This window comes from Poromitra crassiceps (assembly GCF_964638095.1).
Source record: "Poromitra crassiceps genome assembly, chromosome: 11".
Taxonomy (NCBI): Eukaryota; Metazoa; Chordata; class Actinopteri; order Beryciformes; family Melamphaidae; genus Poromitra; species Poromitra crassiceps.
In genome coordinates, this window is record NC_139643.1 from 25,039,794 (window position 1) to 25,100,741 (window position 60,948).

Sequence of the window (60,948 nt, forward strand, 5' to 3'; positions counted from 1 at the left end):
TTCTTCCTTATCACCTTTAGCAAGCATCTGGGTTGAAGATAAATCCTGGCCCCTGAAGCACCGGAGGGGCTGTGTAGCCTGGTCTTGGGTCATATAAGGGGTTTGGCAGCTCACTGTTGAAGCATGTCCATCGCACCGCTCCCTTCTCTGCACAGCACTCGTACGCCACAGTCATGGTAGAATATTCCTCCACACAGAACTGGGAAAGGGCTTGTACCCACTGCAAGAGAAAGATGCAAAACACAAAGTCAGAGAGCTGGATTCTCTCTCTCTCTCCACCTCCCTCTCTCTCTCGCTCTCTCACACACACACTCACAGCTTGCTGGGTGCAGCAGAGGATGCTGTTGCTCTGTGCAGTTTGTCCAGCGCAGCACACACTGTACCACGACTCCATGCGGTTGATGGCGTCTCCGCGGCGTCTCCAGTGACTGACGCCCGAGGCGGGGAAGAAGCTGTCAGGGTATCTGGGACGAGCCAGGCCATGCTGGCAGAGGGCAGCGAGATTGTCCGGCGTGGGACAGGCAGGGGGGAACGGGACATCAGGCTCATTCAGAGAGTTCCTTTTGGTCTCTGAGAAAATAGAACGTCACAAAAAAGGGCAAGTGCATTAATATAAGAAGACCCTGTAGGAACACAACTGAATAGTGACAGTTTGAAGAAGAGTAGATATAATTGTTCAAAGAAGACATCAAAACATAGGACATAATACCTGCCAATTTGGCTCCATCAACAGTCAGCAGTGCAAGTATCCATAAGCCCGTGATGCCTCTGAGGAAAATCATAGCTGTGTTATGATGTGGTTTGAATTGGAATAAAAAAAAAGACAGGTTTCTCTCCAACCAGTTCATCACATTATACTTTGACTGAATCCTCACCCTGCTTATATTGAACGGGGCTAGGGGAGTGAGTCTGTGGGCGTGCAATGCTTGGAAGTGAGGGGGGGGGGGGGGTCCAGAGGTGGAAGGGGTGCATGTGTGTGTGTGTGTGTGTGTGTGTGTGTGTGTGTGGGGGGGGGGGGGGGGGGGGGGAGGGGGGGTGGGCATGATGTTAGGAACTGTCAAGATCAACAGAAAGTGGATCTGTCCTTTAGTGAAATCCACTTATGTATGTAGGCAAGTTGCTCCTGCCCCAAGGTCAGCCTGCCAGTCCTTTGGAATGTCCAATCTACACATACAAAACAAACACGAATAAGCTATATGACAAATGTACAATTTAATAGAAAATGCAATTAAAGGACATTTTGTAAAATAATAATAATAATCATCATCTTCAAGTGAGTCAGAAAAACTTTGCTGATTGGATAAAACGGAGAGAGAAACATGGCAAAGAATGTTGTGTTTAGCAAAGCACCCCGCTCTCCTTCCCGAAACTCACCACAGCTGATACTCCCTCCATCCTTGTTTCCAAAACCTTGTCTGAGTTGGCCTGTTGTTATCTAAGGATGGTTTGCACTCACCAGAAATACTCAACATCTCCTCTCACATATTTCTGGTGTTTTGACTTTGCCGCATGCACATGCAATGAAGGGATGCTCTCACTGAAACGCAGTCAAATCCTCTAATCAGTTTGAGTCCTTTTCCACCTCCTCAAATTCAAACAATTGTCTCACAATTATTTTTGCTGTCTGTATTGTACGGCCAGAGAGGTGCTGATTGATTGAGGAACATAGTCATCTGTGTTAACGATACAATATTCATTCATCTCAATAATAACAATAACTGTCCATCAGTCTTTGATTTGTGTTTTTGTGGTTCAGGTTGTTATTGGGGTGTGACTCGCGATAGGACTATTCACCACCCTTCAATTTAACAATGTTATCACCCATACGATCTGCAACCGCCAAACAATGACTCAAGCTGGATTTGTTCCCCTATCATAGGTAAGGTAAGGTAAAGTTTATTTCATATGGACAGATACACAGTGTTAAGTGTTTATAGCGGAACGCTAATTTTCAACAGCTGTCCATCATCTCGGAGACTTTCTGCTATAACCAAATTAAAACCTTAAACACCATAGAAAGCCTCCCCCCCCCTTTTTTTTCTTTTTTACTTATCTTGAAATAGCCATCAAGTCTGACCCCTACATGTAAATGTATTATATTTGGATGGGAATGCTGATTCCACAGCTATACTTAAGTAAAGTAAAAGAAATCACCAAAAATATGAATAAACCACATACCTAAGTCTATGACACTATATTAATGGCACTTCTTTTACATTTTGAACATAAACATCACATTTAAATGAAACTTTTTGAAAAGGTGTCACACTCCACATTGAGCTGAGCCTGGCATTATTACTCACTGCAAAGAAAATGGTAAAAAGTTTGCACACTGCAAAGGGGCTCCAGAAGGGCAGGGTGCTGCCCGAAACGACGTTACCACACGGTGTTGCAATAAAAAACCTAACTGGAGCCCTTTGCCGTGTGCAAACTTTTTACCATTTTCTTCTGCACCTGCCCTACTAGGCTGGGATGTGCGTGTCTCCCTTCTACCTTTGGATTATTACTCACTGACCTCGCCTTCCACCCGAGTGAGTTTTTTTTATCTTTTTTGACTGTGCTCGCTACCGGTGACTTTCAATTACACAACTCCCCCACATTTATCAAAGATTGCCAACATCCAAAGACACATGTGCCATGTGAATAGGTGGAACATGAGCTGGCATCCATCATGGCAGGCGTGACACCTGTTCCCTGATTGGCTTCTGCTTCATCACCAAAGCCAAATAAAAGGCCATCGATCTACAAGCCCTTGATCCAGATTCCTGGGTTTCTGGTTCAGGTAAGGCTCATTCGAATTCTACATCTTTCAGTCGTTTTGCTTTTGCTTGGAAGATTGATATCCCGAACAGATCTCCAAAAATGTCTTTGAATGGCAGATCGGACTGATATAGCTTGGGTGCATAACCTTTATTTCAATTAATTGCAGCTTTGGGGCCAGTTTGTACACATCATGTAACGCTAACTTAAAGATATCACCGCATTTCTTAGACTCACAGCACAGAACAGGTTCGGGTCCCTAGTTAGCTGACGTAGATATAGTAGGCTATACAGTAGGCTGTTTCCCAATATTTCAAGAACTCTAAGAGTTAGACAAAGAATACAAGCTGTTTATTGGTCTCCGAGACTAGTACGAAATATTCTTCTGTGTTTTCCAAATGACCAATGTGTGTGTGTGTGTGTGTGTGTGTGTGTGTGTGTGTGTGTGTGTGTGTGTGTGTGTGTGTGTGTGTGTGTGTGTGTGTGTGTGTGTGTGTGTGTGTGTGTGTGTGTGTGTGTGTGTGTGTGTGTGGTTGTTTTAATTAATATTGGCAATATGTTTTCATTGATTTTTAGGTGTAAAAATGAAAGGCCTAACGCACTGTTTTGCAGTGTTACTACTTGCCGGTAAGTCACAATAGGATTTGAAGCTTTTGTGTTTTGCTGACAAAGATATATAATTGCATAATAGACAAAGCAACTAATGATAATCAAGTCCTGAATAACAAGAGCCTTGCACTTCATCAATACTGCAAAAGTCAGAGCGGCCACTCCCTCCTCAGCATGTAAGGAGACAGTTTGGTGCTGTACTGCTCAATGCTTTGATTGGATGCTGACTGGGAGCCACCCATGCTAAAAATGAATGCACTCATGGTATAATAAGGCACTTTGCATAAAAGCATCCAAAGTTATATTACTATGTTACAATTTTCAAAAGGCTACACTTTCACGTTAAAGGAACAGCTCACCCTAAAATCCAAAATACATAATATTCCCTCTCACCTGTAGTCAGTGTAGGAATTTAGCCAGGGGCAAGGGCAAAAATGTCCCCAAGAAATCTCAGAATGCCCCTAAAAACCATGATCCAGAGGCAGAAATTGCCCCCAAGATTTTTTTTGACCCCAAGAAATGTTGCCCCTAAAATATTGTTTTAATTTCCTACACTGCCTGTAGTGCTATTTATCCATCTATATCGTTTTGTGTTAGTTGCCTGAGTTTTGGAGATATGGGCCGCAGAGTTTCTGCCTTCTCTTCAATACAATGGAACTGGATGGCACTCGGCTTGTGGTGCTCAAAGGGCCAAAGAAATACATTAGAAAAACTCAACAGCAACGTCTCTTTCCAGAAATCATGACCCCGTTACTCAAGATAATCCACAGACCTCGTTATGAGCAGTTTCATGGAGGAACTATTTTCTTTTGACCGAATGTTAGAGAATGAAATTCCACAGCCAAAAGGTAAACAGTGAACCACTTGAAGGAAACCAGTTGAATTTAAATGATGGAGCCAGGAGTCAGAAGAAGTCGTCTGATATTATGTATTTGACATAGATCTTGGCCAAGAGATGCACTCTTGTATATTCACGGATGGATACACAGGCTTACATACATTGAACAGAAAGTCAATGGGACACACATCAGATTACATCAGTCTTGACGCACACTTGAAGGCTACTCTGTAGACTCAACCTATCTGTTATTCTGGCCCTGTCGAGGGCACCGTGGCACGGTGACAGGGCACAGTGTGAGATAGAGAGGAGCTGCAAATGTAAGGTACAAGTTATCTAAATATGTCTGTCTGTGTATGTACACAGGTTATCCAAATGTGATGTCTATCTGTGTATGTACACAGGTCATCTAAATATGAAGTCTGTCTGTGTCATAACTATATGTAACTAAAATGGAAATGTATATGAATATATTAATAACTAGTGATTGTCCAAATAAAGGCTAATGTGATGTAAATTTTCTCTATCATCGAACTACAGCCGCTAGCTGCTAGCTAGTTCCTACATGAGACTGCAAAATAAAATAGTTCCTACATGAAACTGTTCACAACAAAAATCTGTGCATTATTTTGAGTAACCGGGTCATGATTTCTGGAAAGAGACAATCCTGTTGAGTTTTTCAAATATATATTTTTTGGTGCTTCGAACACTACGAGCCCCGAGTGCCATCCAGTTCCATTGTATTCAAGAGAACGCAGACATCTCTGTGGCAAATATCTCCAAAACTCAACCAACTAACACAAAACGATATAGATGGATAAATAACACTACAGGTAAGAGGAAAAATATGTATTTTGGATTTTAGGGTGAGCTGTCCCTTTAAATCTTTGGTCGCTATCATAAGCATATTCTATTTTGTTGCATCAAAAATGTCTTAACAGATGTTTGTTTTTACCTGCATCATAACCTTTTGGACGTTGAATGAAGTTTTCATATCTCATCCTTCTGCTGTTTGTAGGACTCTGCTCTGCTGTGCCAGCAGGGAGAGAGTTTGTCACATCTTTCATGCAAAACGACAGGGGGGGTGACAGTAAGAATACTCGTCTCAGGGTGGACGTCACGGCTCTGCCCACGTCACAAGGCAAAACCAAGGTGAAGGTGACTGCTGTGGGTCAGCTCCAAGTGAAGGAGGTTGACCCCGGGAACGGTGTCTCCTTCCTGCTGCCTGACAGCGTGGAGATGAAAGGCAGTAAAAAATTCCATCAGACGGTCCTGATTGAAGCTAGCCAAGACGTCACTGTGTTGTCCGTCAACTACAAGACGGACACGGCAGACACCTCTGTGGTCTACCCAGTGACGGACTGGGGCACCGAGTACTACATCTTCACCCCCCCCAGCTCTGGGCAAGGCACCTTTAAAGAATTCTCCATCACCAACCACAAGACTCGCAACACTGTCCAGGTTTTCCTGAGAGGTGCTGCCAAATTCCAGGGGAACTCCTACAAGGCAGGGAGCAAGCTGAGCATAAAGCTCGAGGCCTTCGAGAACGTTCAGTTTCAGAGTCAAGAGGTCCTGAGTGGCACCAAAGTCGTGTCGCAGCTTCCCGTCGCCGTCTCCTCGGGACACAGCTGTGCCGAGAAATACACGGCCTGCAACCACGTCTACGAGCAGCTTCTCCCCGTGGAAAGCTGGGGGAAGGAGTTCATCATCGCACCCATGCCTTACCATAACATGTTTACAGGAACACATGACAGTGTTTACATCCAAGCATCCCAGTCCACCACTGTCACCTGGCGTGTAAGTGGCCAGGTCTCTCGTGCTTACCATATGTTCGCCGGACAAACACTCGAGCTCAACTCTTATTGGCCAAACCCTATATATGTGACATCTGACAAGGGCATCCAGGTGCTGTTTCAGTTCAACGGGGGTCCCGAGACACCGTATTTACTGGGGCTAGAGTACTATGATCCCTTCCTGATGACCATCCTGCCCACCAGTCAGTTTGGCACCTCCTTCTCCCTGGAGGGGCAGAGGGACTTTAACAACGGCGTCACGCTCGTGGCTCGCACCAACGACCTGGGCGGTTTGAAACTCAACGCGAACACCCTCTCTGCTGACACCCAGTGGCAGAAAGTAGAAGGGACTGATTACTCCTGGGCTCAGTTCTATTATGGCCCTGGGGCTAGCTTCAATCAGTTATCTCACCCCAAGTCTCCATTTGGTGTCTACAGTTTTGGCGTTGCTGTTGCTAATGCCTATGGATCCCCTGCATCTAGTAATAAAGAAGGTGGGTGTAAAAGAAAGTAGATATTATTCACCTTATTCAGAAGAGACCATCTGGAATGAGAGACTAACAGGACGTGTAAATACAATCGGAAGTTCTGATTGTATTTAAACTTCCTGTGACTCATAAACCTAGTCTGACTCATAATGTGAGTCAAACTAGGTTTGACCAGGTGAGTCAGACTAGTTTGAGCAGGTAAAACAGACAGCATTTTGAACAGGAAGTCCTGATACAATGGGTCAAGTGGGCGGGGCTGCATAAGGTGAATAGTGAGAGAGAGAGAGAGAGAGAGAGAGAGAGAGAGAGAGAGAGAGATTTTGAGCATGCTAGTGTGTGCTTATCTGTATGTGGAGAAGGACAAGGAGGGAGAATTGTGTTGAATTTGTGTGTTGAGTTCTTTGGACCGTAAAGATATAAGTCCTGAGTGTTTGAAATTGTTTAGTTATGTAGAGCAGTGGTTCTCAGAGTGCGGTCCGGGGACCCCCAGGGGTCCTTGAGGGGGTTACAGGGGGTCCCCAGCAAAAAGGGGAATCATTTATTTTCACTATAATCCCATCCATAAGTAACCCAATGACAGAATGTATGACTATTTTGGTCATGCGTTTCAAACACTTTCCGCAATAAAACATCTAAAAGCTAAGATGGGGGACCCTGCGACAAAATCGTATCAAATGGGGGTCTGTGGTCTAATTTGTGTCATTTTAAGGGTCCTTGACGTGAGCAAGTTTGAGAACCACTGATGTAGAGTCATTGACAATGTGGATGGTACTATTGCAGAGTTCAGATGTTCAATATGTAATGTAAGACACTGTAATATAATTAACATAACATGGTATAGTATAGTATAGTCAAACCTACATTTTCTGTATGTAAAATGTTATTTTTCCCCCTCTCCTCTCCTCCCTCACTGTCGTACAGAGAAACATGACTGCAGCACCATGAAATGTCCAAAAGATGAAGAGTGCCAAATGAAAAGTGGCACCCCATCATGCGTCAAAAAGCCAGCAGTTGTCCCAGCGGGCACCTGCTGGGCCATGGGCGACCCTCACTACCGCACGTTTGACGGCCACAACTACAACTTCATGGGCAACTGCACCTACACCATGGCCAAGAACTGCCACGCCGACCAGAGCCGCCCAGCGTTTGAGGTGGAGGCTCAGAATGAAAACTGTGCCGGGTCAAAGGTCACCTTCGTTGGCAAGGTGATCATCAAGGTGTACGGACACACCATGAGCATTGTTCGGTCAGAGTTCGGCCTCGTCAGGGTAAGTCGAGTCTTCTCACAGCTTCAACAAGCATAGTTGAACTGGCTCGGGGACGGGCGATCGTGAATCTACATATTTTCATGACTTTTTTTTATGTTTATATCTCAACATCTTATTTTAGATGAACCACACATTGTGGAATCTCCCCATCGACCTGGACAACGGCAAGGTGAAGCTCTCCCAAAGTGGTCTGTCTGTCGTCATGGAGACGGACTTTGGCGTGACGGTGCAGTACGACTGGGAGCAGCATCTTGTCATCACTGTGCCGGGCAGCTTTGCCGGCAAGGTGTGCGGCCTGTGCGGCAACTTCAACGGCCAACGGGACGATGACCTCACGACTCCCTCTGGTTCACTGGCCAGCAGTGTGGCCGACCTGGGCAAGAGCTGGAGGGTCTCGGGCACGGCGGGCGACGCCTTTTGTCGAGACGAGTGCAGCGGCCAGTGTGACACCTGCGAGAGCAGCTGGATCGAGAGCTTGGCCGACAAGGCGTTCTGTGGTGGGCTCACGGTGGTCATGGACGGACCCTTGGGCGACTGCCACGCCGTCATCGAACCCAAGATCTTTTACGAGACCTGCATCTATGACGTGTGCATGCGAGGGGGATGGCACGGCATGAAGAACTTCCTGTGCAACACCCTGCAGGTGTACGCCGACGCCTGCCAGAGGGCGGGGGTCAAAGTTCACGACTGGAGGAAGATCGCCCATTGCGGTGGGTAACCCACTTGAGATGAGGAGGAGGAGGAGGAGGAGATATTTCTCTTTTTGGATTCATTTAAATCATGCGAAATAGCATTATGTCAACTCATAGTTGGATTTGTTGTTGTGAACATCGTATCACATCATTCTGCCCTTTTCTCTCTCTCTCTCTCAAATAGCTCCACCCACATGCACAGAGAACAGCCATTACGAGTTCTGCGGGGCTGCCTGTCCTGCCACATGTGAAAACCCAGACGCCGCCTCCAAATGCAAAGAGAGCTGTGTGGAGACGTGTGTCTGTGACCGAGGCTTCCTGCTCAGCGGCACCAAGTGTGTCCCCAAGGCCCAGTGTGGCTGCACGTACCACGGCCACTACGTGGAGGCCGGAGCCTCCTTCCTGTCCGACGACCGCTGTACTGAGACGTGCACATGCCACCCGGCTAACGGGAAAATAGAGTGCAAGAGTCCAGGCTGCGGGCCCGGGTACGAGTGCAAGGTGGTGGACGAGCTCACCGGGTGTCACCCCATAACCTATGCTCAGTGCACCGTGTCCGGTGACCCCCATTACAAGACCTTTGACGGATACCCCTACAACTTCCAGGGCAGCTGTGTGTATCAGATGGCCGGCGTCTGCTCCAAAGATCACAACCTAGAACATTTCGATATTCTTGTGCAAAACGATGCCCACGGCAAGCGAGCGGGTTCCAGCGCAAAGCTGGTCGAGGTCAAAGTGTATGGGTTTTCCATCGTTCTCACTAAAGACCATAAAGATGTAGTCCTGGTGAGCTAACATATCAGACTGATCATGGTTTGACATAAAAGTCAGTTGATCGTATGAATTAACCAATCTTTTGCTTTGCAGGTAAACGCGTCACGTGTCAACTTACCCGTCCACTTTGGCCAGCAGCTTACAATCCAGCAACGCGGTGAATTTGCCGAACTCAAGACCGACTTTGGGCTGCAAGTCTCCTACGATTGGCACTCTACAGTATCAGTCCAAGTCCCAAGTACATACACCGGTGCAATGTGTGGCCTGTGTGGCAATTACAATCACAACCCCAAAGACGACCTCCAGTTGAAGAACGGGTCGCAGGCAACCTCTGCAGAGCAACTGGGCCAAAGCTGGAGGGTGGCTGAGATCCCCGGCTGCGTTGACGGCTGCAAGGACAAGAACCACTGTCCGAGCTGTGATTTCACCCAGGTAGCCAAGTATGAGGGCAATCGCTACTGTGGTGAAATACGAAACCCCAACGGGCCCTTCCGCAAGTGCCACAAAGCCATAGACCCTCGCGACTACTTCGATAACTGTGTTTATGATGTGTGCCTGAACAACGCCCACATGGGCGCCTGGTGTCACAACCTCCACATGTACACTTTAGCATGCCAACAGGCGGGAATCGAAGTCTACCAGTGGAGGAAGAAAGACTTCTGTCCCACAAGTGAGATTTGGCACCCTAAAAACGCTCACTACACACATTGTGGCGATGTTTGCCACGCGTCCTGTGCCACCGGCTCGCCCCCTAGTGGCTGCAAGAATAAGCCCTGCCAGGAAGGATGGGTGTGCAACCCCGGCTTTCTACTCAGTGGACACAAGTGTGTGCCTGCGGAGCAGTGTGGCTGCACAGCCAACGGCAAATATTATAAGCACGGAGAGGTGTTCTACCCAGATGGACTCTGCAAGAAGGAGTGCGTTTGCAATGGCACAGTAGGTTTACATAGTATTTTGCTAAGCAGCATATTTCTCCACCATTTTCATTGAGTTCATTTTTAACATAATTTCTGATTGAATATATCACAGGGATTGTTCGACAATATATTAGAATCTGAAAAAAATGACGTGTGTTTACAGGTGCAAGTTGTCACGTCGAATAAAATAAAAATGTAAAATGTATAGACAACAAAAAGAAGTGAATCAAACACACATCTTTGTCTTTGTATTTTAGGTGCAGTGTAAGAACTTTACTTGCGGACCGAATGAGAAGTGTGAGGTGAAGAACGGTGTTCGAGCCTGTCAGCCCGACGGAAAAGGAGTCTGCAGCATCTCCGGTGACCCACATTACAACACCTTTGACAACAGCACCTATGACTTCCAAGGCACCTGCACCTATACTGCAGCCGAGGGCTGCCATCTGCAGGGCACCCAGCTCCAGCCCTTCTCTGTGGTGGTGGAGAACGTGAGGTGGCCCAACGTAGAAGGCCACCCAAATGTGTCTGTTGCTAAGCTTGTTGCCGTGGAAGCCTACGGTTATACTGTGATTCTCCAAAGGAACGAAATCGGAATCGTCAGGGTTAGTATGGAATAATATTGTTTTGAAAATGTGGATTCACTTGATATTTCCTTATTCATTCATTTCAGTCCTAATCTTTCTCAGTTCACACAAGAAAATAATGATTTCTGTGGGGAAATAATCCATCCGATTGATGCATATTCTGTTATAAATAAAGTTGAACACATTTGTTCCGTTTCTGGTTTTCCAGGTGAACGGCATCATTTCACTCATCCCATACAGCGACAATGATGGAAAGCTGCAGGTGTACCAGGAAGGCTTCCACTATGTCATCCTAACTGACTTTGGCCTGAGGGTGACCTATGACATGGTCTACCACGTCACCGTCACTGTCCCCGGAAACTACCGGGGCAAAACCTGCGGTCTGTGTGGCAACTTCAACGGCAACAAAGCAGATGACTTCCAGCTGCCTGATGGGAAAGTCACCAAGGACCTGGTGACCTTTGGGGCGGCGTGGAAAGTGGCCGTGGCCGGCGTGCTTTGTGAAGACGGCTGCATTGGCGACCGCTGCCCCAAGTGTGACAGCAGCTTAATGCAGACCCTCGAGAAAGACTGTGAAATAATCACAGACGCGTACGGTCCCTTTGCCGCCTGCCACGCTAGGATCAACGCGGTTTCTTACTACAACGATTGTCTTTATGACGTCTGCCTGGCGAAGGGAGAGCGTAAGGTCCTCTGTCAAAGCATCTCGGCGTACATGAGCGACTGTCAGACTGCTGGAGTGACGATCAAAGACTGGAGGACACCACACTTCTGTCGTAAGTGTCAAACGCGTTCAACAAGGGTCAAGTGTTAAAGGAACACTCCGCCCATTTTCAACCAGCATTGTATCATTAGAACATCAGTAGTATATCAGAAAACTGTAAACTGTTTTGAAGTCTGTCATTTAATTTGACAGTTATTGAGTGTTAAAGTGTGGACCAGTGACATCACTGGTCCACACTAACTGAAATTAATAACTCATTAACTCAAATCAACTCTCGATAACTGTCAAACTAACTTTGAAGTCATTCATCTAGTTTGACAGTTATTGAGAGTTGAATAGAGTTAATGCGTTATTAATTTGAGTTAGTGTGGACCAGTGATGTCACTGGTCCACACTTTAACACTCAATAACTGTCAAATTAATTGACAGACTGCAAAACAGTTTACAGTTTTCTGATATACTACTGATGTTCTAATGATACAAAGCTGGTTGAAAATGGGCGGAGTGTTCCTTTAACAACACCAAATGTTCTGATCTCTATTTCTTCATCTAGCATTTATATATCTCACGAGATCATTCTATGGACAACAACAATAATTGTTGCATCTAACATCTACCCATTTTAACCATGTCACGATCATGATTGACACATATTATTGTTTGCTTGTAACGTCTGCATTATACTCTCGTATTTGTACTGTAAGTGCATTGATTCATCTTGAAAATGCACTCTCTTTTGCCAGCTCATTCCTGTCCTGCACACAGCCACTACCAGGTCTGTGCTGAAATCTGTGCCTCACCGTGTCCCGGGCTCAGCGACACCATCACCTGCCCCGACAGCTGTGCTGAGGCCTGCGCCTGTGATGCTGGATACTTCTTCAACGGGACCGGCTGTGTTCTCTGGGACAACTGCAGCTGTTACCACGATGGACGCACCTATAAGGTGAGTTCATCAACATTCAATCAAAAGTAGCATCAGATTTATTTTATTTTAAGAAAGCTTGTATATACAAGGATATATATATATATATATATATATATATATATATATATATATATATATATATATATACATACAATATATATATATATATCATGGGTCATCACACTTTTACATGTTTCATTACAGAAAGCATATGAAACCCATGACCAAAATAGTCATACATTCTGTCATTCTGTTACTTATGGTTGGAATTCTAGTGAAAATAAATCAGTACCCTTTTTGCTGGGGACCTCCTGGAACCCCCTCAAGGACCACTGGGGGGTCCCCGGGCCCCATTTGAGAACCACTACGTCTCGCTTGTCTGATTAGGGTTAAATTGAGGTCAACATTGTATGAAATGTGGCTTTGTGACCCCACTATAATATCATTTTTCTACGTGTTTTCCTCTGCCTACAGATTGGTGAGTCTGTGTTATCGGACAACTGCGGGGAGCTCTGCACCTGCACTGCCTCTGGTTCTGTCCAGTGTGAGGACCATGCCTGCAAGGTGTCAGAGACCTGCCAGGTCAGACACGGTTCCCTCGGCTGCTTTCCCAAGCAGTGTGTGATGGAGGCGGGGGCCACCTTCCGCCTCTTCAGTGGGATCCACGGCATCGTCAGTGCCATGGGGGCCTATGAGATCATCGCACACTGCGACCAATCCGCAGCCGACTGGTTCAGGGTGGTGGCGAAGCTCGAGGAATGCAGTGTGACCGGTGTGAAGAGTGTCACCGCTGTTTACGTCTACTTCAGCGATGTGATTGTCACCGTCACTGACAAACAGGAGACCTGGGTGGGTATTTAGCACGCATACACACATTTCACAAATCACATCTCTTTAGTGTCTTGATTGAATAAAACCTCTAACATACCATAAGACCCATCTCCGATGCTGTTTTACAGTTCAACGGTAAAAAGGTGACCCTCCCCATCCTGCCCAAAACGGACGTCTCTGTGAGGATCATTGAGAAAACCATAGTTATTGAGAAGAACGCAGCCTTCCGGCTGTCATTCAGCCAGACTGAGGAGGTCACGGTAACAGTGAGCGACAGCATGGTGGACGTGCTATGTGGGGCGTGTGGGGGAATTGTCCCCTCCAGGTACACCGTGGCCCTCTCCGAGGACACCATGCAGGAGTACATGGCTGCATACGTCGCACAGGACTTCCCAACCTGGTGAGTAGGCTCTAGACCTGCTCCCATCGCGCCTCCTGAACATTAGTTGCTTTCACCGGCTTTGAGTGCCAGATGAGGCATTAGTATATGTTTCTGTGATTCTCAACATAATATAATTCATTATTACGATGGACTAAGAATTATTTGCAAATACCATTTGACTGAGGCCTGGTGGGACAATGTTTATGTGAAACAGAACTACAATACAGTATCGTATGCATCTCATTTCATTTCATTGTATCACATGGAAAAGATGTCGAGAGTAGATTTTTAAGCGACACACTGTAGTGTTCATTGTTTTTTTTTATGTCTCTTTCAGTGGCTTGTGAACCCGTCAGATCATCTTCTCCACACCCCCGAGATCAAAGCAACAACCGTGTCAACCATCAATCAATCCTAAATGCTTTCTTTGTAATATGTAATATGTAATATGTAATATATGAGTTTTGCCTCTTCATTGATATTAAAATTTACATGCAGATTGACACGCTAGTCGTGGATTTAATTATGTTTGTTTGTATAATATATGTTGTTTATTCCCACACAAAATCCCACACAAACACAATAAAGTTGAAAAGTGTATCTTGGTTCAAAAATGTTTACACTTAATATTGCACCTTTTTAGGAGGATTCTTAAAAAGTAAACTTGTGTGGCAAGAAACGGCCATGTTATGTAACTTGTTTTTACATAACAAGGCTTTTTTCAAATGAATGATGATGACATAAATCATGCTGGCTGGCAGTTTGGTGCTGGCAGTTTGGTGCCTGCACCATTTCTTACTTTTTTTTTTAACCTTTTATTTATACATGGGGAGTCTCACTGAGAGCAATGCTCTCTTTTTCAGGAGTGCACTGTTCAGAATGTGTTGTCATATCCTACTATAGCATTCAGTGTCTCCTATACAGTTATCTATTTGTGGAGGTACACCACAATAGATAGAAGTAGTTGACTGCAAACACCTGCTTTAGGAGCCCACTAGATGGTGCTCTGAGGCCCACCAGTGGGCCACGGTTCAGTGGTTGGGAAACACTATCATGCAGATAGAATAGGCTATATAAGGAGACAATTATTTTTTCATCACTGTAAAGCCACAGCATAGTGAAGAGGATATTAATGTGATGGGTGTAGTTCTTCATATCTACTAGCCTCTTCATTTTGCTCTCAGAGTGCCCCAGATTAATGCATTTTATTTTAAAATTTACCAAATTTCTTTTGTAAGAGACCCCCCTACCGGAGTAATATTGACTTCTGGGTGGTGCAACCCCTGTTTGGAAGGTCTAGAATCGCCTATGTCTGGATCAATGCAGTTGATAAAATGCCAGCAGCGTTGGAATTTACAAAACAGTGAAAAAAGAAACAGACATTATGTCAAGCTAAATTAAAGGCCTGTCTTTCTCTACATTTCTGTTGGTGTAAAATAGACTACTAATTTATATCCAGGAAATAGTCTCTATATACGTACTTGAGGCTGAACGTACATGATTCATCAAAGTTTGTATAAAAGCACCAAAATGTATATACATGTTACATGAACATTTCCATATTTAGAGCCATTGGGAGAAATGGCACTTATTGACTGAGGCAGCAAATTATAACTCAAGAATAACTCCTACAATACAACTTCATTGTATTCATTTGCATTTGCCATTACATCATGAGCTGATGACACTGACAGAAAGATAAATGACCAACACTGCTGAATGGTTTTATTTTTATGAAGGCTCCAAGTCTGAACACGTTCATGTTATCAAAACGTCATTTTTACACTGGACAAATAGAACCTTATTTGGAGATAAAGAGTTAGGTGACTCACCACTGAGGGAAATCAGGAGCCTCCCATTTCCCAATGGTCAGTGATGCTGAGGTCCCTCCAAGTGAGTTTCTCAGCCTCTTTCTCAGTGTGGCGCCCCCTGCAGGGCCGAGTCTCCCACACGCCCCACATACCAGCTCAGCTACGTCCTCGCTCACAGACAGGCTGAGTTCATGAGAAGAACTGAAGGATAACTGCAGGCTGCACATGCTAACTGTCACTGTGTTGTCAGAAACCTTTACTGTGACGCTGTTCTTTGAGAAAAGGGCCTTAGTCATCAGCCTTCCATTGACCTGTCAATCGAATGCTTCATTTAGAACAGAACAAATCAACTAGGATTCATTTTGGAACTGAAGGCAGCTGTTTCTTAACATGAGACTCACCCAAATGCCACGTTTGCTGTTAAGTGTGATTGTCAGCTCATTGAGGAACGCATGCACAGCCAGCACGTCTCCAGCCTCACCACCACCCTGAACCAGTGTGAGGTGACGGCCTGCTCACAGATCTGGATCATCTCGTAGGCCCCTGGGTGTGTGATGGTGCCAGCTTCACCGCTGAATGGACTGAGTGTGCCAGTAGCTCCCACACGGCACCGCTCCAGGTGGCAGCGCATGGTGCCGTCCTTCACCTGGCAGCTCTCATCACTTTTGCATGTCATGTTCTGGGACAGGACGACTCCAGAGGCCCGGCAGGTGTGGATCCTGTGACAGTCATCTGATATCATGGATTCTCCAATCTGCAAATGGCACAAAACACGTCCTTAAGTATATGCCTCATTACCAGTGGTGACAGCATGTGACTGGTATTCTTTTCACCTTGTGTGTGTGTGTGTGTGTGTGTGTGTGGTGTGTAGGTGTGTGTGTGTGTGTGTGTGTGTGTGTGTGTGTGTGTGTGTGTGTGTGTGTGTGTGTGTGTGTGTGTGTGTGTGTGCGTGTGTGCGCGTGCGTGTGTGTGTGGGATGGCAAAATGTGGTCCTGGAGACACATTAGTAGCGGTACCACAGAAGCCGTTTTGAGTACTTTGCCTGGTGTTGAGATGGCTGTCTGTGTGTGTGTGTGTGTGTGTTGGTGTGTGTGTGCGTGTGTGTGTGTGTGTACTTTGACGCACACACAAGCCGTTTTGAGTACTTTGCCTGGTGTTGAGATGGCTGTCTGTGTGTGTGTGTGTGTGTGTGTGTGTGTGTGTGTGTGTGTGTGTGTGTGTGTGTGTGTGTGTGTGTGTACGCGTGTGCGTGCGTGTTTAGCTGGTGTTGAGACGGCTGACTGTGGACAGATTTTCTTTTAGCTTGCTTACGACTTATAACTTATGATCCTACTTTTTAGCCACAACACTGGTCTAAGCACTTTATGGATGGACTGAAAGGATTCTGGGTAATGGATTCTTTTTCAGATCTACCTGCATTATCTGCTGTTGCCTTGTAAGTGTGTCCATCGTGATAACAGCCGCACTGCTCAGAGGCAACACAGCCAGTTCCATTGTAATGGTATCCCTCATTGCAGGCGCAGCCCTCAGTGCTGGTACTGGTGCTGCATGTCATGGTGTCAGAGAGACCAGGACATGGCCTGGATGTGCACGCCTGTACACAGGTGTCATAGTGGCTATTTGCAGGGCAGTTAAGAGCTGTGGACAGATAATAGGAGATGTGTGTGTAGTCATGTTTCTTATATAGTCTATTATGCAAACCCAATGAGTCCTCTATACGTTTTTAGCTCTTTTTGCAACTGCTGCGCCTGTTGCTTAATGCACTTTTTATACTCTTTTTTTTAAGTTTTGTTGTGATGCTTTTAAATGTCCATTTTATTCTCTTCTTTTCTTTTCTTTTCCTGTCAACCATTTTATGTGAAGCACTTTGAATTGCCTCTGTGTATGAAATGTGCTATACAAATAAACTTGACTTGATTTGACTTGAATTATATGTGTGTGTGTGTGTGTGTGTGTGTGTGTGGGGGGGGGGGGGGGGGGGGGGGTTTAATGTGTTTGAATGTGGAACAGATGTACACTGAGAGAGGGGTGTAGAAACCCACGGCAAGAAGAAGGACTTCTCCAGTCCTGGATCTTTGCACCAAAGTCTTGGCAGTCTGTCATGTATGCAGCAATACTGTGGCAGAGGATGTTGCGATCTCCCTTGGCCATGCAAGCATCATAGACACAATCTCTGTGGTAGGAGAAGGGGATCTATGACACGATGGCAGGGCGGTGAAGAGACCTGTGGGCTTGCTGATGATGGAGCAGTCTGCCTCCATCGTAGCTTTCTTGGAGTCGTCACACTTGGGACAGAGGTCTCCGCTGCAGCCGTCTTCACACACCGCTCCAGACACGGCCACTTTCCACGCCGCCCCAAAGGTCACCAGGTGCTTGGTTACTTTCCCATCAGGCAGCTGGAAGTCATCTGCTTTGTTGCCGTTGAAGTTGCCACACAGACCGCAGGTTTTGCCCCGGTAGTTTCCGGGGACAGTGACGGTGACGTGGTAGATCATGTCATAGGTCACCCTCAGGTCAAAGTCAGTTAGGATGACATAGTGGAAGCCTTCCTGGTCCACCTGCAGCTGTTCTTTATTGATGTTGAGTGGGATGGATAACATGGTGCCGTTCACCTGGAGAATCCTCAGTGGAAAGTGAGATAGGACCCATTCACCTGAATAGATGCTTCATTCGATTCTCTTTAAACATCTGAACCATCATCTCCTCTGATCTGACATCAGTGACATGTACACTTTCTTTCATTCCCTCGTTATTGTCATTATTGTTATGCATGCCCATGCCTATTTCGATTGCTTTGTGACATCTCACATTGCAATTATTTTCTTTTTAGAGATCATTTGTCATTTCTGCCTTTATTTGACAATTGACAAAATGAGAGACAGGAAAGATTGGGAGAGAGAGGGGTGCCATGCAACACTGCATTACATGACAAGCCTTTGCCCACTGAGCCACCAGGGCACCCCACATTCTGCACATCTTCTTAAAAGCATCTCAGCTCAGCTAAAATACAAATGACAGTAACATACCGTGACCATTCCCATTTGGTTTCTGCGCAGAATCAAGATGGTTCCATAAACCTCTACTGCCACAAGTTTGGCAACTGAGACCTTTGGATTTGCAGAGAAAGCATACCACTTCTCGTTCTCCACCACCACCGAGAAGGAGTTGAGCTGGGTGCCTTCCAGATGGCAGCCTTCAGCTGCAGTATAGGTGCCTTGGAAGTCATAGGTGCTGTTGTCAAAGGTGTTGTAATGTGGGTCACCGGAGAGGGAGCAGGTGGCACGTGTCATAGGATAGCAATCTCTGATACCCTTCACCACCTGGCACCGCTGCCCGAGGGGACAACTTGTCTCCTGAGATGACAAGCTTCCACCTGCAGAACATTTATAGCGTTTGGTGCAGCTCTCATCGCCCCAGAAGGAGGCTCCAGACTCCACGTAGTGGCCGTGGTACATGCAGCCACACTGTAGTCCATGGGCCAAACCCAAAAATGTCACATATGTGAGAAATGTCACATATTTCATGAAGTTAGCCAGGTGCTGATGCATATCCTATTCTAGGCTCATTTTCAGGACCTTTACTCATGTTCTGTGAGAACATGTTTGACAACATTTTAAAGGGTAGCTTCTTAGCTTTGATTTAAGCTCAGTTATGAGTCTGTCTGACAAATAAAGAGGTCACATGGGCTCTTCAAAGTGTCTTCATATAGGAACCCCACACCAAAACATGCAATATCCTGGTCGCTGAAGTGGTTCCTCCTCTGGTCGTTAGGGACGCCTGTTCGGAGGGAGGGGAACTCATTCGAATAGCGTGATCCTCCCACGACGTGCTATGTCCTACCGGTGAAGCTTCCCCTGTCAGGTGAAAAGAAGCGGCTGGCTACTGCCCATGTCTCGGAGGAAGCATGGAGGCAGTTTCGGCTCTCCCCAGATCGTCAGAGGGTGGAGCAGCAACCAGGATAAATACATTAAAATTAGCACTAATGGGGGATAAAACTGGGATAAAAAATCTCTGGGGTAGTATTAACAAAAGATAGGGTTAACAGAACTAATCTTATATTTTAAGATCATATGTAATAGTGGAGACTTAGTGTGACCTGTCACCTATATGACCACAACCATGATTTGAACCTTACATGTGACTAATTGGCTCTAATCTGTATGAGTTAATGTAAAACACTGTTGACATTTTGTTCATGTGGTGACCGCCCAGAAGAAAAACGAGCAGGTGTGGCTTCTTTCAATGTATAAAGAATGTAAAGAAAGATGAATGTAATGATTAATCTGTATACATCAATGATTAAAGATTAATTTAAATGCTATCTAAGTGGACTGCTTGTCTGCTTCCCTGAGGTTAGCGCAGATATTGTGATGTGGTGGACTGTGTGGTCAGACTGTGGTGTTGGTACCTGCCCTGTTCTGACATAAGAGAGAAAGATTTTATCTGATGATTTCATTTAATCTGCAGCCAGGCTCTCAAAAAATGCAATGAGCCAAAAATCTTTATGTTTGCACAGGTTGTATTATAATTAAATTAAAGCATTTAGGTCACTCTAGGTCATTTGCACACCTGTACCCAGTAGTCGATCCCCCTTGAAATAAAACTATCCCCTTTGTAAGACTGCCGTCCTTCATCAACCCATTCTCACTACCCACTCGTCAAGACACTGTTCGGTCAAGAGCCCTTGTCGTCACAACAGAAGAGAAGGGTATCCCCCTCTGGCACGATGCGGGCAGTGCAGGACTGCGTGTCTCGGGAGGAACAGGATTGCAAGAGGACCGGGAGGACCTGCTCCAGCAGAAGACTTGGGATGTGTCTAAACTGCAGGAAGTAACACAGGTGCAAGCAAAAGAGTGATGAGGGCCCCCGGCACTGGATCACCAAATGGGTTGTAAGTTGGAAAACCCTCATCAATGTTCTGGTTATATATACATATATATATATATATATATATATATATATATATATATATATATATATATATATATATATATATATATATATATATATATATATATATATATATATATATATATATATATATTTTAATAAACATAGGCGATAATACAATATTATTGGCTGTGTGTGCTGTGTGCCACCCAGTTTCACAAGGGTGGCATATTATATATTACCACCAGCCCAGTATAGGTGCTGCATTTTTGGCTTTAGTTTTTTTGTGAACTTCAGCATGCATGATGCATGAAATATGTAGTTGATGATGCATGTGAATTTATGTGATTTTGTATTTTCTTCCTGTATCCTATTTAGCTGAGCAGTGTTCTGGTTAATCTGACTGGGACCTGTGGTGCGCGGCCACTCCCTATTATGTAAAGGTCTCAAGAGTCAAAACCCAAACATAAAAAAGAACATAAAATGTTTTTATTGCAAGTGAGCTAGACCGTGTATAGTGTTTATTTATTTATTTATTCATTTATTTATTTATTTATTTATTTATTTATTCTTTGTAGAGTAATTTTACTTGTATTACTAATTTAGTTATTGGAAAGAGTTAATACATCTACAAGTTTATAAAAAAAAAAAAAAGAGGGCAGAAGTAATGTACTGTATATAGGCTACACCTAGTTACATTGAACATGCAGTAAAGTATAACAACAATCTTCTGAAATTATGTCAATCTTGGGTGATTTCTACTGTTGCAGCCTTGGTAAACCACTGGATAATAAAAGCCTTAAAAGCAAATGCAAATATACGTTATTCTAACATTATTAGATATTCCCTAGCTCATCTCTCTCATATGGTGGCTGACTGTTGATAAAACCATTGATGTAATTTACATAGATAGATACAACCTGTCATTGTTAGCAGTAGGATCCCCCTTCAGTACACACAGAGACTGGTAGACTGGTTCTGCAGGTGCTGATACTACATGAAGACTGCAGAGACTCAGAGACTGGCAGACTGGTTCTGCAGGTGCTAATACAGTAATTACATAAAGACTCCAGAGACTCAGCGACAAACAACGTCCCTGTCTTCCATGAGGAGAGAGCCTTGTAAAGCAGAGGTTGGTTCTTGGTTCTTTATAGTTTGTGTACTGGCAGAATGAAAATGCCCCTCAAATATAAAACACTCAGTTGAAATTGTTAAATTGTTTTAGGGAGAGACAAATTGTAGGTATTTGTGTATGTATACCTTGACATAGTGGTGCAACCTGCCTATAGGACGAATCAGCGTGACGTCACTGCCACCCAGAAATGAGTTGTGCCAAACAAACGTTAATATCTCAAAAACTATACATCACATCGCTTATATTTTGCCATTCTGAGTGAGAGCAGAATAAGCTCAAGAGTTTGATGTATAATATATGCATGTCGTGTTAAAGTTGTGTGAACTGTGGCAGTTTTTAAAATGTAAACAGGGTCAGCCGGCTAGAGTCAGACACTCAAGCCTCTCAAAGCTCAGGCTCCATAGGGTTCCATTGCCGTTGTCACCCAGTGACGCGGTTTGTTTACCAGAAATGCTGCTCGGCTGATCCCTCGTATTCAACAGCTGTGAAAACCTGTCTCTACAGTATTTAAAATATTCAACCCCACAATGAGAAGGCGGGGGGGTAGCCTGGGTAAACCCAGCCTCCACGTGACATCTATCTATGTGCTATCAGTCACTAGTGACTGATAGCACATAGATAGAGGTCACGTGGAGGCTGGGTTTACCCAGGCTAGGGGGGGGGGGGGGGGTTGTCAAATCACTTTATATTCAATTCAGTTTTTTATTTCAACGTATTTCAAGCTTTGTAGTGTGCTTCAAATGTATGGGTACTAGAGGAATATAATGTATAACAAAAACTATGATCGATAGTGTAGTGACAGATTAGCATAGGGCTGCAGCTGTCATTTAACCACCATGTTGTGTGATTTTCAGAATCAGAATCAGCTTTATTGCCCAGGTATGTACACTGTACACATACAAGGAAATTGGCTCTGGTTCACTTAACTCTCATTGTACTCTCACGCAAAAGAAAAGAAAAGAGAAAGTAGGCTCAGGCTAAAACAAACAAGAATCACAAAGGATAAGTAAACATTAGCATTAACTACTATATACAATCCACAGGTACTTTCTAGGTGATGCCGCGCTGCAGCCGAGCGGCCTTGAAATGTTATGGTTGTTTGTCTTTAAGTATGAATATAAAACTGAAAATAAAATATATAAAAAAAAACTACTATATACAATGCAATAATAATAATAATTGAGGGTTTAGCCTATTTAAAAATACATTCACATGATTTATATGGGTAAATTTGTGCTACTATTCTACTATTATTCTATCTTTTTTTACTGTATTTTATTGTATTTCTTGTGATGATGTTTTCCAAGGTGTGGTTTATACCTTGACTTGTGAATGATGTGTGGCATGGAATGATATTTTGAGTGCTTAGATGACCTGTGATTGGTCAGGTCACACTGATTAGGAGAAAGAGAGCCAGCACACAAAAATGTCCTTTCGTTGAGTTTATTCCAGCAACACCAGGTACAGCACACGGACGTTTCAGCCTAACGGCCTTCTTCAGCGTGTTGCTGTGTCAGGCGGAGATGACGTTTAAATACACTGAGAACGGAAGTACTTTCAATAAACGAAATGTCAAAATTCAGTTACAATATATAAAGAATTCAAGAACCAAGCAATACACAACAAAAAAGTTCCATTATCAAAGAAAATGTCTACATTGAACAATGTATGCATATAAATAAATAACTAACAATAGTCTGGTCAGTCCCACTGTGTGGGAGAGCAGAACCAGGCCTAGGTAAAGGCCCTGCTGTATTCAAAGTGACAGGTAGGCGGAGTAAGCCAGGTCTGGACTACAGATAAATACAAAACAAAATACAGAATACAATAGAAATGTTTTAAAACAAGAATTATGCTTAAATAATTGCACGTTTCCACTATAATGGCCTAGAAAGAGGTCCCGCTGTAGTGATAACAGACAGGAGAGATTAAGCTAGGGCTGGAATGCATATTACTAAGTACATAAAAATGGACAATACAAATAGGTTACAAAATTGCACATTCAAAGAAAGCAGCCCAATAACAGTTCCTCATTAAGTCCTTTCGGATGCTCTGTCTGAAGAGTGTGAATCCAAAAGGCCTCTCTCTGTAGCAAGGCCCTATCTCTATCAACACTGATTGCCTGCACCTGTGTGTACCAGTGCTTGTAACTCCAGTCAATACTGACGTCAAATGAGTGCATAAATCAAATCTTCTGACATGCAGCTTAGATCTTTATGGCGCATGGCATCTAGACGAAAACGCACCATACTGGATACGTTACAATCATTTCACTTCCGTAAGTATAACCACATTTTAACATTCGATCCACCAGGTAGAATGGTAGCTAGATTCCTTCTCAAACTTGTTCTACCTGTTTGCACTGTCCGACTGGTTCAGCAGGAGAGCGAAGTAGGGAGGAGGCAGAGCAGAGAGCAGGTGCTGCTGGTAAAGCTCTCCTTCTGGGCAGTTCTGACAGGCAGAGAGGAAATTCTGTTAGCATTTTCAGATTTGTAACCATTTTGGACACTCCTGGATTAATTTCACCATAAACCTGGAGGCAAACCAGTGGGAGGAGCACTACGTAGGCAAGGAGGAAGTTAGGTGGACAAAGTCCTACAGAGACGGGTAAGAGGAAATGAACAGAAGAGAGGGCGCAAGAAGCTGAAACTCATCGTGTTGCCTTGGACATAAAGCTGCTAAAGTACTAAAGTAATGCTACAGTATTAGATAAGTCAAAAGGGAGTTCAGGTATCCTTGTCGGTGGCCGAAGAGTGAAGGGGAAGGAAGGGCCATCTTCCAGCGCTACAGGCTGTCCTTCTCTCTCCGTCTTGTCTTCCTATCTCGTCCAAACAGCACCGATGAGGACTGACTGTGTGGTCACCATCCTGTCCTTCATCTTGTCCATGGCGACGGTTATAGTTGTCTTCGGGCAGCATCAACAGTGGCTCTATATGACCCAGCAGACCTTTGAGCAGGCCAGGCAGATGGAGAACATCGAAGCCGCGCTGGAGGACAGACGCTTCCTGAGGGACCTGGTGCAAAAGCAGCTGAACGAGCGCAGGAAGATGGTGACGGACCTGGTGACCGAGTTGGCCAGCCTGGCTCAAGATGAGCAGAAGAAGAACGCCGATAACGACGAATGCCAAGCAGGAAAGGTGACACGATGTTATGCTATCCTATCCATATTGGCCTTCTCTGCTCTACAGTAGCTACGGTATTGGCTGCTCAGAAAGTTGCCAGATGACGTCATACGCTAATTTGCATATCACTATCTAGGCTAAATATAGCGACCAAGTTGGTGGCAACACTGGCTGGGGGAGGGACGCGGTATAAAGTAAACGATGGCACTGAATGGCACCAGCACAATAAAATTCCCGAAGACGAGGCAGGAAAACGGATCTTCACCGATAAGTTTATTGATTTCAACCTGTAAATGTTTGATGGGATGGTGCATGTTTTATTACATCTACTGTGACAACGGAGAGTCACTGAACCATCTGGCAAGCTTGGCCTTTACTGCAGGAAGCACTTTAGAATATTGTGACCTTTGAACTGCTTCGTCAATGATCAGAAATAAGAAGCCCATCAAGATTTGGTCAGTGATAAATCAGCTTACCAGTCCTGCTATCTTGTCTTGACTGCATGAGGTGAAGTAGGCCTCTAGACCAACTCAATTATAGTAAGACTGACCATTTTGTACCTGAAACACACCACTAGTATGCAATACAACAACTAAATGCAGCTGTCGTAGGCTAGGCTATCAGGCTAGCTAGTCAGTGTATACAACCACAGGCCCTTAATGTATTTAATCAAACTAAATCGAGCTGTATTATCAGGCTAGCTAGTCAGTGTATACAACCACAGGCCCTTAACGTAATGTATAGTGTATACAACCACATACCTTAACACATTGACTGCCAGCCGTTTTTTTTTTGCTGTAGGTAGCTTTTGCCAAGCCGTTTTTTTGAGGATTCTGGCTCATTTTACAAGAGCCGAGGATTCTTTTCTGCTTGGAGTTTGTCAACACAAAGTTCACAAAAGTACTAATAGAATGTGTGCTTTCTCTGTCTAAAAGAGTTAGTTTGTAGAGTTAGTAGTTATGTAGATATTAGCCGTTGAGTACAGCATGGTTTTAGCGTCTGAGACAGGAAGCTGAGATAATCGCAGTTTTGTGAAATTCAATCAAACAGGCAGAACAGTCACTTTAACCATTTATTTTTGGCATCAGTGAGAGATCAGACATCCAAACAATATAGTTCCGAACGCCCTCTCCTTCAACTCCTCCCTCCGTGGGCGTGTCTAGTGGCTTTCAGCCTGCGTTTGTCACAAGTGAGTGCTCTGCTGCTGGGAGTTTGAGCAGCGTCCCTCCCTGGCAGCGAGTTTGAGCAGCCTCCCTCCCTGGCAGCGAGTGTGGATAGGTCTCACTCGTCTCTTGGGTTTGAGAGCCCCGATGAAGCCCCGTGCGACTCTAGGCTTTATGCTGCCCACACAGTCCATTTCTGGAACCCCCCACCGCAGCAGCGCGAAAGCGTCCCCGCCTACAGTATGAGAATGAGGCTCGTTCGTTTCTGACTGTAAAATCGCCAAGCCATTTCCGCGGGAGGCGGCTGCTTTTGGTTGACTTTATCTCTGTCGGGAGAGGACCGTCGCCACCTAGCTGGTCGGTAAAATAGATTATACACATTCAATACTTCCAATATCTCCATAGGAGACGCGGGGGGCATTGATCCACGTAGCACCGTATTAATACGTCAATGGCAGTGAACCGCTGGATTTTTTTTGACGTATATATACGTCAGTGGCAGTCAACGTGTTAACATAATGTATAGTGTATACAACCAAATGCCCTTAACGTAATGTATAGTGTATACAACCAAATGCCCTTAACAAAATGTATAGTGTATACAACCACATGCCCTTAACAAAATGTATAGTGTATACAACCACAGGCCCTTAACAAAATGTATAGTGTATATACAACCACAGGCCCTTAACATAATGTATAGTGTATACAACCACAGGCCCTTAACATAATGTATAGTGTATACAACCACAGGCCCTTAACATAATGTATAGTGTATACAACCACATGCCCTTAACATAATGTATAGTGTATACAACCACAGGCCCTTAACATAATGTATAGTGTATACAACCACAGGCCCTTAACATAATGTATAGTGTATACAACCACATGCCCTTAACATAATGTATAGTGTATACAACCACATGCCCTTAACGTAATGTATAGTGTATACAACCACATGCCCTTAACATAATGTATAGTGTATACAACCACAGGCCCTTAACAAAATGTATAGTGTATACAACCACATGCCCTTAACAAAATGTATAGTGTATACAACCACAGGCCCTTAACATAATGTATAGTGTATACAACCACATGCCCTTAACATAATGTATAGTGTATACAACCACAGGCCCTTAACATAATGTATAGTGTATACAACCACAGGCCCTTAACAAAATGTATAGTGTATACAACCACAGGCCCTTAACATAATGTATAGTGTATACAACCACATGCCCTTAACATAATGTATAGTGTATACAACCACAGGCCCTTAACATAATGTATAGTGTATACAACCACATGCCCTTAACATAATGTATAGTGTATACAACCACATTCCCTTAACATAATGTATAGTGTATACAACCACAGGCCCTTAACGTAATGTATAGTGTATACAACCACAGGCCCTTAACATAATGTATAGTGTATACAACCACAGGCCCTTAACATAATGTATAGTGTATACAACCACATGCCCTTAACATAATGTATAGTGTATACAACCACATGCCCTTAACAAAATGTATAGTGTATACAACCAAATGCCCTTAACGTAATGTATAGTGTATACAACCACATGCCCTTAACATAATGTATAGTGTATACAACCACATGCCCTTAACATAATGTATAGTGTATACAACCAAATGCCCTTAACGTAATGTATAGTGTATACAACCACAGGCCCTTAACAAAATGTATAGTGTATACAACCACAGGCCCTTAACATAATGTATAGTGTATACAACCACAGGCCCTTAACATAATGTATACTGTATACAACCACATGCCCTTAACGTAATGTATAGTGTATACAACCACATGCCCTTAACATAATGTATAGTGTATACAACCACATGCCCTTAACATAATGTATAGTGTATACAACCACAGGCCCTTAACATAATGTATAGTGTATACAACCACAGGCCCTTAACATAATGTATAGTGTATACAACCACATGCCCTTAACATAATGTATAGTGTATACAACCACAGGCCCTTAACATAATGTATAGTGTATACAACCACAGGCCCTTAACATAATGTATAGTGTATACAACCACATGCCCTTAACATAATGTATAGTGTATACAACCACAGGCCCTTAACATAATGTATAGTGTATACAACCACAGGCCCTTAACATAATGTATAGTGTATACAACCACATGCCCTTAACATAATGTATAGTGTATACAACCACAGGCCCTTAACATAATGTATTTATTTTTGTCTGATCTTCTCATTCACTTTGTCAGAAAACTAAGGATGGGGACCTGGCCCACAAGGAGAAGGAAAAGGCGGACACCGAAGGTATCACTTCATACATAAGTTATGCTCAGCTAACAGTGCCACCATGTGGTGAAAGGCAAGAATTCGTGAATTAGGTTTGAATCTCTCTCTCTCTCTCTCTCTGTCTGTCTGTCTGTCTGTCTGTCTGTCTGTCTCTCTCTCTCTCTCTCTCAGGTAAAATAAAGAAAGAGAGCGCCGCTTGGGCTTCGGAGATTGATAACCTGAAAAAGCAGATTGAGCAGAAAAGTAAAGTGTGTGCATTTGTGAGGGACGAGCCGATGGCACGGTGAGTGGTCAGAACACACAAAACATTTGACAAAAATTATACATTTGCAGAAATGCCCGATTAGATTAGTGGTTACATCATATAATGAAACATGAATGTGTCTTTTAGGAAAATGTGTGACAACGAAGCGCCAGCTGCTGCCAACGAAGCGCCAGCTGCTGCCAACGAAGCGCCAGCTGCTGCCAACGCAGCGCCAGCTGCTGCCAACGCAGCGCCAGCTGCTGACAAAGCAGCGCCAGCTGCTGCCAAAGCAGCACCAGCAAAAAAAGGCTGACTAAACGACACACTCTGCTGCTCCAAACCAACATAATGGTTAGATTATGTTTAAGTGCTACTTCAGTGGTTATTGTTCAGGATTGTAGATTTTTCATGTTCATATTGTTATTGTTGTTACTGTTATTGCAATATGAAGTGTTACTGATGTTAGTGTTGGTATTGTTACTTTGCTCTTTTATTATTATTATTATTATTATTATTATTTTGAATTGGGGGAGTTGTTATGCATTTTTACCTTCCTGTCCCTGTTCTCCGTTAAATATGAAAACGAATGAAAAGCATTTTGTTATTCGTCTTGGGTGTGTGGTGTCTGGTGAATCATTTCCTAATTGCTGCAAACCCTGATAAGACTCCGTTTCTCATCGTCACGTCACCAGATTGTTCCATCAACTTGGTTCATCATCCTTGGGCTGTTTTGTCATTCGTGATCGATTGAGATTGTATTAGGCTAAGATCAAACTTCAAAGTTTACTGTGGCGAAATTGGGCCATTGCAGCACCAAAGACAGAGCTATTCCATTGATTTTGGTCTCCCGTTTGGAGTTGAAACGTTGGCCGTCACCATCTTGATTTTTCGTCCGCAGAGTGGGAGGGAAATGGGTTGAGTCCTTCCGCACTTCACGTGAGATGGGAGTTTCCCAGAGCCGCAGCGCCGCCTCCTATTGGTCTGTGATCGGCAAGGTGCGCGATCACTGGACAGGCGATCTGTCAATCACCCCATTTTCTATCATCTATTTTACTCCAAACAGGCGAATTATATAAAAAATGAAAGGTGAAAAAAGCTACTGTATATAGACCATAACCGTGTTTTGCCCCTCACTGGAAGGATGTTTAATCCTGTTAGAAAGTCGGGCATTTTAACATGGGGGGGCCCCCGACGCCTAGTGGCCATTCGAGGAACTACAGCTTTTCAATTCACTTCCGCATCATCAGAGGGAAGGGGGTGGGCTTGCCCACTGAGTGCACTGTACGACTTCACAGTATGCTGTGTGTGCAGCATGTCAAACTAAATTATTTGTTATTATTTGTTAAATTATTTTACTTCTTTATCTTAATATTTTTACTATACATGTCACTGCTTGAAAAGAGGACTGTCAATAAAAGGCTAGCCTTGTCAGCTCAAAACAGTATTACAAAATCTTGCTTTATTTAGCTTGGAGTTATCACACTATAATTCTGTTTTGCATGCTATTTATTTTTATTTAAAAAAAAATGATAAAATTCCTATAATAATAATAATAATAATAATATATAATATTTTCATAGTCAATCAAACTCTTCAGTGTCACTTCTTCCCTGTCAGCAAGTACCCACGTTGTGTATTTCCCTGCAGCTGGGAATCGAACTCGGAACCTCCAGCGTGGGAGGCGGACGCTCTAGCGAGGAGGCGAAAACCGATGCGTTCTAGCATCTGCCTCTATAGCGTCTCTTGAAGTCTCTGTGAGTGAGGTTTACTCACTGCACAGCAGCACCACCTGCTGGCTACCGTTACACAAGGTCCCTGCTACAGAGCACTCATTAATCTGCATTAAAAACAACTAGATGGACAGCAATACCGTTGGTCATGGAAGATGCTGTTCTATACAGTATATGTTTACATGTTGGCATTGTTTACTTTGACATGTGACATTGAAACAGCCAGAACTGGACACCATGTCCAGTTCTGGCTGTTTCAATGTCTGTCTGATGACAGCTGAATTACTTGTCATTATACATGACACATCCAGGACATTAATTCAGCTGCAATCGGACAGACAGTGTAGATGGGCTATGGAAAGAAAGAGAACGGATACTGGGGGACACAGTTGACAGGAATCATATTTCCCTTTTTTTCAGGATTTCAGGTTTCTTTGGCGATCAACTCCAATTGATTCATAATTGAAGAACTGTTTTACTGATTAGTTCCTCACTTGTATGTGTTCCTATGATCCCCTGTGATTGCTGGGTCATGATGGTGGTGGGACTGTGGTTTGGTGGTTTGGTCTATGGCAGATCTTGGATCAGAAATAATCAATGGCAAAAACGGAAGGAAAATATCTCCAAGTAGAAGCAACTTGCTGGAAATGTTTTGCTATACACCAGTTGGCCCTGATCTGGTAGACCGCAGCAACAGGATGCAAGGCTTACCATGTGGAGGGTGACATCTCAGTCAGGAACAGGCTGCTGTCCAGAAGATCTCACCATCCAGCCTCTCCCTCTCAGTCCCTCCACAGCCTTGGAACCCCATCTCTGCAGCAATATGCATGATGCTCTTTACTTGTGGAAGTGAATGGTTTTATATTTCACATATACAGTACTGTACATACGGTATGCATGCAGGAGTAGAAATGAGCTCAAATTCTGGTAGCTTATACTGTATCTACCAAATATTCCTTTATCCTGAGTGTGTTCATGAATGATAAGAGTAGTTCTACAGTAGGTAGAGAAATAAAAGCCAGCCACTACCGTTTGAAGCCAGTTGTTATTCCTTGACCAAACTTGCCCTAGTAATCACATGTAACCCTATTCCACACGATGTGGAATAGGATAGGATAATAGTTGGCTTACGGCTGCTGTTACGTGAGCGTTAGACTCACAAGTCAGCCTCCAAACGATTCGGTCAACTAGATTGGTAGGCGGGGATCTACGTGTGCGTCACTTGTTTTTATTCTGAATGACTTCATTGAGGATTCACCCACACAAGTGATTGCATGGTGTGTGTGTTTATGTGCTCCAATGTGTATGCTAGGGGGTGGGTAACTCACCATACGATACTATCACGATACTTGGCCCTCGATAACGATGGTATCACGATACAGCGATTCTGCGATAAGCGATACATTGCAAGAAATGTAATCTACAATACATCATGATATCTGTGTAACTGAAGAGGGGAAAATTATCCCTAAAAAGGCATAAAGCAGGAATGATGTATTTATTCATAGAATTGACATGAAACAATGTACATGTACAACAAAGAAAATGAATGATTAAAAAAACACACCCAGGTGAGAAATAAGCGCTGTAGACATCATCAGCCTATCATTGTCTGTCATAAATCACTGATGACATCACAATTGCTGAAGTGACATCACTGATGACATAGTATATGGCATCGCTGATGATGTGACAATGTCTTATGACATCACTGACAATGTCACAATGTCTATGACATCATCAGTGGGACATCATCAGTCACCAATGGCCCACTCGATGATTGTGAGACATGACATCATCAGTCACATCACTCGATGGTTTGTGGGGCATGACATCTGCAGTGGGTATGACATCATCAGTCGGGGGCGTTTGCATGCTAATATGACATCACCAGTCACCCACCACTGGCCACCAAGAAAGGACGGACAGTGGACAGATAGCCTATAGAAGCGGCTGGATCGCTTAAAAAGTTTCCGAAAGGAACTCTAAACACTCAACTGCATTTCCCAGGGGAAGCACTAGGTGACCCAGTGAAACAAACAGTCTCATCCTCATTATCGTTGCAGCTTCTCAAGTGTGCCTGTTAGGGTGTCTGAGTCATGGGTGTAAATGGAACATGACACCTGCCACCACCACCTTGAGAGAATACGTGCCTGACAAAGCTGCAATGTGATCTATAAGAAGAGTGATTTGGAGGCTGACCCCCGGTCACTTACAGCAGGCCGGAGCACTGTTGGTCACCTCACAACAACTTTTTACAAGCTGACAGGATTAAATGACACGCACCTGCCTGGGCCTGTGTGAATGAATACACACGCACACACACACACACACACACACACACACACACACACACACACACACACACACACACACACACACACACAGAAATGTTACTTAGACCCACAACGCTCTGTGGTCTATATTTCTAATCATTATATTTCTTACAAATTGCAGTAGCCTAACAATTTTATAGTTGCCAATCATAAAAACAAGTTGCTATATACATTTGTTATAGCCTATACCTCTACATTTTCAATGTTATGTGAATTAGGTGATAATATTATGGGGTTGTGGTAACCTAGAAATAAAATAAAATAGGGGGTGGGGGTGGTTGTGGTCATTGCCAGTTCAATTATCTGTGTTGTGTTTTAATTTGAAACAGGAAATTGACCTTTTTCACAGCAGCCATTTTGTGTCTAGTCAGGAAGTAGGCTAACAAACAGGTGCACCAAAACATTAATTATGCTTTCCAACTTCCAGTCCATTTAGGTGTTCCAGTGCTGGGGCCCTAATTAATGAGTTGTTGCACCTGTGTCTACCCTGCCTTTTAGACACAAAATGGCGGCTGTGAAAAAGGGGGGTGGGTGGGTGTGGGGCAGTTGAGTTTTCACGGATTAAAAAACCCCACCCACCCCCATCCCCCATTTTTGACCTCCATAGTCTGCTCTGTGCTGTTAAAAGTGGCGGAAAAGTTAACTTTCTCTATGTGGATGTAACGTTAGCCTCTCTAGCTCTCTCACACTACTCTACTTGATTTTATCGAGCAAAAAGCTGACAAGAACAAAGTGCGTCAACGCTTTCCGCCGCCACTCAGGTGATTGTTTTCTTTCTTTTTTATCTCGTGAAGAGAGTGGACGCAATTAACCGTCTATATGGGTATCACTATCATGATGATGTCAGATGTGTGAAATCAACATCGACTCAATGTAACGAGTAAGCTACTGCATAAATGCCATGGCATTAGCTCTAAAACGAGTCCACCTACCGTGTAATTAGTAATTCATTGTTTTTTTCCCTGTGATCCCGGTCTTCTGCCAGGTGCGCAACTTGACCTGTTTGGCCGCATGACTTCATGGAGCAGAGGAGAGGAGGAGGAGTGGAGGAGAGGAGGAGAGGAGGTGAGTGGACGCAGTTATGCCAACAAGCCGATTATTATTATTACTACTACAGCCGGGCTACTGAGCCCTCTACGGCTATTTATTTCCGTCCCCTCGTGGCATGATCCAGGCGGATCACAGTTTTTCCCCGTTTTTCCCTGGGAATAAACCCATGGACTAGAGACTATGGTGTTCATCGCTGGAAGGGATATAATGTTGCTGTTTTTTTAATGGACGCTGGAACTTTTTTAAATGGATTTACTCCGTGCGAACTTTACAGGAATGGGGAGCCACTATAGTATAACATTGTTATAGGGGCTTATAATGTGTCTGAGGTACGCAGTAGTGCATTTATAGATTTCAATTTTCATTATTATTATTATTTTTTAGTTTGTATACTGTTATTGTCTATTGGACGCTGGAACTTTTTTCATGCATTCACTCTACAAACTTTACAGGAATGAAAGATCCACTGTAATATTTCCATTATATAACATTGTTATATGGATTTATAATGTGTCTCAGTAGTGAATTTATTTTTAGCTTGGTGTTAGTAGAGGATATTGTTGTATATTTCTAACCTATAGCAGCTGCATGATAGTTTAAAGTTCTGCTCTGCTTTTGTAAATTATCCTTCTAAAATCTGTCATCCCATAGCCCCCCCCCCCCCCCTCCCCACAAGGAAAGTTAAATATAGGCATCAAATGGAAGATGACGTGAAGTAAGATTTATGTTATTATTAGTAAGTAAACCTAGTAAGCAAGCCCAGTCAAGCCAAACCATAACAACGCTATAGCCGACCATCGCTCTGCTCCGTTTTAAAAGTGCAAGGTGTAAAGATGACCAGTCCCTCCAGGAGCATAACGTTAGACGAGCACAAAGTCACCAGGGAGAGTCCTGCTGCTCACAGACCGGACACGGCCAGATACCGCAGGTGGAGTGGCGTCCGCTTCGCAGCGTGGACAACCGGCTCCCCCAAGGCAGGTGCCCCTGCTGCTGCTTCGCACGCCTCCCACCAAAAGACAGAGCGAGAGCGAGGCTCTGACGTCAGCAACACGCTCTTCTCCCCGCTCCACACTCACGACGACGCCGACGCCGCCACCAACGACGACTACACAGCACACCCTGATGGCCTGGACTCGGACAGCATCACGGCGGATGAGGGCCCGCAAATGGACCGGTCCAATTACTTCCAGAGGCAGTTGGCCTCCTTCCTGCAGCCGGGGGTCAACAAGTTCTCCCTGCGCATCTTTGGCAGCATCAAGGGGGTCACCCTTGAGCAGGAGAGGGTTAAATCCTTCGGAGTGTGGATCATCCACCCCTACAGCGACTTCAGGTAATGTGAGGAGGAAGTACCTTCCTCATTCCCTATCCTCGCCTTTCCTGTTTGTTTCAGTGTTGAGTGCAGGAACTTTTGTTGGTAGTATTATTTTAACAGACGAGTGGCAGGTGGATAAGGATAGTCACACAAAAAAAAGCAGAGGGGATTAAAAAGACTAGTCAGTGCGCTGGTGCGCAGGCAGGGCCAAATCCAGATTCCCTATACTTCCAGGCTTTTCCAGGATGAACCTTCCTTGTAAAAAGCACACAGTTTCCAGCCCAGTAGACCAGCCGTGACCCCAGCCAGCTCCCACTTTTCCAAGGACAGACTGTAGTCCGGCAGCTGGTGCCATGGTGCCTCGCACATGATAAGGCGATGAAGGGATTTGATTAGTGATGATACAGTATATAGGAGCAGATCATCTGGATTACCAGTACCCTTGGGGGCTGTCTTTCACCCTGCTTGTAAGGAAGGAGGAATACTTTGATCCTGATCATTCGAGGGATCCATTGTTACATGTTATTACATTTTTAAAACGGCCGAATAATTTCTCGCTCTCGCTGCAGTTTGTTTCACTTTTTTTGAAGGACGTGTCAGCGACTTGTTATGGAAGATACTGTACATCGTGCACAGTAATGCGGAGCAATCTGTTGAGCCGGTCTATAATAATAGCTGACATCAAATATAAACGTTGTTTAAATGTCAGGCCCTATGCCAGAGGAGATAAATCCATGTAGAGGGATTATTGCCCATAAGAATCCCCATTTCCAATTCCAATCTTGCGCTATTATGCAATAATACAGAGACAGCTGAAGGCGGGATTATGAAGGCCTGCTTTCCTTTAAACCTTATGTTCAACTTCCCTTTAAAATGGATGAGAGGAAACAACACCGTTAAATAGGCTACTACAGTTTAACAACGGTCTTGCGTATGGAACACCCAAAACTGTTGTTGATGGTTTGCAACGGCTTTGAAAGAGCTCAACAATTTATCTCTCTCTCTCTCTCTCTCTCTCTCTCTCTCTCTCACACACACACACACACACACGCACGCATGCACACGCACGCGCACACACGCACGCGCACACACGCGCACACACACACACACACACACACACACACACACACACACACACACACACACACACACACACACACACACTTCATAGTAACAATGATAATGCGTTCCAGAGTCTAGAGTTATTTGCAGCAAGCCGCCGCTAATCTGCTGTGACAAGAGTAGCGATGATAAGTAGCCATGTAAAGCAGAGTGTGGGACACAGAGGACAGTAGTCATGTAAAGCAGAGTGTGGACACAGAGGACAGTAGCCATGTAAAGCAGAGTGTGGACACAGAGGACAGTAGTCATGTAAAGCAGAGTGTGGACACAGAGGACAGTAGTCATGTAAAGCAGAGTGTGGACACAGTGGACAGTAGTCATGTAAAGCAGAGTGTGGACACATAGGACAGTAGTCATGTAAAGCAGAGTGTGGACACAGAGGACAGTAGTCATGTAAAGCAGAGTGTGGACACAGAGGACAGTAGCCATGTAAAGCAGAGTGTGGACACAGAGGACAATAGTCATGTAAAGCAGAATGTGGACACAGAGGACAGTAGTCATGTAAAGCAGAGTGTGGACACAGAGGACAGTAGTCATGTAAAGCAGAGTGTGGACACAGAGGACAGTAGTCATGTAAAGCAGAGTGTGGACACAGAGGACAGTAGTCATGTAAAGCAGAGTGTGGGACACAGAGGACAGTAGCCATGTAAAGCAGAGTGTGGACACAGTGGACAGTAGTCATGTAAAGCAGAGTGTGGACACAGGACAATAGTCATGTAAAGCAGAGTGTGGACACAGAGGACAGTAGTCATGTAAAGCAGAGTGTGGACACAGAGGACAGTAGTCATGTAAAGCAGAGTGTGGACACAGAGGACAGTAGCCATGTAAAGCAGAGTGTGGACACAGAGGACAGTAGCCATGTAAAGCAGAGTGTGGACACAGAGGACAGTAGTCATGTAAAGCAGAGTGTAGACACAGAGGACAGTAGCCATGTAAAGCAGAGTGTGGACACAGAGGACAGTAGTCATGTAAAGCAGAGTGTGAACACAGAGGACAGTAGTCATGTAAAGCAGAATGTGGACACAGAGGACAGTAGTCATGTAAAGCAGAATGTGGACACAGAGGACAGTAGTCATGTAAAGCAGAGTGTGGACACAGAGGACAGTAGTCATGTAAAGCAGAATGTGGACACAGAGGACAGTAGCCATGTAAAGCAGAGTGTGAACACAGAGGACAGTAGTCATGTAAAGCAGAGTGTGGACACAGAGGACAGTAGTCATGTAAAGCAGAGTGTGAACACAGAGGACAGTAGTCATGTAAAGCAGAGTGTGGACACAGAGGACAGTAGCCATGTAAAGCAGAGTGTGGACACAGAGGACATGTAAAGCAGAGTGTGGACACAGAGGACAGTTAGCCATGTAAAGCAGAGTGTGGGACACAGAGGACAGTAGCCATGTAAAGCAGACTGTGGACACAGAGGACAGTAGCCATGTAAAGCAGAGTGTGGACACAGAGGACAGTAGCCATGTAAAGCAGAGTGTGGACACAGAGGACAGTAGCCATGTAAAGCAGAGTGTGGACACAGAGGACAGTAGTCATGTAAAGCAGAGTGTGGGACACAGAGGACAGTAGTCATGTAAAGCAGAGTGTGGACACAGAGGACAGTAGCCATGTAAAGCAGACTGTGGACACAGAGGACAGTAGCCATGTAAAGCAGAGTGTGGACACAGAGGACAGTAGCCATGTAAAGCAGAATGTGGACACAGAGGACAGTAGTCATGTAAAGCAGAGTGTGGACACAGAGGACAGTAGTCATGTAAAGCAGAGTGTGGGACACAGAGGACAGTAGTCATGTAAAGCAGAGTGTGGACACAGAGGACAGTAGTCATGTAAAGCAGAATGTGGACACAGAGGACAGTAGCCATGTAAAGCAGAATGTGGACACAGAGGACAGTAGTCATGTAAAGCAGAGTGTGGACACAGAGGACAGTAGTCATGTAAAGCAGAATGTGGACACAGAGGACAGTAGTCATGTAAAGCAGAGTGTGGACACAGAGGACAGTAGTCATGTAAAGCAGAGTGTGGACACAGAGGACAGTAGTCATGTAAAGCAGAGTGTGGACACAGAGGACAGTAGCCATGTAAAGCAGAGTGTGGACACAGAGGACAGTAGTCATGTAAAGCAGAGTGTGGACACAGAGGACAGTAGCTATGTAAAGCAGAATGTGGACACAGGACAGTAGCCATGTAAAGCAGAATGTGGACACAGGACAGTAGCCATGTAAAGCAGAGTGTGGACACAGAGGACAGTAGTCATGTAAAGCAGAGTGTGGACACAGAGGACAGTAGTCATGTAAAGCAGAGTGTGGACACAGAGGACAGTAGCCATGTAAAGCAGAGTGTGGACACAGAGGACAGTAGTCATGTAAAGCAGAGTGTGGACACAGAGGACAGTAGCCATGTAAAGCAGAGTGTGGACACAGAGGACAGTAGCCATGTAAAGCAGAGTGTGGGACACAGAGGACAGTAGCCATGTAAAGCAGACTGTGGACACAGAGGACAGTAGCCATGTAAAGCAGAGTGTGGACACAGAGGACAGTAGCCATGTAAAGCAGAGTGTGGACACAGAGGACAGTAGCCATGTAAAGCAGAGTGTGGACACAGAGGACAGTAGTCATGTAAAGCAGAATGTGGACACAGGACAGTAGCCATGTAAAGCAGAATGTGGACACAGAGGACAGTAGTCATGTAAAGCAGAGTGAGGACACAGAGGACAGTAGTCATGTAAAGCAGAGTGTGGACACAGAGGACAGTAGCCATGTAAAGCAGAATGTGGACACAGGACAGTAGCCATGTAAAGCAGAGTGTGGACACAGAGGACAATAGCCATGTAAAGCAGAGTGTGGACACAGAGGACAGTAGTCATGTAAAGCAGAGTGTCGACACAGAGGACAGTAGTCATGTAAAGCAGAATGTGGACACAGAGGACAGTAGTCATGTAAAGCAGAATGTGGACACAGAGGACAGTAGCCATGTAAAGCAGAGTGTGGACACAGAGGACAGTAGTCATGTAAAGCAGAGTGTGGACACAGGACAGTAGCCATGTAAAGCAGAGTGTGGACACAGAGGACAGTAGCCATGTAAAGCAGAATGTGGACACAGGACAGTAGCCATGTAAAGCAGAGTGTGGACACAGAGGACAATAGCCATGTAAAGCAGAGTGTGAACACAGAGGACAGTAGCCATGTAAAGCAGAGTGTCGACACAGAGGACAGTAGTCATGTAAAGCAGAGTGTCGACACAGAGGACAGTAGTCATGTAAAGCAGAATGTGGACACAGAGGACAGTAGTCATGTAAAGCAGAATGTGGACACAGAGGACAGTAGCCATGTAAAGCAGAGTGTGGACACAGAGGACAGTAGCCATGTAAAGCAGAGTGTGGACACAGAGGACAGTAGCCATGTAAAGCAGAGTGTGGACACAGAGGACAGTAGTCATGTAAAGCAGAGTGTGGACACAGAGGACAGTAGCCATGTAAAGCAGAGTGTGGACACAGAGGACAGTAGTCATGTAAAGCAGAGTGTGGACACAGAGGACAGTAGCCATGTAAAGCAGAGTGGGGACACAGAGGACAGTAATCATGTAAAGCAGAATGTGGACACAGAGGACAGTAGTCATGTAAAGCAGAGTGTGGACACAGAGGACAGTAGTCATGTAAAGCAGAGTGTGGACACAGAGGACAGTAGTCATGTAAAGCAGAGTGTGGACACAGAGGACAGTAGCCATGTAAAGCAGAGTGGGGACACAGAGGACAGTAATCATATAAATCAGAGTGTGGACACAGAGGACAGTAGCCATGTAAAGCAGAGTGGGGACACAGAGGACAGTAGTCATGTAAAGCAGAATGTGGACACAGAGGACAGTAGTCATGTAAAGCAGAGTGTGGACACAGAGGACAGTAGCCATGTAAAGCAGAGTGGGGACACAGAGGACAGTAATCATATAAAGCAGAGTGTGGACACAGAGGACAGTAGCCATGTAAAGCAGAGTGGGGACACAGAGGACAATAGCCATGTAAAGCAGAGTGTGGACACAGAGGACAGTAGTCATGTAAAGCAGAGTGTGGACACAGAGGACAGTAGTCATGTAAAGCAGAATGTGGACACAGAGGACAGTAGTCATGTAAAGCAGAGTGTGGACACAGAGGACAGTAGCCATGTAAAGCAGAGTGTGGACACAGAGGACAGTAGTCATGTAAAGCAGAATGTGGACACAGAGGACAGTAGCCATGTAAAGCAGAGTGTGAACACAGAGGACAGTAATCATATAAAGCAGAGTGTGAACACAGAGGACAGTAGCCATGTAAAGCAGAGTGTGGGACACAGAGGACAGTAGTCATGTAAAGCAGAATGTGGACACAGATGACAGTAGCCATGTAAAGCAGAGTGTGGACACAGAGGACAGTAATCATATAAAGCAGAGTGTGAACACAGAGGACAGTAGCCATGTAAAGCAGAGTGTGGACACAGAGGACAGTAGTCATGTAAAGCAGAGTGTGGGACACAGAGGACAGTAGTCATGTAAAGCAGAGTGTGGACACAGAGGACAGTAGTCATGTAAAGCAGAGTGTGAACACAGAGGACAGTAGCCATGTAAAGCAGAGTGTGGACACAGAGGACAGTAGTCATGTAAAGCAGAGTGTGGGACACAGAGGACAGTAGTCATGTAAAGCAGAATGTGGACACAGAGGACAGTAGCCATGTAAAGCAGAGTGTGAACACAGAGGACAGTAGCCATGTAAAGCAGAGTGTGGACACAGAGGACAGTAGTCATGTAAAGCAGAATGTGGACACAGAGGACAGTAGCCATGTAAAGCAGAGTGTGGACACAGAGGACAGTAGTCATGTAAAGTAGAGTGTGGGACACAGAGGACAGTAGTCATGTAAAGCAGAGTGTGGACACAGAGGACAGTAGTCATGTAAAGCAGAGTGTGGACACAGAGGACAGTAGTCATGTAAAGCAGAGTGTGGACACAGAGGACAGTAGTCATGTAAAGCAGAGTGTGGACACAGAGGACAGTAGCCATGTAAAGCAGAGTGTGGACACAGAGGACAGTAGCCATGTAAATGTGTGGACACAGAGGACAGAGGGAAGGATAATCATGAACGAGAAAGAGGAACTTATCTATCGCTTCCTGCATTGCTCTGATTCCTCTGATTGGCTAACGTGGAAGGTTGTTTTCTCACAGGGTTCGAGTTGCGGTAATTGAATGGTGGAGGTACCGTAATTAAAACAAAAGCTGGTTCATATTCTGCCCCTGTGACAGACGGAGAAGGAGAGAGAGAGAGAGAGAGAGAAAGAGAGATAAGAGAGAGCCCATAGGTGATTGACATTGAAGACTGTGTAAGACTGTGTAAGGAAACCCTAACCATGTTAGGGTGTACAACCAGACACTGGAGACCCATAGGAAAATAGGACTTGTATGACATGGGGGCGGACAGTGATTGCTGCAGCTACGTACAGTACAATACACAAGTCGGAGACGTGATGTTCTGATGTCTGAGGGAGCAGACAGCATGGCAGGCCAGATATATCCAGTGACAGAGAGGCCTTCCTTTTCACACTCTCTTCCTGACACTAAACTGGGCCGGACGAGGAAGAGGCAAAAGCCATACATTTTTAATCAGAGGGGTTCCTCCTATGACAGGGCTCGTTATATCAGAGGGGTTCCTCCTATGACAGGGCTCGTTATATCAGAGGGGTTCCTCCTATGACAGGGCTCGTTATATCAGAGGGGTTCCTCCTATGACAGGGTTTGTTATATCAGAGGCGTTCCTCCTATGACAGGGCTCGTTATATCAGAGGGGTTCCTCCTATGACAGGGCTCGTTATATCAGAGGGGTTCCTCCTATGACAGGGCTCGTTATATCAGAGGGGTTCCTCCTATGACAGGGCTCGTTATATCAGAGGGGTTCCTCCTATGACAGGGCCCGTTATATCAGAGGGGTTCCTCCTATGACAGGGTTCGTTATATCAGAGGCGTTCCTCCTATGACAGGGCCCATTATATCAGAGGGGTTCCTCCTATGACAGGGCCCGTTATATCAGAGGGGTTCCTCCTATGACAGGGCTCGTTATATCAGAGGGGTTCCTCCTATGACAGGGCTCGTTATATCAGAGGGGTTCCTCCTATGACAGGGCTCGTTATATCAGAGGGGTTCCTCCTATGACAGGGCTCGTTATATCAGAGGGGTTCCTCCTATGACAGGGTTCGTTATATCATAGGGGTTCCTCCTATGACAGGGCTCGTTATATCAGAGGGGTTCCTCCTATGACAGGGCCCGTTATATCAGAGGGGTTCCTCCTATGACAGGGCTCGTTATATCAGAGGGGTTCCTCCTATGACAGGGCCCGTTATATCAGAGGGGTTCCTCCTATGACAGGGCCCGTTATATCAGAGGGGTTCCTCCTATGACAGGGCTCGCTATAACGGGCTCATTATGCTTTCCGCATCAGCGAGGAACGCGAGTGTCCGCGCGGAAAAGTGACGTCAAATCAGCAGACACGCCCCTCCGCAAGGGTCCATGCGGACGGTTTTCGCCTGGCCGTGCACATCCCGAATTTTGTCATCAAAGTGGAGTTTTCAAGACTCGCGCTCAATTCCGCGAGCAGAAACCCACACAGAGTATAAAAGCTCCACACGTTTCCTCGTCAGGATTCCGTGTCTCTCATTTCCGTGCGGCCGGCCAAAGCGTCAAGCATAATCCAGGCTTAAGAGTAAGGGCCACTCGGAAATGGGCCATTTCCTGGAGTGCACACTGCCCTGATTGGATGGGTTCACTTGAACCTTGGGAGCTGGTTCAAATTCTATCATGTTCAGTGGAGGTGTGCTATTTACTCCGCTTACTGTTAAGACCCGTATGAGTGGGTAGTGCCATCAGTGTCATGCTTCCTGTAGGAATGAAACATCTAAGCCTGCCAATGCTGGTGTCATGTTCTACCCAAGATAAGATGATGCACACTGGGTGCCCCAGCTATGCAGGCATGTCTCTGTGTAGCATTAAGACATCCACAGCCTCAAACCTCTCCCCCCACCCCTACCCTGACCCCCCACCTACCCCTCTCCATCCCTGATCTCTCTCTCCCCCCACCCCCACCCCCACCCTCACCCCCCACCTACCCCTCTCCATCCCTGATCTCTCTCTCCCCCCACCCCCACCCTCACCCCCCACCTGCCCCTCTCCATCCCTGATCTCTCTCTCCCCCCACCCCCACCCTGACCCCCCACCTGCCCCTCTCCATCCCTGATCTCTCTCTCCCCCCACCCCCACCCCCACCCTCACCCCCCACCTGCCCCTCTCCATCCCTGATCTCTCTCTCCCCCCACCCCCACCCTGACCCCCCACCTGCCCCTCTCCAACCCTGATCTCTCTCTCCCCCCACCCCCACCCCCACCCTCACCCCCCACCTGCCCCTCTCCATCCCTGATCTCTCTCTCCCCCCACCCCCACCCCCACCCTGACCCTCCACCTGCCCCTCTCCATCCCTGATCTCTCTCTCCCCCCACCCCCACCCTGACCCTCCACCTGCCCCTCTCCATCCCTGATCTCTCTCTCCCCCCACCCCCACCCCCACCCTGACCCTCCACCTGCCCCTCTCCATCCCTGATCTCTCTCTCCCCCCACCCCCACCCTGACCCTCCACCTGCCCCTCTCCAACCCTGATCTCTCTCTCCCCCCACCCCCACCCTGAACCCCCACCTGCCCCTCTCCATCCCTGATCTCTCTCTTCCCCCACCCCCACCCTGACCCCCCCACCTGCCCCTCTCCATCCCTGATCTCTCTCTCCCCCCACCCCCACCCTGACCCCCCACCTGCCCCTCTCCATCCCTGATCTCTCTCTCCCCCCACCCCCACCCTGACCCCCCCACCTGCCCCTCTCCAATCCTGATCTCTCCAGGTTTTACTGGGACATAGTGATGCTCCTCCTGATGATGAGCAACCTGGTGATCCTGCCATGGGGAATCACCTTCTTCGAGGACCAGAACACCGCGCCCTGGATCACCTTCAACGTCATCTCCGACACTCTCTTCCTGATGGACCTGGTCTTCAACTTCCGCACGGGCATCCCGGTAGAGGACAGCTTCATCATCCTGGACCCCAAGGAGATCCGCATGCACTACCTGCGCACCTGGTTCATGGTGGACTTTGTCTCCTCCATCCCCGTCGACTACATCTTCCTCATCGTCGACCTGGAGTCCGCCGTGGCGTCGACGGACGTGTACCGCACGGCGCGCGCCCTCCGCATCGTGCGCTTCACGAAGATCCTCAGCCTGCTGCGCCTGCTCCGACTCTCTCGCCTCATCCGCTACATTCACCAGTGGGAAGAGGTAAAGGAAGGAGGTCACGGGTAACCCCCGCGTCGGGTAGTCCCACGCCGCTGGGGAATCGAACTCGCAACCTCTGGCATGGGAGGCGGACGCTCTAGCGAGGAGGCTAAAACCCATGGGCTCTAGCATCTGTCACTAGAGCGTCTCTTGGGGAGTGAGATTTAAGCCCATGGCACCCCAATCAAACATTCTACAACAAACACAGATGTGTGTTTCGTGTGCCATGGTTGTCTGTCCTGTCCTTGTTTGGAGATCAGATTTGACATGTTCAACCCTTGTTTGTCTGTGTTTAGCCCTGGGCTGCCATGGGCTTGACTCCCCACTAGCTACCGCGTTACACATGCATGGAGCTATCCACACACAAACACAGGCACAGAGACGGAAACACATACAGACAGACAGACAGACAGACAGATAGACAGAGCTTTATACAAGTCAGACAACTAATGCAGTATACAGTAAATGCAGCTAACTTTTGCCATCAAGGCTCTGTTTCTTATGGCTCCTTGTGAAGCATATTTAAAGAAAAAATACCCTGGTGGCTCACCTGGTAGAGTGCGTACCGGTACCACAAAGGCTTAGTCCTTCCCGTGGCCGCCGTGGGTTTGAGTCCGACCTGTGGCCCTTTGCCGCATGTCATCTCCCCTCTCTCTCGCTCTCTCTCTCTCTCTCTCTCTCTCTCGCTCTCCCACCCTACATTTCCTGTCTGTCTACTGTCCTGTCTAAAGGTGAAAATGCAGAAAGAAAGAAAGAAAGAAAGAAAGAAAGAAAGAAAGAAAGAAAGAAAGAAAGAAAGAAAGAAAGAAAGAAAGAAAGAAAAAGAAAGAAAGAAAAATGCATAAAAAAGCAGCAACAGAATGTCTGAGCAGGTAAGCTCAGTAGTAGTATATATGCCGGCCTATCAGAAAGGAGCTATCATGGGCAGGAAACACATCACCGGACGTTGCTGTAGACTCAAAGTTGACTGCCTGAACGAACATTGCAGACCTCCTTCAGTAAATAGACCAAAGAAAATAATATTTCAGTTCATTTCAGTCGTGGGAACATGTTGTGCCTCTCCCTCCATGTCTCTGTCAGATTTTCCACATGACCTATGACCTGGCCAGCGCTGTGGTGCGCATCTTCAACCTGATCGGCATGATGCTGCTGTTGTGCCACTGGGACGGCTGCATGAGCTTCATGGTTCCAATGCTGCAAGACTTCCCCCCAGACTGCTGGGTAGCCAAGAACAACATGGTGGTGAGTACAGACTGCTGTGCTGGGTAGCCAAGAACAACATGGTGGTGAGTACAGACTGCTGGGTAGCCAAGAACAACATGGTGGTGAGTACAGACTGCTGGGTAGCCAAGAACAACATGGTGGTGAGTACAGACTGCTGGGTAGCCAAGAACAACATGGTGGTGAGTACAGACTGCTGGGTAGCCAAGAATAACATGGTGGTGAGTACAGACTGCTGGGTAGCCAAGAACAACATGGTGGTGAGTACAGACTGCTGGGTAGCCAAGAACAACATGGTGGTGAGTACAGACTGCTGGGTAGCCAAGAACAACATGGTGGTGAGTACAGACTGCTGTGCTGGGTAGCCAAGAACAACATGGTGGTGAGTAGAGTACAGACTGCTGGGTAGCCAAGAACAACATGGTGGTGAGTACAGACTGCTGGTAGCCAAGAACAACATGGTGGTGAGTACAGACTGCTGGGTAGCCAAGAATAACATGGTGGTGAGTACAGACTGCTGGGTAGCCAAGAATAACATGGTGGTGAGTACAGACTGCTGGGTAGCCAAGAACAACATGGTGGTGAGTACAGACTGCTGGTAGCCAAGAACAACATGGTGATGAGAGGTTGTGAAATAATTGTACGTCGTATACTTTCATCTCACTGAAGCTGTATTCATTTGCCATTTTTAATTAATTTAATTGTTCACATGAGTCATATTGTACCCCCCCCCCCCCTTTTTTTTTTTTTATATGTCAGGATTGCTGTATCTTGTCTCATCTCCCACCTCCTCTTGACTCTTGTGTTTTTTCAGAATTCTACGTGGCACATACAGTACTCCTATGCCCTGTTCATGGCCATGAGCCACATGCTGTGTATAGGATACGGTGCCCAGGCGCCGCAAGGCATGAGTGACACCTGGGTCACCATAGTGAGTATGATGGTGGGAGCCACCTGCTACGCCATGTTCCTGGGTCACGCAACCAACCTGGTCCAGTCGCTGGACGCATCACGTCGCCAGTATCAGGAGAAGGTCAGCACCTCTGCTTAAACTTGATTTACATAGTCAAATATTCTATCCTACGGTTGCTCTTGTTTTATGAACAGGTGCCTCACGTGCAGTGTTGGGGGTAACTCGTTACAAAAGTAACATATTACATGTAATATATTACTTTTAGCAGTAACTCAGTAATATAACTTATTACTAATAGGATTTCAGTAATATTATACCAGTTACTTTGTCAAGTAACACAAGTTACAAATTTAGTTTTTTTTTTTTTTTAGTAAAAGCATATATTTAAATAAAGATACAATCTTTTTTAATGCAAATAACCACTATAGATGACAATAACAAAGGAAGAGGATAACATTCTGAATTCTGGACGGTTTACACTGACTTCAAGACGGTTGCAATTGTTTTTTGGGATGCTTCCGGGGTGGCGATGTCATTCTGCTACTGCAGTTATTTTGGTGAAAGTAATGCAAAAGTAGTGTAATAAGTAACGAGTTACTCTACACAGACAGTCATATTGTAAATGAACGTATTACTACTTTCAAATGAAAGTACTAGTAATATGTAGTATATTACATTTTGAAAGTAACTTGCCCAGCACTGCTCACATGGATAATACTGTCATTCCGGTTTTATAGTTTTGTGTTTATATAATTGGCTTGCTTACTTGTTTCTACTTCATAAAAACAGAAAATGGAGCAAACACATAGAGAATGATGTATTATCTAATATCTAATGGATTTCCTTTGACCCATTTTCAGAGGATCTTCCTTTGTTTTTGAATCACTGTTGGGTAACAGACATTCAATACAATTCTGTAATCAACGTAAAGTGGAAACAAGATGTGACAACGTACTTGATACGTCCTTGATGCATACTTGATACGTGATGTAATTTGACTTGTGACATCACTCGCATGCGTCATTTTAAATTGGAATCTGAAAAAGGTCAAATTGCCGTGTGCTTCTGCAGTACAAGCAGGTGGAGCAGTACATGTCCTTCCATAAACTGCCGGCCGATATGAGGCAGAAGATTCATGAGTATTATGAGCAGCGGTTCCAAGGCAAGATGTTTGACGAGGACAGCATCTTTGGAGAGCTCAGTGATCCACTCAAGGAGGTGTGTTTTTCTTCAAACCTACCATCATGTCTGTCTCGCTTTCTCTCTCCATTTCTCTCTCTCTTCCTTGCCAATCCATATCACATGGTGCACTTATATAGTGCATAAATAGCCAAATCAAACATACAGCTATATAGAGAGGCAAAGTGAAACGTCACTTCCTGCTTCAGCACTGTACCAGAGATTTTCATCCGCCATTTATTTAACCATAGACATTTTGTAAAATGCTTATAAAAAATAGTTGTACTTGGTCAAACCAAACGGTTCAGCTATATTTAGAATCGGGAGAGACCATAGAACATTTCACTAAGACCAACACTTAAAAAAACAACATTGAACAAATATTTTATTTAAATCCGTTTTGGTCCGATGTTAAATGTTATGTGGTCTCTCCTGTTTCTAAATATATCTGAACCGTTTGGTTTGACGAAGTAAAACTATTTTTATAAGCGTTTTACAAAATGTCTATGGGAAAATCAATTGCGGGAGAAAATCTCTGATGCAGTGCTGAAGCAGGAAGTGACGTTCACTTTGCCTCTCTTATTGCTCTCTAAATGACTCATCTGTCATCTCTTTCTCACCACCAGGAGATTGTCAGCTTTAACTGCCGTGGGCTAGTGGCCAACATGCCACTGTTCGCCAATACCGACCCTCACTTTGTGACGGTCATCTTGACCAAGCTGCGTTTCGAAGTCTTCCAGCCGATGGATTTGATCATACGGGAAGGAACGCTGGGGCGCAAAATGTACTTCATCCAACACGGTGAAGTCACTGTGGTGCCGCGAGGCGGTAAAGAGGTCAAACTCAGCGACGGGTCGTACTTTGGCGGTAAGTCATTAACCGTTTCCCCGCCATTGACCTGTTTCCACGTCATTTATGAGACTTCCCGGGCCTAGGGCTGTCGAACGATATTGCGGAGTGTGGAGAGCCAGAGCAACAACCCGGGACAGCAGGGGCAATTGGCAAAGTACAATCTGGAAAAAAGGGGGAGGGGGGCGATAAAGTAAATTGACTCTCTCTTTCTCTCTCTCTCTCCCTCAAATCCCCCCCCCCCCCCCCCCCCCCCCCCCCCGATTCAGAGATTTGCCTGCTGACCCAAGGGCGACGCACAGCCACAGTCATGGCCGACACCTACTGTCGTCTCTACTCCCTCAGTGTGGACAGTTTCAATGAAGTCCTGGAGGAGCATCCGCTGATGAGGAGGGCCTTCGAGAGTGTGGCTGTGGACCGCTTGGACCGGATTTCACGCAGTACCAGTTACGACGCCCACATCAATTGATTTACTCCCGAATGTAACACTCGCCACAGCAGTGGAGGACGCCCCATGTGGCACACCTTCACTGCACTTGACTGTAGAACAAAGAAGCCATCGATGGGAGTTTCATACTGTAGATTGCTGCTGAATTGATTGCTGAAAGATGGACAACTTGGTGAATTGCTGCACTTGGTTGAAAACGTATCTTCAGCTTGTTTTGTTTTTCATTTTATTACCTGAAACTCAAAATTGGTACGATTTGTTTTGTTTGTTTGGGAAGTTTCATGACCCCTTTAATAGCTCATGAAAACAGTGAATGAGTCATTTCAAACCTAGATGAGCGTCACTAAGGAAATAGGCATTGTTTTATTTTTGTCTCCCACCGGATGGAGACGAAGGGAGGAGACTATGCACCGTCTCAGTCTGTCTGTCCGTCACACGGTAATGTCCCAATGTAAAGTCCCAGAGCAACCAGATTTGAACCGTAGGGGTCACAATCAAAATTTCACTTCCCCTGGATTCCTTGGTTCAGTCTGCATCCATCCGTATACAGCCCTGTCCATTTCCATCTACAAGATTTTCTGCAAATTTGAATTTTGTCCAAAACGTTTTTTTGTTTTTTTTTGCTGCTCCTCCTACAAATTTTGTCCAATCTTCACCAAACGATGACACACAGAATGTGTGGACTGTCTTGCACAAAAGTCCCATAGCAGTTTTTGATAGTCCACACTGTTTTCATATATATTGCCTTAACTCAGGGACGCATTGTCCTATGCTAACCAAACTTATTATGTGTTGCAGGACTAGCCTGGGTAAACCCAGCCTCGACGTGACCTCTATATGTGCTATCAGTCACTAGTCACAGTCTTGTGACTGATAGCGCATAGATAGAGGTCACGTGGAGGTCACGTGGAGGCTGGGTTTACCCAGGCTAGTGCAGGACAGGTATGTACTATAAAAAATAAAATCTGTCATTTCGCCTATAGGGGGCACTATAGCAACATTTCAAATGTTGAATTCAAAACTTATATTTTAAAAGGCCATAACTCAGTGACTGTAGATCACACGTGTCAAACTCAAGGCCTGCGGGCAAAATCCGGCTCGACACGTCATTTCATGTGGCCCGCAAGAGCGAACAAAGAATACAATTTGCGCAATACAATTATATGGCCGCCCATGGTTAAAAATAGCTATTGTTATCTATCCTATCAATATTTAAAAACTCCCGTAAAGCAGAAATTCTCAGCTTTCGAGTGGTACCTCACATGTCTCGTTTGGACATTCAGAAGTTTTGTAGTGAACATGGTTATTCCATCATGTCCTGCAATTGATTTGTCAAGGAAACCTGTCATTCTTTGTCTGAGCCAAATGGTGGTGGTCGTATAGGGAAGACCGGGGTGAATTGTAACTTCTTCTTTTTTTACATTTTCCCTAATTTACAGATAAGTTCAAATACAGGAGTTGCAAGCATCAACATCCCACTTTGTCCGTTCGTCCTTCGTACGTTGCTTGTAGGCTACACAAACTGAAAATATTGTTATGTTGACTTTATTATTTATACTACTTTGTATTTTAATAAATTCCTATAATTCTGCTTTCAGAGTTAGTTATTAATTATTAAGTTAGCCTATTATTAAAATCAATAATAATTGAATCAGAGGCAATTATGTAATATGATAACAAGTAGGCTGCTAGATAGTAGTAGTTACATTTATAACCGCTCCTTTGAGGGCAACCATAATGCTGATGTGGCCAGGGATGAAACTGAGTTTGACACGATCATAAGACCTAAATTCCTTGATTGCTGGATTCCTTGGGTCATGTCACATCTATTCATATACAGTACGTCACTCTCATTTCCGCCCACAAGTTTGCCATGGTGAATTTGGTCCAAAAGTTTTTTTCTTAAAGCTCACGCACGCACACGCACGCACGCACGCACACACGCACACACACGCACACACACACACACACACACACACACACACACACACACACAGGAGCACCAGCTGGACCACAATGTATCATACAGGTGTTGTATTGCACAGATTGAAATCTAGTTCAGGTCTCTACTTTCCATAAAGGGTGAGAAGGGTGAAATAGGCCTACCAGTGTTCCCAGACGATAAGCTGCAGTGTTGGCTCCAAAAGCCAAGTTAATCTAACTGGACAAAATTAGGTTTTGCACAGTACCATACAACTATTTAAATGGCCACATTTATATTTAGGGATGCTCCGATCTGGATTTGATTTTTTTTCTCTCCCACATTTGAATTAAATGATTCACTATCCGGCTTAAAAAGTACTTTAATCTGTTTTAATTGTGGCCTGTCAGCAGATACAGATAAACTGCTGGGTTAGAATGTAGAATATGCCCCCCTTCCCCCCCCCTGCAAAAATCCAGCATTAGTTTGAATTAATTGTTGGCTAAATAAGATGTGCACTGACAGATGGCGGTGCATGTGAGGTTATTTGCTTGTAGCAGATGGGTACAACACAGTGTTTGATCAGGTCACTAGTATTTAAAAGATTTGAGGCTTATCAATCATCTGCATAATAATAGCAAACATATTGATCAGCAGAAAAACAAGCAGAACATCTAAGTCACCTCTTTCTTACTTTTGTGTGTTACTATCATAGTCTCCACAGTTTGTAGAGTATTTAATTTAGTGTTTAATTTAGATTAAAAGTGAAAAAGAAATCTGGTAGATTTGATGCAGACATAAATCCCTTGATCATGCTAGTCTATAGACCGTTTTCACAGCAATCGTTTTGAGGTGGTAAAGCAGGAAGTAAAGCAGGTATAACCAATACCATTAATGATGGTTCCATTCCGTTTAGGTGTTCCAGTGCCAGGGCCCTCATGTTATTTGTTACATGTTATTTGTTACACCTGCTTTGCTTCCTGCTTTACCACCTCAAAGTGGTTGCTGTGAAAACTAAAGGGCCTTTATGAAATTATCCATCTTGAAAGAGACTGAATGCTAATCTGTATGAACAGCAATAACACAATAATGCAATTTTTTAAGGCCGGGATGGGTTCAATTTCAAAGTACACATCAAATTCAAATGCTCATATCCTTGTGTTTCATTACTTTCACTTACTTCACTTTTTGTAATGTTCCTCATCATAGTGATAACGTATAGAATATGTAATGTATATTTCTTTCTACCCCTTTGAATTGTATAAAATATATATTTGTCTAGCGGTTTCATCCTTACTTCCAAGAGGTTATCGATACATGTTTATTGATAACTGCTTATGATGTCAAACACACACCTACTTATGTTTATATAAATAAATGAATGAATAAATAAATGTCTTCTTTTTTTAATGAGACAATCCCATTGGCCAAGGGCCAGCATGCACTCCTTATACTTAGCCTTAACCCGGGTTGAAGTAGTAGACACTACCTCCCCGTTGCTACCATTGAGTTATAATATGAGTCGATGGTTGCTACACGTGCTCGATTTCTAGGTTGGAGACTCTGGAGGAAATGACATCACAACTGCTCGAGTCATCAATGATGTCCCCTGTCATCAGTGATGTCATCAGTGACATCATCACTGAACTATAGCCTTGTGTGTGTGTGAGAGTGAATTTATGACATCACTGATGATGTCACCAGTGGGACAGACTGAGACAAAAACAGACAGAGCCCCAGCTCCCATTTATACATGATTATTATGGTGATTATGATTATGGTGTGTACTGTAGTGGGGAATCGAACCTTGTCCGTCCTATTTATATCTATGGTCCGTCCGCTTAATGACCCGCCCATCTCTGCTTCTGATTGGCACAGGAGAGACGCAGTATAGCCAAGCGAATGTGATTGGATGAACGTTTGACGCTAGGCCAATCAGAGGCAAAGAAGGGCGGGTCATGCCTTCGGTCTCATCCATGGAAAAACATATTGCTTCCGGGACGGGCTGCCATTCACTTCCGTTCCGTTTCGTAAACTTGGGACGGAGAGGAGAGGTAATGCAACATTTGTCAAATCACACTAGTCAGCATTTGGTGGGTTTCATGCAATAATATCAACCAGTTAACCCAGGTGTTGTCAGTTTGTAATTTGCATGCTACTTTTGAAGCCATTGTTTGTAATTTACCAGCCACCTTAGGATAACAGCTAGCTAGCTAAGCTAGCTGGAGGTCATATAATGGACACTGTCAGACACTGTGAAAGGTCCAGATTTGCTCGTTATTTAATTTCCTTTAACGTGTATTGACTTAGCTACAGGCCGTGTCAAAGGTCGAACTGACAGCATTGCCAGCATAATAGCTACGTTACTAACGTTAGTAGCCCCACTTCACCTAACGATCTGACATAGGAGCTGTCATAACATCACACAAGGCATCTGTCTATCCCCCCTAATCCACCGCCAAGACGTCGTATTTAATAGAGATATTCATTGATATCCTTCAACGAAATTATCAACTATTTTCTGTATTATGTTGGCCTATGTTAAAATAAAATGTGAATAGCTGCACTCATTTCACTACCGATTAATTTGCGTATGCTTTAGTAACTAAAGCATGAACGAACTAAAGTTTAGTTTATGGGATAATGAGGAATAGTAAGTGGGTGGGACTATTAGGGTGTTATGTAAAAAAAAAAAGGGGGGGGGGGGGTTTGAAATACAATTGGGCTCCTGCAGCAAGAAGCAATATTTTGTCAACAGTTGTTACAGCATTTCCTCTTCCTTGCAGTAAGGATGCTGTCCCTGTCTCGGGCAGTAGTGAGCGGGGTGGTGCGCGTCCCTGCTGCAGTCAGTCAAGGTGGAGTGACTGCTATCACCCGATTCAACAGCACAACACAGGTATAGATGGTTTCAACTCAACGACATAAACATTTTAAATTACCCCCAGCTTACTTCCTGATACAGTTTTTTGCTAGTAGAGTACAATAACTGACACTGACACTGTCAGTTATTGTACAGGACATAAGCTACGTTCCAAACTGTTCCCTAGCAACACAATTCCTATCTTACGTTTGACCTAAAACCACACTATATGAACGACAGCAGTTTAAGTGATCATACATTTCTCCATCATCTTTGCAGGACACGCCTAAGAAAACATATGGACCTTTGGCTGACCAGGACCGAATTTTCACAAACCTTTATGGTCGTCATGACTGGAGGTAATACCACTGATCAATTTTCACATGCAATATATTATGTTGTCAATCGTGCTTATATAATATAAGCACAATATCCATATTTATTTGACTTATATTTTTACACAATTTGAGATGAGGTGCTGTGTTGTAAATGTCAAACTAAAGGCTGCATTCATTTCATTCAGTTCAAATGGAAAGTTTAAGTAAAGTAGTAAGCACTAGTTGTGACTGAGGAATTGATTAGTTTCCTTTGTGTTTGTATTTCTGTGATTTGAAAGAATGAATAAAAGTATCAAACAGAGAACACAACCCTCACCTACTCATCATTCTGTTTCAGGCTGAAGGGGGCGATGAGGCGTGGGGACTGGCACAAGACAAAGGAGATCCTGCTGAAAGGAGTCGACTGGATCCTCAGTGAGATCAAGGTCTCCGGCCTGCGTGGAAGAGGAGGAGCCGGGTTCCCTACCGGCATGAAGTGGAGCTTCATGAACAAGCCCAGTGATGGCAGGTCAGTGAGGAGATATACAGACACACCATACAACTTATGTCATGTGCCTCAATATCATTCATCCAGTGTGAAAAATTAAAGCTGCTCTATTTCTGATTTTGAAAAAACACCCGACAGCCACTGGGTAGGTGTGTTGGGATCACTGTTGTAGTAAAAGGTGAAATGCTTGGATTCACCCGCCAGCTGTAGATCAAACTTATTTTCCCCTCCCCTCTCGAACCCTTTCCTCAGGCCAAAGTATCTGGTTGTGAATGCTGATGAGGGAGAGCCCGGCACCTGTAAGGACAGGGAGATCATGCGGCATGACCCGCACAAGCTGGTAGAGGGCTGCCTGGTGGCTGGGAGGGCCATGGGGGCCCGTGCTGCCTACATCTACATCAGAGGAGAGTTCTACAACGAGTCATCCAACCTGCAGGTGAGATCGAACAGAATGCAAACCAGGATTTAAACTTCGGCCCAATCCCAATTCTTATTTTTACCCCTACCCCTCGTTTTTGAGCGCCCCTATTTGTCCAAACTGTGATAATAAAGCGATTTCTGGTTCAAACAGATTGATTGAAGTCTACAGATTCTCATACACTATTTTCTCATATTGCATATTACCAGAAATCAAGTAATTAAATGATTGATAACTTGTTCATATTTAAATTATAATATTTTATTAGTTGACTGGTTTGCTCAGGAGTCATTGGAAAACATGATTATAACACTATAGTAGACTAGCATACTGTAGGATAGTATAGCCTATTAAAATGTACGTTGATATTGTACATATTCAGTTTTATTTTATTTTATTCTGGCGATTGGGTTGCTTCATAATTGGGAGATTAAACTATCCCATGTGGTTTTCGGTGGGTCAGGTGTCCAAAAATAATTTATTTTATAGCTCCATAGTCACGAGCATCCAGAGTCCTTTGTATCAACATTAAACTCAGATATAAACTTTTGTTTGTAACTTTTGGCTCATTTATGGCTGATTAATAGTGATTTCCTTCTCACCCCTCGCTTTGGAGCGTGCCCCTGGAAAATCTCAGTTTCAAGGGCCAGATAGCCCTCCCCCTTCACCCTAGGTCTCATGCAAAAAAGAAGAGGGTTAACAGAGGGCTCAAAGTAGCACATTATTTAAAAATATATATACATAGATAAAAAATCATCAGTATTTGAATCATTTACTCAGTCTAAAATAAGTAAAAGTATGGGGGAGTTGCTGGAAGGATAAGCTGTATAGTAAGTATTCCTGTTGGTCAGTACTCTTATGAATATGATATTACATTTATGTACAATGCTACTTAAAGGTATGCCTGTTCAAAGCAACAAATTAGGCTATTCCAGCATCATATTTTCAACCGCTGTGCTTCCTCTGTCCTTAGGTGGCAATCAATGAGGCCTATGCGGCTGGGCTGATTGGCAGGAACGCCTGTGGGAGTGGTTATGACTTTGATGTGTTTGTGATGCGTGGAGCTGGAGCCTACATCTGTGGAGAGGAGACTGCTCTTATTGAGTCCTTGGAGGGCAAGCAGGGGAAGCCCCGCCTCAAGCCCCCATTTCCCGCTGATGTGGGTGAGTTACAGTGTACAGAACGGGGTGTGTGTGTGTGTGTGTGTGTGTGTCTGTGTGTGTGCGTGTGTGCGCGTGCGTGTGTATGTGTGTGTTAGGGGCAAGGGGGGTGGAATCGATACAGCATAGTATCGTGATATTTTGTGTGGCAATATATTGTATAACACCAATGCCAAGTATCGCAATATTTTATTATGTATTTAATTTATGTATAAAATGTATGATTTTATGACAGTGTTGGTCAGTCTGTCTGCTTGACAGCTAGTTTTGCTGCAATAAAAATGATTGAAGTGAAATGAACAGACTGGAAACTTTATCTTAGATAAAACAGATTTTCCGTTGGGGACATAATTTGCGGTGGGAAAAAGGTAAATCGCAATGCTCTATATCGCAATACTAGCATATTGCAATACCGCTATCGTGGCGCATCTGGTGATTCTGTATGTGTGTGTTCACATGTATATGGTCACTTGGAAGATAAGATATCAATAAAATATTTGAAAATATGACAGGCACAGGGATGGGAGAAATTCTTATCCTGAAAAGCTGCACTGGGATCTTTCTTTCATAGTAGTCATGCTCATATCCCTCACTGCATTCTCACACTGGCCATATTCTGTTCAACCTACTGATGATCGTGACCCCAGTACACTGGACTACAATGACCATAATCCATTGCACATTTGAGTCAAGTGCATGTGTGCTCCTTCAAGTCGCGGTGCCGACCCAAACTAACTGAAGGAGAGACAGTTTGAAACCTAGCCTCGATAATCAGATGCAATTGTAATAGTCAGCTAATATTGCAGTGTAACTAGCTTAAATACTACATTGAGAATATTGTCTACACTGTATGTGGGGTCCTCTAAGTCTTGTCATGGCCCTAGCCTGTCATTTCTGTATTGTAACTGCCTTGTTACATGTCGGCACCAGTTAGCCCGCTCATATTCCTTGTGTACTCGGCAAGTAAAAGCAGTTCTGATGATGCCGATGCTTCTACTTAAAGGTGTCTTTGGTTGCCCGACAACTGTTGCCAACGTGGAAACGGTATCCGTTGCACCGACCATCTGTCGTCGCGGAGGCTCGTGGTTCCTGGGGTTTGGCAGGGAGAGAAACTCGGGCACTAAGCTGTTCAACATCTCCGGCCATGTCAACACCCCCTGCACAGTGGAGGAGGAGATGTCCATCCCCCTGAAAGACCTGATCGAGAGGCACGCAGGTACGCAACGCAATGAAATATGTGTTGTGTGTCTAATGCAACTGACGCCGCTCTCAATGAAAAATGTGTCACAAAATGTGTTATAATGTTGTTATTACTTAAATCATAGCATCTACAGCAGAGAGACTGTCACTGCACGAGTGTCAGTCTCATGGCCCTTTTAAAAATCAGTCAGTGAGAACATATCTGGTTATTTATTATAATCCGTATTGGGGGTATACCAATGTGGGAAGCCATCGGTTAAACAAAAAAAAACTATTTTTGTCTCTAACCTCTGGGGGCAGCAGCCCCGTTTCAATGTGGTGCAACAGGAACTCAAGAGGCGTGGTCGGCAGCAGAAGAAAATCCCTTTCCGCTCCCTGCGAGCTCTGCCATTGGCTCCAACCGACCGTCTCCGCCCATTAATGCATTTCTTTTCCGCTCCCTGGGTGTCGCTCTCAAATCCGTCCGTCGCTATGAAACAACAATAACAACTCTAGCTCGTTGCCAGTAGCAAGTAGCAACTTGCTATACGCTGAAAATGGTAAGTGTTGACTACACACCGGTCACGTTCACTTCATTTTGATCGGGTGAAGCGCAACATTCGTGCGAGCGCTGTTGCACCCCTTTTGACGGAGCCTGCCGACAGATTTTCGATGCAAGTGGAAAGTCTGTCTCGAGAGATTACGCGTCGTGTAGCATGCGTCTCGCAGGAGCTACTGCTCTATGTGTAGACTGGGAAGGCTTTAACTGCAGCGTTCTTGCAAACGCGATAACGAAGATGCAGCCCTGAAAAGGCTGAGAATGTCAGCTTCAGCCCAAGTGAATGGTGCGCTGCGGATGATTTAGCATTGATTGGTATGACCATATGTTTTTCAGGTGGCGTGCGCGGCGGTTGGGACAATCTGCTGTGCGTCATCCCCGGGGGCTCCTCAACACCCCTCATTCCCAAGAAAGTGTGTGAGGAGGTGCTGATGGACTTTGATGGCCTCGTCCAAGCTCAGACTGGCCTGGGCACAGCTGCTCTCATCGTCATGGACAAATCTGTGAGTTTATCAGCTGTATGAAATCGCCCATGAAACGGCCCTTTGAAGAAAACACACAACCTCTGATAGCCATTGAATGGATATCTTGTTATTGCAGACCGACATCATCAGAGCCATCGCTCGCCTGATTGAGTTCTACAAACACGAGAGCTGTGGCCAGTGCACGCCCTGCAGAGAGGGTAAGGACTGCTTCACTGTTTCCTTGGTCATTTCATGCAGCGGTGGGTGGTGCAAGCTTTAGCTTTAGTAGCGCATTCTGTACGTTGTGGTCCCAGTTATGGTTGTGGTATGGTTTGTAGTGCTATGAATGGCTCTCTAGTTTATGTAAATAGTAAAAATATCAATTATAATTTATACACTTCTTTGTGCTACTGAGGGTAATTAAACAATTCGGTATTTATGTATTTATTTATGTATTTGTTTGTTTGTTTGTTTGTTTGTTTGTTTATTTATTTATTTATTTATTTATTTGTAGGTGTTGAGCACCTAATAATGAATGAGTACCTAATAATTACAGTAAACTCTAACAAACTTCCATATTCCTTGTTTGTCCCTTTGTGCAGGAGTGGACTGGATGAACGGCATGATGTGGCGTTTTGTGCGTGGTGATGCACGGGCAGCGGAGATCGATATGATCTGGGAGATCAGTAAGCAGATTGAGGGACACACTATCTGTGCGCTGGGCGACGGTGCTGCTTGGCCAGTGCAGGTAAACGTTCAGTCGTGCACAGTAATAATGGCCGCGGATGCAAAAAGGGTTCAGAGAAAGATTTGAATATGAACAGTAAATTGTAAAACCACAAAAACAGATATTTAGTTCAGAATCAGGCTAAAGGCTCAGCGAATTTAGAGTGTTTGTTCATAATCCTCTTTTTAATTACGGTAATTTGATAAGCTGACCTCAGGGAGGCACTATATGCACACAACCACAAAGAAAGTATTTTGTCCCACATGCCATATAACTTTGTTTTTAGAGCACCAATTCAACTCAAAGTGCTTCACATAAAATAACTGGATTAAAAAAATTACAAGCAATACTAAAAAAAAATATTCAAGCTAAATGCAAGCAAAAGCAAGACAGAAATGAAAATAGTAAATTGACCCCACCCAAAAAAATGGCAACATATGTTTATTATATTGTGTCTGGTTATAATTATAGCAGTAAAGCCAAAGCCAAACCAGTCACTTCTATAAGGATTTGCATGTTGAGTAGACATACAAACAAACAGTTTTAACTTTGCTCAGTCATATTTTCCTGTTATCTTACACTATCATTTCACCTGAGTGAACCTGTTTGGGTAATATTAACTGTTCTTGTGATTTAATTGCTATAATTTTTAGTACGCCTTCTGCAGTTGGATAAGCTGCTGTTTTTCTCTGCGTTGTCTCTTCAGGGATTGATCAGGCACTTCAGGCCTGTGATGGAAAGCCGCATTGCTGAGTTCCAGCAGCAGAAGCAGGCCAGAGCTTAAATTCTTCATTAGGCTCTTTGATCTTATTCTCCTTTGCTCTTACCCCCATTTCTGCTCATTAACAATTGTTATTTAAAACAATATGCTGTTCACCACCTCATGACATTTTGTCTTCCTGTGTCTATAGTTGTCAATAAAGTTCTATGAACCTTATGTTTAGATCTCTGCTGTTGTATATGATATCCTTAACGAAGCTGGAGTTAGCTCCTGATGGCACCCACATCTGTGTTCACACATATTGACCACTTCTACAGTAGTGTCCCGCAGTATAGGTTTCAGTCTGACCCGAATGGATTTTCACATTCAGAATCGATCTCAAAAATGTCGCTACAGCCATTTTCAGACCAGCTTTTCATGGGTTAAGTCACCTTGGGCCACCCAAAACACGCATGTATACCAAACAGGACATAAACTATCAGATTATGCTGTTTTCGACTGTGAAAACAACACATTTATTTCTCTACTTGGTTTTCAAAAATGCACACATTTTATTTTTATTTATTTATTTTTTAATAAAGGTGACAGTGTGTGTTGCTGCTATTTCACCGTGTGTGTTTGTGTGATCAAGACAAAATGTGGTCCTGGAGACACCTATTATAGTGAGAACAACAGTACCACAGGGAACAGAAGCCGTTTTGGCCTACTTTGCCAGGTGCCTGTCTGTCTGTGGACAGATTTTGCGAGCGGATAGTGTAAAAAAAACGTGCAGGATGCAGTCATGAAACTTTACAAGTGTGTAGTTGACATCAAAATGAATTTGAAAATGGGTGTGATCCAACCAAGGGGGCCATTGGTAAAGTCTCCACTTTTTACACCATAACATACACCATTATATTATGTTGAAGCATAATCAGTCATGTCTGGGTTGTCTCTTTGTGTAACATCTGCAACACTCATCCTCCACAGTCCTCCATCTGAGTAACATGTCTTTGTGATGCTAGCCAAGAGCACATGTTAATAGTGTGGTTACTACAAGAAGGGAGTAGTGGGAGATGTCTGATATACTCAAGGACTTCATTCAGCTATGCTTGTTTTGAAAATATATTGCTGAATTATCCCACAGTGACTGTGTGTGTGTGTGTGTGTGTGTGCGCGCACGCCTGTGCACCTCTGTGTGTTACAGTGTGTGTGCAGCCTGTTCTAAACTAAAGGTTCTTGTTTCACCACTAGCAACAGCAATACTGATTTTATATAATATAAAAAATGAAAATAAAATACCCATGGTTTATGCCAAGCCTGAGAAGTTGAGAATTGAGAATAATTTCAGACCTTAGGCTGCGATATGAGTTTTCCCAGCACAAAC

At 44.6% G+C, this 60,948-nt stretch overlaps 2 protein-coding genes and 1 pseudogene across 6 annotated transcripts; all 3 read left to right on the top strand.

Moving 5' to 3' along the window:
- Positions 1 to 23,144: 23,144 nt before the first annotated feature.
- On the top strand, positions 23,145 to 30,885 carry LOC310785434 (uncharacterized protein). 4 transcript variants are annotated; one of them, XM_083646503.1, is made up of 5 exons: positions 23,145 to 24,112; positions 24,257 to 24,558; positions 27,983 to 28,037; positions 28,191 to 28,302; positions 28,411 to 29,152. In XM_083646503.1, the coding sequence occupies exons 2-5, from the start codon at positions 24,262 to 24,264 to the stop codon at positions 28,574 to 28,576; spliced, it is 630 nt and encodes a 209-aa protein (XP_083502629.1). In that variant the 5' UTR covers positions 23,145 to 24,112; positions 24,257 to 24,261; the 3' UTR covers positions 28,577 to 29,152. The 4 variants fall into 4 exon arrangements, with proteins under 4 accessions (XP_083502629.1, XP_083502627.1, XP_083502628.1 ...); XM_083646501.1 differs by adding an exon at positions 30,414 to 30,885 and having other exon boundaries at positions 23,146 to 24,558; positions 28,411 to 28,614; XM_083646502.1 differs by adding an exon at positions 29,162 to 29,675 and having other exon boundaries at positions 23,146 to 24,558; positions 28,411 to 28,614.
- Positions 30,886 to 34,212: 3,327 nt separating this feature from the next.
- Positions 34,213 to 48,769, top strand: LOC310784916 (potassium/sodium hyperpolarization-activated cyclic nucleotide-gated channel 2-like; annotated as a pseudogene). Its single transcript has 7 exons — positions 34,213 to 34,709; positions 43,712 to 44,141; positions 45,219 to 45,380; positions 46,174 to 46,392; positions 47,344 to 47,490; positions 48,078 to 48,351; positions 48,570 to 48,769. The product of its transcript is annotated as a potassium/sodium hyperpolarization-activated cyclic nucleotide-gated channel 2-like (transcript).
- Positions 48,770 to 52,672: 3,903 nt separating this feature from the next.
- ndufv1 (NADH:ubiquinone oxidoreductase core subunit V1) lies at positions 52,673 to 60,023 on the top strand. The gene is made up of 11 exons (XM_083646489.1): positions 52,673 to 52,723; positions 53,456 to 53,565; positions 53,809 to 53,888; positions 54,205 to 54,375; positions 54,607 to 54,790; positions 55,746 to 55,935; positions 56,936 to 57,148; positions 58,007 to 58,173; positions 58,271 to 58,352; positions 58,737 to 58,882; positions 59,568 to 60,023. Exons 2-11 carry the CDS (start codon positions 53,461 to 53,463, stop codon positions 59,643 to 59,645), a joined length of 1,416 nt encoding a protein of 471 aa, XP_083502615.1. The 5' UTR covers positions 52,673 to 52,723; positions 53,456 to 53,460; the 3' UTR covers positions 59,646 to 60,023.
- Positions 60,024 to 60,948: the final 925 nt, after the last annotated feature.

What these genes read in the sequence shown, in the direction of transcription:
- LOC310785434 (XM_083646503.1), top strand. Translation starts at nt 24,262, where the DNA reads ATGAGGACTGACTGTGTGGTCACCATCCTGTCCTTCATCTTGTCCATG. An exon ending in GGAAAAGGCGGACACCGAAG is followed by an intron (nt 28,038 to 28,190) that starts GTATCACTTCAT and finishes TCTCTCTCTCAG; the next exon opens with GTAAAATAAAGAAAGAGAGC. An exon ending in AGGGACGAGCCGATGGCACG is followed by an intron (nt 28,303 to 28,410) that starts GTGAGTGGTCAG and finishes TGTGTCTTTTAG; the next exon opens with GAAAATGTGTGACAACGAAG.
- ndufv1 (XM_083646489.1), top strand. Translation starts at nt 53,461, where the DNA reads ATGCTGTCCCTGTCTCGGGCAGTAGTGAGCGGGGTGGTGCGCGTCCCT. An exon ending in ACGAGTCATCCAACCTGCAG is followed by an intron (nt 54,791 to 55,745) that starts GTGAGATCGAAC and finishes CTCTGTCCTTAG; the next exon opens with GTGGCAATCAATGAGGCCTA. An exon ending in CCCATTTCCCGCTGATGTGG is followed by an intron (nt 55,936 to 56,935) that starts GTGAGTTACAGT and finishes TTCTACTTAAAG; the next exon opens with GTGTCTTTGGTTGCCCGACA.